General features: G+C 32.1%; 4 protein-coding genes across 4 annotated transcripts in view; 2 read left to right on the top strand and 2 right to left on the bottom strand.

Moving 5' to 3' along the window:
• LOC139526340 (N-acetylglucosaminyl-phosphatidylinositol de-N-acetylase-like) overlaps positions 1-8,264 on the bottom strand; it is a 9,529-nt gene extending 1,265 nt beyond the window's left edge. The window contains exons 1-6 of the mRNA XM_071321475.1: positions 8,003-8,264; positions 4,890-4,989; positions 4,405-4,495; positions 3,640-3,707; positions 2,915-2,946; positions 2,173-2,303 (exon numbers count right to left, since the gene is read on the bottom strand). Of these exons, the coding sequence (XP_071177576.1) occupies positions 2,173-2,303; positions 2,915-2,946; positions 3,640-3,707; positions 4,405-4,495; positions 4,890-4,989; positions 8,003-8,255 (675 nt within the window). The 5' untranslated portion in view covers positions 8,256-8,264. The remainder of the gene's footprint in view (positions 1-2,172; positions 2,304-2,914; positions 2,947-3,639; positions 3,708-4,404; positions 4,496-4,889; positions 4,990-8,002) is intronic.
• A 3,107-nt stretch (positions 8,265-11,371) lies between these two features.
• Positions 11,372-26,210, top strand: LOC139527483 (uncharacterized). Its single transcript, XM_071322965.1, has 9 exons — positions 11,372-12,895; positions 13,745-13,864; positions 15,010-15,054; positions 18,204-18,336; positions 19,243-19,343; positions 20,544-20,593; positions 21,777-21,894; positions 22,759-22,856; positions 25,943-26,210. Exons 1-9 carry the CDS (start codon positions 11,395-11,397, stop codon positions 26,138-26,140), a joined length of 2,364 nt encoding a protein of 787 aa, XP_071179066.1. The 5' UTR covers positions 11,372-11,394; the 3' UTR covers positions 26,141-26,210.
• A 2,843-nt stretch (positions 26,211-29,053) lies between these two features.
• Positions 29,054-35,262, bottom strand: LOC139527482 (RWD domain-containing protein 4-like). Its single transcript, XM_071322964.1, has 6 exons — positions 35,107-35,262; positions 34,265-34,345; positions 32,097-32,206; positions 31,540-31,585; positions 29,963-30,070; positions 29,054-29,248 (listed from the first exon to the last, which is right to left on the bottom strand). Exons 1-6 carry the CDS (start codon positions 35,128-35,130, stop codon positions 29,072-29,074), a joined length of 546 nt encoding a protein of 181 aa, XP_071179065.1. The 5' UTR covers positions 35,131-35,262; the 3' UTR covers positions 29,054-29,071.
• A 1,978-nt stretch (positions 35,263-37,240) lies between these two features.
• On the top strand, positions 37,241-71,781 carry LOC139527481 (synaptic vesicle 2-related protein-like). The gene is made up of 17 exons (XM_071322963.1): positions 37,241-37,405; positions 39,038-39,291; positions 45,062-45,147; positions 53,489-53,587; positions 54,215-54,286; positions 54,890-55,014; positions 55,508-55,571; positions 56,977-57,102; positions 58,438-58,569; positions 59,051-59,127; positions 60,002-60,078; positions 63,080-63,181; positions 63,666-63,777; positions 65,148-65,229; positions 66,402-66,491; positions 66,731-66,844; positions 67,419-71,781. Exons 2-17 carry the CDS (start codon positions 39,075-39,077, stop codon positions 67,449-67,451), a joined length of 1,608 nt encoding a protein of 535 aa, XP_071179064.1. The 5' UTR covers positions 37,241-37,405; positions 39,038-39,074; the 3' UTR covers positions 67,452-71,781.
• Positions 71,782-72,089: the final 308 nt, after the last annotated feature.

Here is a 72,089-nt window from a genome sequence, read left to right as displayed (position 1 = left end):
TCATTGTTGAATGCTATTTAAAGACAAATCCTTCTATTCAGATCTACCAATAATATCTTTTTTATATTTTATATTTACTTTAGGTTAGGTAAAAGCTTCAAAATAAGCAAATAAAAAAATGGGGTCACCGACCTCGTTTTCGATTTAGAACGACGTCTTTTTCATGGAATTTGGAAATCGGGACCTCTAGTCAATGGCAGTGTAATATTTTTTTTAAAGTTGGTTTCCCATAAAACTTGTTTGTTCTGTTAACCAAGTTGTTAATACAAACTATTTTAATAACATTACCAATTTCTGAGGCGAAAATAATAGCGAAAAGTTGCTATAATAATTTTCCCGCCTTTATTTATTGTGAAATAACTATAAAAGAATGATGTTTAAAAAAAATTGACCAATAATTTCTCGATGAGTATTCCACAGAATATGCGTTGTTTATTTCTAGATACAATCATGAATTAAACGATGGGGTCACCGGAATGGATCTTTCTAATTTTAGTGTGAGTTGGGCAACCGTGTACTTTGGACACATTCTTGTTGCATATGCATTCCTCTTTAATTCTTCATTCCGACAACTTTTAAACACAGGCAGGCTTATGTTGGTTTTTTTTTATAAAAAAAAAAATTGCGCACCTAGTACATAAATACAAAATTTGGCAAATCGGATCATACTCGGGAGTGGTCAAATACAAAAACCTACAATGTTAGAAGCGTAAATGTAAACCTTCTCTAGATGGACTTTATTTTACACGTATGCGTCGTTTGGTTACTGATTTACTGATTTGTTGGTGCTTATCAGAAATCGGAATACATGTATTACATTCGTGTAAAAATGTTATCGCCTTACACATTCAAAATACGTATGTGCAATTTGCCATATCCATATAGGGACGTTAGGTTTCTAATTCTATAAATACATTGATTTTGATGACATGATTGATGATTTTCGTACTTTCTTAATGATTTGTGGAAATTTAAATACAATTTAAAACCTAGGCTACCAAAGAGATTGTCTCTATAGAACATATAAATCCATACACGTAGCAAAGTATGGAAATTTGTTTTATATTATAATATGATTGGTCAATCCCGAAATCCTGGACTTAAAAAAACGAAATCCCAAGGACACTCAGGTCCCGAATTTAAATAAAGTAAAGTTGAAAAGAATTCCCGAATCCCGAAGTCCCGAGCTTAAAACACCCGATCCAGGAGTCCCGATAAAGGTCCTATCCCCCTCCATCTTGTTGTCGAGTATCCAGATTTTTGTTTCGTTTCTTGACAGTTGTTAGTTTGCTGTATAGTTGACTCTCTTTTTATTCATATATTTTATCATTTGCCGTTTTGTTGTTTGTTTCAGACACACTTTATTCACACAATTAATTTATATATTCAATTCTGGAACATGTCTATTATATAAAAACAATTTTCATTTTCTTCTCGGAAAATCTACTTATCAAAACGTTTGTCACTCTATCCATCAGCTCAAAGAGGAATAACTCTCATTAACGTTTCGAGTTCGCGGAAACCACGACGTCATAAAACGCTGACGGCATAGTAATGTTGCGCTGGTATATGCGCATAAACAATAGAGGGATTTGTCTTTAAAGAAAGTTTTAATTATGTTCCAAGGCCTGTCTCATAACAGGTAAACACACAAAAGTGAATTTAGGTCCTCAGAAAAGTTCAATGATTACTGTTTTTCTTTTTGCACTAGAAGCCTTTTCAGACTCAGACTTCTCTTGAACCGAATTTTAATGTGCGTATTGTTATGCGTTTACTTTTCTACATTGGCTAGAGGTATAGGGGGAGAGTTGAGATCTCATGAACATGGTTAAACCCACACATTTTTGTGCCTGTCCCAAGTCAGGAGCATCTGGCCTTTGTTAGTCTTGAATATTTTTCAACTTCAGTTTCTTGTGTATAATTTGGAGTATAGTATGGCGTTCATTATCACTGTACTAGTATATATATTTATTTAGGGCCAGCTGAAGGACGCCTCCAGGTGCAGGAATTTCTTGCTGCATTGAAGACCTATTGGTGACCTTCTGCTGTTGACAATCAAAAATGGTCAAACTAGAACATAATGACAGTTTTACATCAAAATGAAAACAAGTAGTTAAATTTAAAATCAGAACTGGTTAGTGGTTGAATCCCTTCTTAATCTACCATTCTTACCCATGCATAGAATGTCTTTAGTGGAGTAGATACAAACGTTCTCTGTGATGTAAGATAAGCTAATGGCAGGTCTAATATTGATAAATACTTTCTTAAAATGGAAGTAGTCTTTAATACAAATACTCTGGTATCTAGAAAAAAAGACATAGAAATACTGTAAACCAACATATTTTCATGAACGAGAAATTTACTTACTTTTATGAGAAGAAAAATAACACAAATTTCAATTGTCACAAATATGTAAAACTCAGATCTTGCCTTATTTTACTACACCACACATTGTTTAATGGGATAGTAAGGGTTCAACGCGAAATAAAGTATCCATGAAAATAAGTTGTTAAACAGTATATTGTTGAAGGTTTTAAAAAAATGTAGCAGAAAGTTGTATGTAGGTTTGTAGGAGTTATGTCGAGATTTACAAAGAAAAATACATGTCAGAATAAATAGATGCATGATTTTTTTTATTTGTTGTTAACAATTGGCTTTGAACAAGCATTCAGCAGCAACTGAGAATACTCTCAGATCCTTAGTTTGTGCCTTTTGTGTTTGTTGAGTTTAACTCTTTTCGACCTGATTTTTATAATTCTAATGGTGTACTGTCACAACTGTTCAAGTTTAGGGGGTTTGGTGTCCATAAACATGTTTAGCCCTGCCACATTCTGTATATGTATGTTTCATTGACATTCATACCACATCTTCTAAAAGTATTTATATACACGTACAGGATTTACATAATACTTACGGTTAGGCATTCTATTTTTCCCACAAATATCCCTAAAAAACAAAATAAGATAGCCATTCATTAGCCTATGGAACATGTATTATCAATCATTTCATATAATTGACTGTTTGAGTCAGTTTCTCTGGATACAAAAGTATGTGATTTGGAACTTTCTTTAAACTTACCAAGTTTATTTTGCTGAAGTTATTATGGCAACCAAGGACATAACTTTTTTTTAAAATTTTAATATTTTTTAAAGTTTCGTTGCACAGTCTCCAATATTACATTATATGAACTAAATCTGATTATAGCCATGGTCAACTGATTTTTATGCTTACATAGAATGTCTCTTAATACTTCGAGGCTAATATCATTATATGGTACATGTATAGTGAAGAACAAGCTTAAGATCTGCAGGAGGTTGAATTTCTTGAATCACTGCATTTGAAAATGAAGCCTGTTCCATAACTAGACCAAAATTCTGCGTAAAAGGGTTAACTATTAAGCTTCCATTCAAATATTTCATTTGAGAATTGCCTTATCAAATTAATTTAATTTTAATAAAAAAATCAAACAAACACATACACATACACATGTACTTTTACTGGGTCTTGAAAGAACTGTAGAATGAAAAACGTGTGCACTCTATTTTGACAATAAGCAAATATATGATGACTATAAAAGCATTTAAAACAGAACAATGGCTTTAATATATTTAAATGTAAAATGAAACAAATATTACTTACTGTATACAATGATAAAGAGCAGTGTGATTTTTGTGTCCACTTACTCCATTACTGTCAAATGTGATAACCTGAAAATATATAACAATCATCATTTATTGTGGCAGCCAATATTTTATCTTACAATATTTAACTAAGAAAAATAAAAAAAATTATGGAACAAAAAACAATAAAAGCTAAAATATATGGAACAGATAATAAAAACTATATAGTACAGAATAAGAGACATGTATACTGAAACAATGGAATTGATTTTTTTGGTAATAATTAATTTTCAAATTAAATTAAATTGCGGACTGACTATTTCTATATTGATGAATTAATTTGAGAGTTTTTATGAACTCATTTGACATGTTGGATAAGTTAATTACCTGGTGCAGCAAGGCACCTCTTGTATTGTGTTATAACTAACAACTAGCTTGGCGTAGTAAACTTGTCATCAACATGTTGTCAGGTGAAATTTAGAACTCTTTTTTTTAACTTGTAATAATTGAAGTGATGATCTCAATTTAAAAATTGTTTGGTTAATGGCAAAAATGACAAACCCTGGAGTGATCATGACAAAAGTGCTGACTTAAATAATAATGAATTCTAAACAACAAAAAAATAGCTGTCTTTCTGATTGGCCTATTTTGACAAAATCATGATCTTTGTCTACATCTGATTTGCAGCAGTAGATCAGATTTTTTTTAGATTTCAGTTTTTACACAGTAGGACAACCATTTTTCCCTTTGAATGCAATAAATCATCCAGACTTCATAACTTTACCTTATTAGGTTGTAGTCCATATATAACAGCTATAATTTCTTTCTGTAAAACCGTGGCATCCCAAACTATGCTTGGACTATCTGGTAACTTTCTGGAAAACACAATGAAAGATGCATGCTTAAAACCAAAATAAAATAAAGACTATCTTATAAACTTGCTGGAAAACACAATGAAAGTTGGAGCTACATGTAACTATGTACTAATTTCATGTTATTGTAGATACTGTAAACCATACAGGGGCATTGGTGGCTTAGTGGTCTAAGTAATCAAACTATATTATCACTAGACTGTCAATACTGAGGTTGTGAGTTTGAATCCTGCACATGGCATGGGCGCTCAACTCCAATTTTAACTGTAAATTTTCATACCCTAGTTCTGTGTCGGCACTCAAGAGCTTCCTTCACCATTACAAACAGCCTGTCATGAAATAGCACAATAGCACAACTTCAAATTAAACTTACGGATCAACTTCAAATTATACTTACGGATGATCTACTTGGAGTACATTTCTTTCAGGAATTCCAAGCATACTACAGCTTTTTATCAGTTCTTTTCTACGCTTATCACCAATTCTATAGTAATCACCTATAATATAAAATCAAAATTATTTGCAAATACATTATTATACAATAGTTATAAAATATTACATTTATAGAATCAGAGACATGTATACTAAAGAGATTAGCGACTTGTAAATCTCGCTGACTTCACGCGTGTAAACTCGTACCCAGCATCCTCTACTCATATGATAACGAGATTAGCGGTAGTATAGACAATCGATAATAATCACTCGGAACACCCTGTTGTTTTTCTTTTTATTAAGGACCAGGACAAAGACCTTCAGAATTAAAATCTTGTGTTGTAAACAAATTCGCAGGTGAAGAGGGTGGTAAAGGGGGTACTGAACACGGAAAAACGTAAAATAAAAATCGCAAAAACGTAGCACGAAAAATAAAAATCGGGAAAAACGAAGCACGAGAAATAAAATCGTAAATATTAAGAAAAATAGCATTAGCAGTTATTACTCAGCCGTTCTTGGAGATCATGTAGACATTGTTAATGAACATACAGACCTTGTGGTCACCTTTTGGCGTATATGCTACTGACATATGATTTGAAAAAAAATATATAATTATGATGGACTTTATTACATGTATAGCATACATAAAATTATACAATAGAAAGTAGAACAGTAACAATATACATCAATTTCTATTATATTACACAAGTTTCAAAAGGTACTGACTTTGAACAGGAACATATATATTAATATGTTAGATATACTGTTCCCAGCTTTGAGTTAGTTCCAATTTACTTTTAATGAAATGCGGAACAATTTAAGAACGAGAAATTAAGAGCACCGACACGGAACACGGAAAATAAATAAGGGGAAATACGAAGCACGCACATTTAACCAAACACGAGAAATAAAACACCAAAACACGAAAACACGTGAAATAAAAAGGCCGAAAACGTTGCACGTAAATAACCCTTTATCACCCTCTTTTAACAAGGACACATTTGTTAAAAAAAAAAGAATATGCAAAAGTACATGTCCTTTAAAAGTATTTAAGGTCCTGTCCATGCATGCTATGTTAATTTTGTAATATTTCCCTAAGAAAAACTTAACTAAGAATCATCAATTCCGCCAAGATTGAATAATTGTTATGAAAACAAAATGTCAAAGTGGCTTGGTACTTAATTTAAATGGCTTCGTGGCGCATTTCAAGTTTTAACACCAGGGGTTCACACTACCTTGTTTATGATGTTAATAATTAATCTAGAAAGACTTCATCAATTTGTTAACAACAGGTGACATTTCTGCATGTCCAAGTGGTTTAATTACATTAGTTACTAACTTATTAAGAGGAAGAATCATACAGCTACTGATAACCTAACATGTTTGATCTTTACTTCATGTACCTTACGGGATGTTTACTTATTAATAGGTGTCAAATTATAAACAGTTTTATTACCCTGATCAAGATTTTTATTACCAACATTAAAACCTGAATCAATGGAGCTTAACAACAAGAACATTAGCATGTGTTTTGTAATTTAATTATCATTGCTTTAATTTTCAAGTACAAGAATATTATGACTCTGAAGCCATTTTGAGACCATTCAAGTAGTTTTGTTATCCAAGGATCATTTTATTCAGGATTATCCTAGTCCAACTATAATAGAAGAAACCGTTTTATAAACCTTATATGTCATTGTTTAAACAAGCACAACCTCGAAATATTGCTTAGTTTTATTTATTTTTGTTCCAAAAGTTTGGAGCCTTATCGAGTACAGAAATCTAAAATTTGGGCTTCTTGAATCGGGATATAAATTCGCCTATAAATTATAATTTTATTAACTATTACTAAAGAAAGCTTAAAGTTACAAATAAACTATGCCTCTACATAAATTTAAGTTATTCTTTACTGAATTGTGTTGATATAGATTGTATTTTATTATAATTTGGTTGTTTTCTGTACGCATGTACGTTAAAGCAGTTTGTAAATAATCAATATGGCGGATTGTTTGCCGAATTTTCTACTCTCGAGAAATCTCGTGCACACGCGTGAAGTTGACCACTGGTTAATAGCCGTAACGATAAGTTGCCAATCTCTGTATTTATATGTCTCTGATAGAATGGATAATAGTGTGCGGGAATTTACAAAACTATTAGACATTAATTAAGGGATTACATGTATGTGTGGGCTGCACTATTATAACTATATGTGATAATTGATGTCATACTAAAATTCCCAAAATATATAAATGAACTAAAATCAAAACCTTACAAGACAAACAAAGGCCAGTGGTATTATTAAAAACATGATTAAGATTTATTCAACAAACAGAAAAACATTGTCAGCAGAATCTCACTTTATATTGAAACAGTGAAAAAAAGTTTTATAGCAAAACCCTTACCAAAAACTTAATTCTTGTTTTCTTGGGAACATACTTTATAAAAATAAAATATTATAAAAACTTAATTACAAAATTATTAAACACAAACCCAATACAAAGGGTGTGAACAGACTTTGGTGTAAATGTGTTCAGTGTAGGGTGCAAATGTAAAAGGGGCAAATGTGGATGAGGGTAGTAATGCCCTATAACATCAGGTCTCAAACGGTCATTTGAGGCTACTGTTAACATCAAATTGGTTAAAATTGTACCATTATTCCTAAAAAAATCCCTATCCTGATTTGTCATAGGTCTTAAATAATTATTGGTACAGTAATTTTTCTAAAAATATCAACGAGATTCCTCAAGGTCAATAGATTTTCAAATCTTCTAAAAGAAAGTGTACGTTTAATCGTCATGCATCAAATTTACCTTTAACTTCATTTGACAAAATTGTTTAACGTTACTTGTCATGTAGGTACCATCATTACCACCCTACCAATTGTAGCATACATAAATAAGGGTGAACGTGTTTTTGGGTAAACAGACCCGGATTAAGATTTCATTACCACCCTAGATAAATGGGGGCGAACATAAGTGGGCGTGAACGTCTTTTTGGGCAAACAGACGCAGATTAAGATTTCAAAATAGCAATTAGCAAAATATGGCAAATAGCAAAGGTCATTTGAGTATCAGTAACCTTTTGATAAACACAGCACATATACAAAATTTCCTTTAGAAGTTTCTGCCTGAACTGTAGGAGAGAAGAACATGCACTCATCGTCTGGGTGAGCTGTGATCAGCAGTATTTTGCGTGGAAATTTGGGGATTTTTACTTTCCTCCAAATGAAAGCAAAATATGCTATGATGCATATGACAAAATATGTAAACGCTATAACAGTTAAGGTGCTTTGTTGACAAAATATTTCAAAAACTTCCTTCCATCCCGCCATGTTTGTTTATGACATGTCTAATATTGGGACGAGGTAGGAAGCGGACCAGAAGATTTCCGCGGTATCACTAATTAGCGACAACAAGAATTTTAGCGACAACAAGCGTCAACAAGCGACAACAAGCGACAACAAGAATTATTTTAGCGACAACAAGCGACAAGAAACTATTTAGCGACAAGAAAACATATTTTTTTTAATTAAAATTAATTATTGCAATAAATATTGAAAGAATATGCAACAGAAAAGAATTTTAGCGAAAAGAAAGTTAAAATTGATAGAAAAAAAGGAAACATTATTTACATAATATTTTATCATCTATCTAAAAAATAAATCCATTAACCAATATTTTGTAGAGAGGTGTGCTGGAGGCCCGAAGTCGAAAGATTTCTGGCCAACAGTGAAACCTTTTCTTACAAATAAGGGAAATGTACACCAAAAGGAAACTGTCCTCTCTGAAAATAATGTTTTAATTACAAAACAGGAGGAGGTGTGTGAGATATTTAATGATTATTTTGTAAATGTTGCAAAGAATATAGGAAGCAGTCAAATAAAGGTTTATGATGATCACCCGAGTATTTTGGCCATTAAAGATAATATTCCTGATCTTGATCAAAACAATTTTACCTTTTCCCCTATTGATCAAGACTTTGTTGAGAAACGTATTCGTAAAATTAATGTTAAAAAAGCCACTGGTATAGATGGCATCTCACCTAAATTACTGCATTTTGCTAAACCTGCTATTGTAAAACCCCTTACTGATATTGTTAATTTGTCATTATCATCATCGACCTTCCCTGACCGTCTTAAGGAAGCTCAAGTTGCACCTATTCACAAAAAGAATAGTGTTTTAGAAAAAGGAAATTATAGACCGGTAAGTGTATTACCGGCTATTTCTAAAATTTTTGAAAATGCCATAGAAGTACAATTAGTACAGTACTTTGATAAAATCTTCAGTCCATTTTTGGCAGCTTTTAGATCTGGTTTTGGATGTCAGTCAACTTTATTAAGAGTGATTAAAGATTGGAAATTAGCCTTAGATCAAAATAAATACCTTGCAGCTATCCTTATGGACTTGTCCAAAGCATTTGACTGTCTACCCCATGACTTACTGCTACTGAAACTAAAAGCTTATGGTCTATCCAAATCCTCACTTGATATGTTTTATAGTTATTTAACAAAAAGAAAACAATGTGTGAAAGTAAACCAAAATTTAAGTGGTATGCTTGACATATTTAAAGGGGTACCACAAGGTTCTATCCTTGGACCCATCCTATTTAATATTTTTATTAACGATTTGTTCTTTTTTGTAAAAAAATGTTCTTTATATAACTATGCTGATGACAATACTTTGTCAAAGTCTGGAAATTCCTTACAAGATGTAATTTCTGCTCTTGAGGAAGACAGCAATCATTTAATACAGTGGTTTTCTTCCAATAAAATGCAGGCCAACCCAGAGAAATTTCAAGCTATCTCTCTTGGCAAAAAAACACATGATAAAAAGATTGTGTTTGACTTGAATGGTATTTCTATATCATGTGAGGATGAGGTGAAACTTCTTGGAGTTACAATTGATTTTAAATTAAACTTTAATTTACACATTTCAAATATTTGTAAAAAGGCTGCAAGGCAATTAAATGTTTTGAAAAGAATTGGGAAACATCTAAACAAACTGAGTAAGCTTACAATTTACTACTCTTTTATTATGTCTAATTTCAGTTACTGCCCTTTGACTTGGCATTTCTGTGGGGAACAAAATACCAGAAAAATAGAAAAAATACAAGAACGAGCGCTTCGATTTATTTATGAAGACCATCTGAGCTCATACGAAACACTCCTACAGATTTCGAACCTTCCATCATTAAAAACTCGTAGAATGCGCTCAATTGCCTTGGAGACCTTTAAAATAATTAATAAAAAAATGTCCTTTATTTATTCAAGATTTAGTTGTAATAAAAAACAATTCATATAATTTCAGGTATGTAAACACTGCTGAGGTACCTAGACCTAGAACGTCCAGTTATGGTAAAAGATCTTTTAGATTTGAGGCAGCACAAGTATGGAACTCACTTCCTAATGAGGCTAGACTCATGACTTCTTTTGACCAGTTTAGGAATTACATAAATTCCTGGTGTGGGGGTCAAAAATGCTTCTGCAGTTCATGTCGTTTCCATTCAGTGCTGTCTCAAAGCTGAAATTTCTTTCTTTCTTTTTATAATGGCCTTTTGCTCTGCTTTTTATGCATTTTTTAAATATATATCTGCCATTAAATGCTAGTGCTTATTTTTATTTATTTATTGTTTGTATGCTTTTAGTTTGTTATATTTTATGATCGTCAAGTGATTTGTTGATTCCCCCGCTTCAATGCACATAGAGGCGCTTGCCACATGAGCTTTGACTCTGGAGGCTCACAAATCAAATAGAAGTTTGCTTTCATTATATTGCATGTTTTATTTGGTAGTATTTGCATGATGCTGCATGATTTTTAATGTGATAGTCGGTTAAAGAGCTCACCAGAGCTCATGTTTTCTCTGTTATAATGTATATATATGCCGACTCTAAATAAAATTTACTTACTTACTTACTTACTTATGTATAACAGCCAGTATTACGTTTAATTATTGTATTATGAGATTACTTTTCCTTGTATTTTAGAACATATTATTTATCTTATAATTTGTTTTTTAAAACTCTTTTCGTGCAATATATATTTAGCTCACAAAATGAATTATTTGTGCATCATTGTTCTGAAAATATTGACACAAATTTTGGTTGAAGACAGGGTTTCTAGACAAATATTAAATGACAAAGCATGATTATTAAAGAAAGAATCTCTTTCTTCCCGGTCACAAATGTTTCATTTCTTCGTCTATCTAATAGTATATAATAAAACATTTTAATAAGACATATCTGCTTGTATATTTAAAAAAACATTACATACAAATTTCTTAAATTTTAATAAAAAAAAATGTTTTCTTGTCGCTAAATAGTCTTCTTGTCACTTGTTGTCGCTAAAATAATTCTTGTTGTCGCTTCTTGTCGCTTGTTGACGCTTGTTGTCGCTTCTTGACGCTTGTTGTCGCTAATTAGTGAGACCCGATTTCCGAGCACCGGCAAGGTTTCGGTATTTAGTATTTTCAAGATGTCAGCGCCCATGCGAAATTGTGTTGGGATGAATTTAGCACAACGATCCAACATTACTCGTAGTTTAAGGATTATTTTTAAACGAAATAAATATCTTAACATACGGTACATTGAGGACAGATATATTTCTTCACAAATTACCAAGATAGAAGAACAAACATCTGAGTATAAAGTCACAAATGATGTTTGTAAAGAAAATGACATATATGGCATTAATGCATTTTATGAATCACTTCAGCCTCGTGTAAATCCAGAGGTGTCCCTCAAAACAGAAGAGTTGGCAATAAAATACAACATTCCCAATATTCTTCGTAAGAAAAAATATGACACAGTTCAAGTGCTGTACGGATTTGTTCGCTTAGATCCAGGTGTTTCAAATAAGTTCGTAACAAGCCAGTCTTCTGATGAAAATGAATCATACAACGTTAAAACAAAGCGACAAAGAAGAAAGGTGAAAAATGTCAATGCTTCAAATACTGACAGCATGCGAATGGATATCAATATGGATTCTCGTTCAATAGTCTCAGACGTTTCAACACAAGATTTTGACTCAGTAGACAATAAGGGTGATATCCTACAAAATTTCTCATTAAATTTAAAAAATCCTAGACAACAGCCAACTAGACAAGACATAAATGTGACATCAAGAAGAGAAAACAGAGATTATGAAAGGAAACATCCAGCCAAAATTGAATATGACAGAAAAACTGATAGTGAAGAGTATAGATTTTCTCATGATACTGATCAAAATTACTTTTCTGTAAACCGAGAGATGGACAAACAAACAAAAATGTCTAACAACACATCTTCTACTGTTGAGACACAATATTTTCCCTATTTATTAAAGCAGGAGAGCACACTGGAAAACTCTGATCTTGAAGCTAAATCTGTGACTGATGAGAACCATGATAACTTTATAGACCAGCAATATTTTGACACTGTACATGAATCAAACAGAAATGGTTCAAATATTTCAGATCATAGACATGACAGTGCAAATGTACAATTAGAATCTTTTAGTGAAACTCAAAGTAACATAATAGATCAGCAATATTTTGATTATGCACTGAAGCATGAAAGTGCTAAAGATGGCTTAAATGAAAATACCAACATTAAACCAGATATATTATCTGATCCTCAATATAGAGAAGATAAACAAGAAAATAATAAATTATCGCCTGTTTCATTAGAAGAAATTGATTATAACCAACTAAATGATCATGAAACTTCAATTGAAAGTCAATATTTCAATAATTTACATACAACAGAAAAGACAAACAATAAGAACCAGCCAGAAGTAGAAAATAGAAACTCAAATGATATAAAACAAAGTAAAATTACTCTTGATTTATCCATAGAACATCAAAAGTCATCTGCTTATAATCGTAAACAAACTGTCTCTTCAAGAAAACAGCATGAGGAGAAAAGTCTCTCTACAGCTGAGGAAGCTGCCAAAAAAATAAGAGATGAGCTTGAAGATAAATCTATATTGTCTAAAGGTACATTATAATAAATACCTGTTTCAAATTTGCTTGCATGTAGAATTGTTTGCACCTGTCCTACATGTATATAAGTCAGGAATCTGATGTTAAGTGGTTTTCATCTGTTTATGTGGTTCATAAGTGTTTCTTGTTTCTCGTTTTTATTAAGATTAGACTGTTGGTTTTCCTGTTTGAATGGTTTTACACTAGTAATTTTTGGGGCCCTTTATAGCTTGCTGTTCACTGTGAGCCAAGGCTCTGTGTTGAAGGCTGTACCTTGACCTATAATACTGTTAGTTTACTTTTATTAATTGTGACTTGGATGGAGAGTTGTCTCATTGACACTCATACCACATCTTCCTTTATCTATCATGTGATATATAACTTGTTTTTAACCAAAATAATGTAAAGAAATTTCTAGAACACAAGTGTCATTCACATCATCATGTTCATCACACATATCATGCATATACATGCTAATTATTTCTGCTTCAATATTTTACCAGTTATCATGGTTATTGCCACAGTAATAATGAAATGCTTAACCATATATGTTAAAGGTCCTCATAAACATGATAAATATTTCAAAGCTTTAAAACCATGTGCTTACCAGCTGTGCACAATTCTCAACTTTTCAGGTTTATACTTAATAACTCAGTCACTAGAATAAATTTAGATGATATAATTTTGAGATGAAATTTGAGCAAGTACTCGGTAGCTCTTGCAAATGTATATCATGTATATATGCAATGCATAAAAAAATAATTATTAAAAAATGAAGTTATTAATGTATACAATTCTCAATTTGGAAAGAGTTCGATCCATAGTGTTTTAACCTTTGACCTTATATTGAACCATTTAATACAGAACCAACAGAACCAATAAGAAAGAAGATGAGGCAAAACAAAGAAATGATGGAACAGTTACACAATATGACCTCTACAGAGGTCGTTAGCAAGCTTTATCATAGTATTGTGTATGACAGAGGTAAATAAGAATCTGAGGTTAAAGGTTAATTGATATGACCTCTACAGAGGTCGTTAACAAGCTATATCATAGTATTGTGTATGATAGAGGTAAATAAGAATCTGAGGTTAAAGGTTAATTCATATGACCTCTACAGAGGTCTTCAGCAAGATTTATCATAGTATTGTGTATGATAGAGGTAAATAAGAATCTGAGGTTAAAGGTTAATTGATATGACCTCTACAGAGGTCTTATGCAAGATTTATCATAGTATTGTGTATGATAGAGGTAAATAAGAATCTGAGGTTAAAGGTTAATTGATATGACCTCTACAGAGGTAGTTAGCAAGCTTTATCATAGTATTGTGTATGATAGAGGTAAATAAGAATCTGAGGTTAAAGGTTAATTCATATGACCTCTACAGAGGTAGTTAGCAAGCTTTATCATAGTATTGTGTATGATAGAGGTAAATAAGAATCTGAGGTTAAAGGTTAATTCATATGACCTCTACAGAAGTTGTTAGCAAGCTTTGTCATAGTATTGTGTAAGGTAGAAATAATTGAAAAAATATACTGCAAGGCAAAGATAATCAATGAAACAGAGGCTTAATATTGATTGTTATGACCTGAGTCTCTGAAAGTTATTAGCAAGCTTTGTCATGGTATTGTGCAAGATAGAAATAATTGAAAAAATAAGGTTAAAGATGAATTGTTATGACCTCTACAGATCTTTGTATTCTGCAAGACAAAGGTAATTAAAGAAACAGAGGCTAAAGGTTGATTGTTATAACCTCAACAAAAGTTGTTAGCAAGCTTTATGATAATATTGGGCAATCTTAATTGTAATGAATTTATGAACTTGAAGTTAAATTTTAAAATCTCTAACAAAGAAGTCATACTGTGAAGATGAAGATTTTATCATATTTTTGACCTTGGTGTAAATGGCACATGTTTGAAAGTCTAATCTCAGTTAAATTTACTTTAATTTTTTCAGACTTGACCTATAATTGTTTACTTTTATAAATTGCTATTTGGATGGAGAGTTGTCTCATTGGCACTCACACCACATCTTCCTATATCTATTGGAGTCATTAGACCTTGACCTATAGACAACTTTCTATTTTAGGAATAAAATGTAAAAGAATTAATCTGAACTTTTTCTTCCAGATGATGTTATAGCCATCAGTAAACCCTATGGAATGCCTTGTGTTGGTAAGTTTCAAAAAGGGAGTTAACAAAACGCCAATAGGTTTAAACTAGTACTTTAACTCTCACATATTTACAAGATTGGGCATCTACATCCAATGGGCACATTCTTCTTTTATTTCCAAACTTGGCAAAAGTTATATATGATCAAAGATTACAATATGAATTTCGAGTGGGATTTTTAAAAGCTCTATACTATTTTTGCCAATTCATAATTCTTTTGGGAAGATATTGCCTTTTTAGCTCACCTGGCCCGAAGGGCCAAGTGAGCTTTTCCCATCACTTTGCGTCCATCGTCGTCGTCCGTCGTCCGTCGTCGTTAACTTTTACAAAAATCTTCTCCTCTGAAACTGCTGGGCCAAATAAAACCAAACTTGATCACAATCATCATTGGGGTATCTAGTTTAAAAAAATGTGTGGCGTGACCCCGCCAACCAACCAAGATGGCCGCCATGGCTAAAAATAGAACATAGGGGTAAAATACAGTTTTTGGCTTATAACTCAAAAACCAAAGCATTTAGAGCAAATCTGACACAGGGTAAAATTGTTTATCAGGTCAAGATCTATCTGCCCTGAAATTTTCAGATGAATCAGACAACCCGTTGTTGGGTTGCTGCCCCTGAATATGTAATTTTAAGGAAATTTTTCTGTTTTTGGTCATTATCTTGAATATTATTATAAATAGAGATAAACTGTAAACAACAATAATGTTCAGCAAAGTAAGATTTACAAATAAGTCAACATGACCGAAATGGTCAATTGACCCCCTTAGGAGTTATTGTTCTTTATAGTCAATTTTTAACAATTTTCATAAAATTTGTAAATTTTTACTAACATTTTCCACTGAAACTAATGGGCCAAGTTCATTATAGATAGAGATAATTTTAAGCAGCAAGAATGTTCAGTAAAGTAAGATGACAAACACATCACCATCACCAAAACACAATTTTGTCATGAATCCATCTGCTTCCTTTAATATTCACATAGACCAAGGTGAGCGACACAGGCTCTTTAGAGCCTCTAGTTTTGTTGAGCCTGCAACTTTTGTCCCAGAAAGCTCGACATAGGGATAGTGATCCGGTGGCTGCGGCGGCGGAGTTAGCTAACTTCTTTAAAGCTTTATATTTTAGTAGGTGAAAGACCTGGATGCTTCATACTTTGTATATGGATGCCTCATGTTATGAAGTTTCCGTCAGTCACATGTCCAATGTTCAGTGACTACTTGAAACAAAAGTTAAGAATCTTTGTAATGGTAAATTCTCTCTTATTATAAGTAATAGGATAACTGTATTTGGTATGTGCGTACCTTGCAAGGTTCTCATGCCTGTCAGACAGTTTTCACTTGACCTTGACCTCATTTCATGGATCAGTGAACAAGGTTAAGTTTTGGTGGTCAAGTCCATATCTCAGATACTGTAAGCAATAGGTCTAGTATATTCGGTGTTTGGAAGGATTGTAAGGTGTACAGGTCCAACTGGTAGGTGTCATTTGACCTTGACCTCATTTTCATGGTTCAGTGGTTATAGTTAAGATTTTGTGTTTTGGTCCATTTTTCTTATACTTTATGCAATATTAGTCTACTACCGGTTATATTTGTTGTATGGAATGATTGTGAGGTGTATATGTCTAGCTGGCAGTTGTCATCTGACCTTGACCTCATTTCATAGTTCAGTGGTCTAAGTTAAGTTTTTGAGTTTTGGTCTTTTTATACGACCGCAAAATTAAAAAATTTGGTCGTATATTGGTATCACGTTGGCGTCGTCGTAGTCCGTCGTCGTCAGCCTCCAAAGACTTTTGTTTTCGCACTAGAACTTTAGTATAAGTGAATAGAATCTATGAAATTTAAACACAAGGTTTATGACCATAAAAGGAAGGTTGGGATTGATTTTGGAAGTTTTAATACCAACATTTTGGGAATTAGGTGCCGAAAAGGGCCCAAATAAGCATTTTCTTGGTTTTGGCACTATAACTTTAGTTTAAGTAAATAGAAATCTATGAAATTTTGACACAAGGTGTATGACCACCAACGGAAGGTTGGGATTGACTTTGGGAGTTTTGGTCCCAACAGTTTAGGAATAAGGGGCCAAAAAAGGGCCCAAATAAGCATTATTCTTGGTTTTTGCACAATTACTTTAGTATAAGTAAACAGAAATCAATGAAACTTAAACACAATGTTTATGAACACAAAAGGAAGGTTTGGATTGATTTTGGGAGTTGAGGTCCCAACAGTTTAGGAATAAGGGACCAAAAAGGGGCCCAAATAAGCATTTTTATTGGTTTTCGCACCATAACTTTAGTCTAATCTAACCATGTATTTAGATATTTGATGTTTGGGCCCGGTTATCAGATTGGTCCACTTTGAGGTCTAAAGGGTCTAAAATTGAACTTTATTTGATTTCATCAAAAATTGAATTCTTGGGGTTCTTTGATATGTTGAATCTAACCATGTATTTAGATTTTGGATATCAGACAATAATAGGTAATGTCCAATTTGAAATTTAAAGTTTTTAAGTTTAAGTTCTTAGACCACATTCATTATGTGTCAGAAACCTGTGTTGTGTCAACTATTTAATCACAATCCAAATTCAGAGCTGTATCAAGCTTGAATGTTGTGTCCATACTTGCCCCAATGTTCAGGGTTCGAACTCTGCGGTCATATAAAGCTGTGCCCTGCGGAGCATCTGGATTTCTAATACTATATGCAATAGGTCAACTATATTTGGTGTATGGAAATATTTTATGATTGATATGTCAGTCGCGTAGACCTTGACCTCATTTTCAGAGTTCATTGCTCAGTGTTAAGTTTTTGTGTTTTTGTCTGTTTTTCTTAGACTATAAGCAATAGGTCAGCTATATTTGTTGTATGAAAAATTCTTATCTGTACATGCCTGCCTGGCATGGTTCATCTGAACTTGACCTCATTTTCATGGTTTATTTGTCAATGTTTATTTTTCTTGGTTAATGTTAAGTTTATGTGACAGTTGTAATAAAGCTTTATATTTAGGACTATCAATATAATATCAATAATTAGTAAAGAAGGCGAGGCATTTCAGCGTGTGCACTCTTGTTTTAGTTTTTAAACTTTGTCAAAAGTTGTGCTTTGTATGTTTTCTTTGTATTTTGAGTACATGTATTTATATTTTGATTATTTTTAGACGGCCCTGGAGGTCATTTGACTATACAGAACTGTTTAGAAAAGTTAAAGAACCATGTTGACCCAGAACTGAAGAAGCTCCACCTTATAACACACCTAGACAGAGATTCAACAGGGATTATCTTGTTAGCAAAGTATGTTATGTTTATCAATGTTTATACAGTAATAATGTAGCTATTGGATCAACTTTTGTAAAAATAACAGGTAAACAAACTTTTTTGCGTTCGATATAATATACATTGCACTTTGACCTATAATGGTTTACTTTTTACAGATTGTTACTTCAATGGAGAGTTGTCTTATTTGCAATCATACCGCATCTTATATTGTCTCCTGTTATTATGCTTCTATGTTATGCAATATGAGAAAGGTAAAATTACTGTTTACCTCACAGTTCATATTCGGTTTTCTTCCAGGTTCATTTTAGGCCATGTTAATTACTATGAAGAATCAAAGACACCTTATTCTGTTTTCTACTAGACCAACTCAGCTCTCTTTGTAGTGTGTCTGTTTGAAATTGAATAATGTCACAGGGAATGAATAAATACAGAAAGTGGAAATTTTTCCAAATACGGTAGTCTTGCTTGTTGGACTGGACAGATAATGAAATATAAAGAGTGTGAATTAGCTTCTACTGTGACATGTAATATTGAATTAGGCTATAGTTTAAGGCCCATTTTGGTCATAAAGCTGGTAATGTATTATAGGTGTTTATGCATTTCTGGCTTTCAAAAGTTTGGAAGTGAACATAACTGATGATAGTATATTCAGAAAAAGGCTTTAAAAGCACAACATTTTTGAAGTGAAGTAATGAAAATTTAGAAATTATTGCGATGTTTTCATTATTGGGGAAAATGCAACAGGGTTATAATCGCAATAATTTGAAGTTTGAATACAGAATTTTCCTCAATGTCACAAAATTAAAATCACATTTTAGTCAAAAATGACAAAAAGGCAATAATAAATGCAAGCAATAATTTCTGAATTTACAGTATTTGTTGAATGATTTGTTGATTTGTTGATTTATCTTTATATTATAGAACAGAAATGATGGCCTTCAGATTAACAGAAGCTTATAAGAAAAATGAAGTGATAAAGAAATTCTTTGTTTTGACCAAAGGCATCCCTCAGCCTGAGGAAGGTAAGTCATAAGTTTCTATCACATGTTTGATGTTTCACTGTTACACACTTACAACACACTAACACACTTTTACACTTACACATTTACAAGTGACAGATTCAAGTGATGATTGTAAGGCGGTTACATGTACATTGTAGATACGTGCACAATGAACATATTGAAATACAAGTAATTCAAGAATGCTGAATCGACAGCTTATTGAAGAATTTTAGAATATTTTAATGAGAAAGGAGAGAACAGTTAAATTAAACATATTGATTAAAATGGCTTTTCAATAAATGTATATGGGAGAATTAAGCATCAGCATTTGTTGGGTTTAATCTGGAACTTATTTCTCATTGGTCTGTTTGCATTGGAATAACCAAAAATCCCTTTATTTTATAGTTTCTTTTAAAATGCATACTTACTTTGTATAGACACTACTTTATAGGCTTTCAAAGGAGTAGGTCCGGTAAGGGCCGATTTTGGCCTCAAATTTCAGATTCATCCAAAGAAAGTTTTTAGACCTTTTTTAAACACTTTTAAGTGTCTATTTCAATTTATTCGATCAGTTTATGTGAAAGATTTTAACTGATTTAGTCATTAAAAACGCCCTGATTCAAGCTTAAATATGAAAAATCTATCAAACATGCCAAAAAACGTCACTTTTCAGATGTTTTTTGTCAAAAATGAAAGCATCCGTGTTCATCCTCAACCTTTATATATGTTTTGTATTATCATCAAATACAACTTACTTTTCAATATTATTAATGAACACGAATGCGGCCACTTTCATTTTAGACGGAAACCGTCTAATAATTAGCCAAAATGCTAAAATTTTGAAGATTTCAGTAATTTAGCATGACTTAATGATGCTAGAACACGATATTTGTGTATTGTATTGTCTAAAACAGCTCATATTTATGTAACAGAAGCATTTTACTTTCCAAAAATTAGCTTAATAAAGATTACATTTTCACAATTTTCTAAAACTGCTATATTTTGGGGCCAAAAAGGGGTCTTACTGAACCTACCTTTCTTCATCCATTGTTTTATTTACATCTGCGTCTTCTCTGATTAACCGGATTGATTGATGTATTGAAGTTGATGCTTGGCTGATTACATGATACATTGAGGAACAACTCTATCATTTTTGCATACAAAGTCGAGAAATAAATAGATGCAAACTTTGTATGAAAAATGTGAATTTATTTTTTTCAGGTGTGATAGACATACCAGTTGCAGAGGGCAAGATAGATGGAAAATATAGGGTAAGGGTGTAGTGGTTAGTGCATTGGACTACTAACACAAAGGTTCCTAGTTCGATTCCCGTCTGGGATGAAAATTTCAGAGACTGAATTTTCGACTCTCCCTTGACACCATTTGCGAGTATGGTCTTGAGGAAACGATGATAGTCCATCAGAAGGGGACGATAAATGGCTGACCCGTGTTAAGAGAGAGCCATATCTCTTGCAAGTTAAAGACACCCTTGTAGATTTCGAAAAAGAGCAGGCTAATGCCGCAACAAGGCAGCACTCGCACCCGACGCTGAAAGTGGAAAGGGATTAATATAAGTTGCAAAACTTGTTTCCCAATCCACTATAAATAAATATGTTTAAACTAAGGGTTAAAATATGAAATATGTAGTTATGGTTTATGGATGGTGAAAAAACTGCAACTTAACAACACATGCAGCACAATAGTTCTAAAGACAAAATGTCTGTTTTGTATAACTAACCTATGTTAGTGGATTGCTGCCACAGCACCTTTACAGACTAACGCAGCAATAATTTCGTTTTTAGGATAGCAGCTGTTATTCTTCAAAGCTGTCAGTTGGCAATAACAAATTGTTATAAGTGAAAATCCTGTATTGATTTATAAAAAATATGGTATGATTGCCAATGAGACAACTAATCCACCAAAGTTTAAGTGAAGTGAATGTAAGCAATACAGAGTAAACTCTTCAAAGTTTATGCATTTGTTTATATTCATAAAGATAATAATTTTTCTATCACATTTTTGAATTCAACTGGGTAATTTGAAATGTCTATTGCAAAAATGAAACAGTGAAAAATGACAACATTATACAGAAAACTCTGTAGTAAACACACACATTAATCTTTTAACACACCAAAATTTGATCACTCCTTTTTTGTAAAATTAATTACAATTTACAGTAGGGTTTTTGAAACACATATCATAAAATAAAACAAACAGTAGAGTCATATGAATATAAGGAGATATTTAGTGTGTGGTACATGTATATATAATCAATGATACAATATATCACAACAAAAACTTCTACTTCTTTAGCTGTATAAATCCTTCATTAAGATTTGCTAGGTTGACTCAAAACAGTACATTGCGTTGAGTAATGAAGTTATATCAATCAATATAATACATAATAAAATATAAATAACCATAAATTATGTTTACTATTTCATGTATTTTAAGATGGTTCTGAAACCAGAAGGATTCAATAGATCTAAAGGAACATTCAAAGCAGTAACTCAGTATAAAGTATTGGCAACATCAGGCACTGCGGCTTTAGTAGAATGTATTCCCTTGACAAGTAAGTGATGCACAGTAACTCAGTTTAAAGTATTGGCAACGTCAGGCAATGCTGCTCTAGTAGAATGTATTCCCCTGACAAGTAAGTGATGGATAGTAACTCTGTAAAAACATAGTTGGTTGATTAGGATTTAGTGTTGTTTAGTTGAAGATGAGAATGAAAAAGGAATGCGTCAAAGAGACAACAACCGGACCAATGAGCAGAAAACAACCCAAATGCCACCAAAGGGTCTTCAATACAGTGATAAATCCCACTCCTGAAGGCATGCTTTAATAGCTGAAAAAGGGTAATTTATACTAGTTCAGCAAAAAAGACAACACACTAAACTTTGAAACAAATAAATGAACCAAAATTTAAAAAGAACACTTACATGACCAACAAAGGCCAGAGGTTCCCGACTTTGGATAGTTGCAAAAATGCAGCAGAGTTAAACATGTGCTGTGAGATCTCAACCGTCCCCCTATATCTCTAGCCAATGTGGTTTAAAAAAAATACACAGCAAAACACACAGTAAAATTCAGTTTGAAAGAAGAACAAGTCAAATATTAGAATCGATAACATAATTATTTGCCACTAGGCGTTTATTACATAAACAAACAACATTTAATTATTATTTTGTTATACAAAGATAGAAGATTCATTTTGAGTATGTAATTGAATATATACATTATGGGATTGCTTATCATTGAAGCCCATACAGTGAACATCCTCTTTCTATTCTGTAGGTGCATAGTTGTCTAAATGGCATTTATAACACATCTTTTTATTTTTATTAGATAATTAGTAAAGATGAGTGAAGGTGGAAATGTCAAAATCTACCTGAGCTTTTGTTTACTTTGTTTCTTATTTTTTTTCTGATTACAGGTGTAAAACATCAGATAAGAGCACACATGTTCTTTGGACTGAACACACCTATCCTAGGAGATCACAAATATTCACATATAACCAAAATGGCCCCTCAGGTATGTATTTAGTACAAGGTAGATTGTAGGTTGTATGCAGCAGTTTGGCAATGCAATAAAATTGTACTTGAGCAACTTAGACCTTCAACAAACTGGTCTATAACAAAAATTTTACATTGTAATAACTATATACTTTACATACTTAAAATATGTGTTGGTTTTTTTTTATTCATTTTAAATCATAAATTGTGTATTTGTCGAGCCTGCAACTTTTGTTGCAGAAAGCTCGACATAGGGATAGTGATCCTACAGCAGCGGCGTTAGCTGACTTTTTAAAAGCTATATATTTTAGAAGGTGGAAGACCTGGATGCTTCATACTTTGTATATAGATGCCTCATGTTACGAAGTTTCCGTCAGTCACATGTCAAATGTCCTTGACCTCATTTTCATGGTTCAGTGACCACTTGAAAAAAAAGTTCAGATTTTTTGTAATGTTGAATTCTCTCTTATTATAAGTAATAGGATAATTATATTTGGTATATGCGTACCTTGCAAGGTCCTCATGCTTGTCAGACAGTTTTCACTCATTTCATGGATCAGTGAAGAAGGTTAAGTTTTGGTGGTCAAGTCCATATCTCAGATACTATAAGCAATAGTTCTAGTATATTCGGTGTATGAAAGGACTGTAAGGTGTACATGTCCAACTGGCAGGTGTCATCTGACCTTGACCTCATTTTCATGGTTCAGTGGTTATAGTTAAGTTTTTGTCAAGCCTGCAACTTTTGTTGCAGAAAGCTCGACATAGGGATAGTGATCCGGCGGCGGCGGCAGCTACGGCGGCGGCGTTAGCTCACTTCTTAAAAGCTTTATATTTTAGAAGGTGGAAGACCTAGATGCTTCATACTTTGTATATAGATACTTCATGTTACCAAGTTTCCATCAGTCACATGTCCAATGTCCTTGACCTCATTTTCATGGTTCAGTGACCACTTGAAAAAAAAGTTCAAATTTTTTGTAATGTTGAATTCTCTCTTATTATAAGTAATAGGACAACTATATTTGATATGTGCGTACCTTGCAAGGTCCTAGTGTCTGACAGACAGTTTTCACTTGACCTCGACCTCATTTCATGGATCAGTGAACAAGGTTAAGTTTTGATGGTCAAGTCCATATCTCAGATACTATAAGCAATACGGCTAGTATATTCGGTGTATGGAAGGACTGTAAGGTGTACATGTCCAACTGGCAGGTGTCATCTGACCTTGACCTCATTTTCATGGTTCAGTGGTTATAGTTAAATTTTTGTGTTTTGGTCTGTTTTTCTCATACCATATGCAATAGGTCTACTATATTTGTTGTATGGAATGATTGTTAAGTGTACATGTCTAGCGGGCAGATGTCATGTGACCTTGACCTCATTTTCATGGTTCAGTGGTCAAAGTTAAGTTTTTGAGTTTTGGTCTTTTTATCTAATGCTATATGCCATAGGTCAACTATATTTGGTGTATGGAAATATTTTATGATCTTTATGTCAGTCGAGCAGGTTTGATTTAACCGTGACCTCATTTTTATGGTTCATTGCATAGTGTTAAGTTTTTGTGTTTTGGTCTATTTTTCTTAAACTATAAGTAATGTGTCAACTATATATGTTGTATAGAAGCATTGTTAGCTGTACCTGTCTGCCTGGCATGGTTCATCTGACCTGGACCTCTTTTTCAAGGTTCATTGGTCTTTGTTTAGTTATCTTGGTTAATGTTAAGTTTATGTGACAGTTGTAATAAAGCTTAGCTTTATACTTAGGACTATCAACATAATATCAATGATTAGTATAGAAGGCGAGACATTTCAGCGTGTGCACTCTTGTTGTGTTTTGGTCTGTTTTTCTCATACTTTATGCAATAGATCTACTATATTTGTTGTATGGAATGGTTGTAAGATGTACATGTCTAGCGGGCAGATGTCATCTGACCTTGACCTCATTTTCATGGTTGAGTGGTCAAAGTTAAGTTTTTGAGTTTTGGTCTTTTTATCTAATACTATATGCCATAGTTTAACTATATTTGGTGTATGGAAATATTTTATGATCTATATGTCAGTCGCGCAGGTTTTGTTTGACCTCGACCTCATTTTCACGGTTCATTGCTCAGTGTTAAGTTTTTGTGTTTTGGTCTATTTTTCTTAAAATATAAGTAATAGGTTAACTATATTTGTTGTATGGAGGCATTGTTAGCTGTACATGTCTGCCTAGCATGGTTCATCTGACCTTGACTTCATTTTCATGGTTCATTGGTCTTTGTTTAGTTATCTTGGTTAATGTTAAGTTTATGTGACAGTTTTTGATAAAGCTTTATACTTAGGACTATCAACATAATATCAATGATTAGTAAAGAAGGCGAGACATTTCAGCGTGTGCACTCTTGTTTAATAAATTTACTATGAGCTTGAGGCCTACGATTTACAATAAACTTGATTTGATTTTATTCAAATCTTTCAAAATTTTTAAAATGTGCAATATATATATTTAGATTGGTTGATTGTTGTTTGCCTAATGTCCAGTAGCAAATATTTCATACATGTTCATGACACAGTATCTTTAGATTGACCCATCAATCTGTTTTTGATTTCCTGACATCGTTTAAACTAAATTTGATTGAAATTAACAATGAAATGTTATGGAGATTGATTATACTTATAATTCTAATAGAATGCAAACAAAATTTATGCCAGATATCAAATGTGTAATACTGACATAATTATTTCACCTGTAGAGGAATACTTGTGACATCATAAAACAGGTTTATGTATTTACAATCTTTTTGTGTGACAAGCATATAGTGCTCACCAATGATATAAGACTGGTCATAAAACAGCACACACGCTTGGTCAATTAACAGCACACATGCTTGGTCAATTAACAGCACACATGCTTGGTCAATTAACAGCACACACGCTTGGTCAATTAACAGCACACATGCTTGGTTATTTAACAGCACACATGCTTGGTTTTTTAACAGCACACATGCTTGGTTATTTAACAGCACACATGCTTGGTCAATTAACAGTACAGGTTGTGTGTCCAATTGTATAAAATGTATCTTGTAGAACTTACATGATGTAGTTATTCAATAATTTGTTTTAATTACAGAAGATCTTTCCCGACATGCTGACTCGTCTGAGAATACGACAAGCTGAAGTGCGTTACCTACCATTACATTTACATGCCAGGTCCATTGTTATTCCAGAATTCATGGACGGCAGAAATCTCAACGTCACAGCTTATGTCCCAGACTTCTTTGTTAATAACATGAAAAGATTGAAATTAGATTTCAAGAAACATTTGTAAAGTTATATAAAAGATTCTGAGAAAATTTATAAATTTATGAAATAGATTATAAAAACATTTTTGAATTTAATGTTTCTCTTTAGTTGTTACTTGATGTAGTGTCCATAAAGAATTTGTTGATAGAAATAAAAAGATGTGGTATGAGTGCCAATGAAACAACTCTATACAAGTCACAATTTGTAAAAGTAAACCATTATAGGTCAAAGTACGATCTTCAACGGGGAACCTAACCTCACATCATAGAGCAAGCTATAAAGGGCACCCCAAATGACTACTGTAAAACCATTCAAACCAGAAACTAACTTCTAAAAAAAAGTCTATCTATATAAAAGGAGTGCACAAGCTGAAATTTCTCAGCGTCTTTACTAACAATAGATGTTATGGTGATAGTGCTAAATATAAAGCTTTATTACAAAAGAGGGACGAAAGATACCAAAGGGACAGTCAAACTCATAAATCTAAAACAAACTGACAACGTCATGGCTAAAAATGAAAAAGACAAACAAACAACAGCACACACGACACAACATAGAAAACTAAAGAATAAATAACACGAACCCCACTTTCACATAAACTTAACATGATCCAAAAATGAGGCCAATTTCAAATAAACCAACGAGAAATACATGTACACCTTACAATCATTCAATACACCAAATATAGTTGACCTATTGCTAATAGTTTCTAAGAAACAGACTTAACCAAGAAAACTTAACATTGACCAATTATCCGAGATCAGATGAAACCTGCCAGACAGACATGTATACCTTACAATCAATATATGCATTTTAGCCAAACTATTGCTTATAGTATCTAAGAAACAAACTTAACCATGAAAACTTAACATTGACTAATGAACCATGAAAATGAGATCAAGGTAAGAAGATACCTGCCAGACAGACATATACACCTTACAATCCTTCCATACAACAAATATAGTTGACCTATTTCATATAGTACCTGTATTAGAAAAAAAAGACCAAGACTCAAAACTCAACTTTGACCACAGATTGGCACAGAACCATGAAAATGAGGTCATGGTCAGATGACACCTGCCAGTTGGACATGTACACCATACAATCATTCCATACACCACATATAGAAGACCTATTGCTTACAGTATCTAAGAGACAAACTTAACCATGAAAACTTAACATTGACAAATGAACTGTGAAAAAGAGGTCAAGGTCAAATAAAAATCTGCAAGACTGACATCATAAAATATTTCCATACACCAAAAATAGTTGACCTATTGCATATAGTAGTAGGAAAAAAGACCAAATCTCAAAAACTTAAGTTTGACCACTGAACCATGAAAATGAGGTAAAGGTCAGATGACACCAGCCAGTTGGACATGTACACCTAGTAGTCATTCCATACACCAAATATAGAAGAGCTTTTCCTTATAGTATCTGATATATGGACTTTACCATGAAAACTTTACCTTGTTCACTGATCCATGAAATGAGGTTGAGGTCAGATGAAAACTATCTGACAGACAAGAGGACCTTGCAAGATACACACATACTATATATACTATAGTTGTCATATTACTCACAAGAAAGAAATTAACATTACAAAAAATCTTGACTTGTTTCAAGTAGTCACTGAACCATGAAAATGAGGTCATAGAAAATGGACATATGACAGAAGGAAACTTTGTAACATAAGGCATCCATATACAAAGTATGAAAAGTGTTATTTTTTTTATGAGTAGGTAATTTTTTGATTTACCCGAAGTTACAGGTCAAACTATATTTGGTCAAAGGAATCATTATTAGATGAATATCTATACTATTAAACGAGAAGACCTCATTTTGGGTGTCGCTTCTCTTCTTTCCACAATTAATTGATCAACACGCCTCTGTGTCCTATAGGTACAGTGCATAGTGCCATTTGTCATCCATTCATATGATTATTCAGATTGAGTTATTTTTGGAGAAAAACGAGAAAAAAGGCATCCGGATATTGTCCCGTCATTGGACGAAATTTTAAGTAAGATTATACTTCCGGTTTGCGTTTTTCTGTATACTTTGAACGTACATATACAAAGAATAAAGTGTATTTTCAGAATTCTATCTGCTATCATTTTCAAGTTTACTATCCACGGCAGTCACAGAATTAATTAAATAGAGAGGGTCTGTATACTATATCAATGACCACTATGGATCGATTAGTAAACTTAGAATTGAAAGTAAATACACTATATTTATATAGTAATGAATGTTCATAATATACAGATAAGCGCTAAAAATATTCATGTGAACTTTTGATACCTTTTCTGAAATTCTCCTGTCATTAAATCTTTTACAAAAATCATTGATTACAAAAAAAAAAGAAGATGTGGTATGATTGCCATGTTGAGACAACTCTCCACAAGAGACCAATATGACACAGATATTAACAATTATAGGTTACCGTACGACCTTCAACAACGAGCAAAGCCCATACCGCATACTCAGCTTTAAAAGGCCCCGAACTGACAATGTAAAACAATTCAAACCAGAAAACTAGCGGCCTTATTTATGTACAAAAAAATGAACGAAAAACAAATATGTAACACATAAAAAACAACAACCACTGAATTACAGGCTCCTTACTTGAATGTTCATAACATACTAAATGTATGTTCATATTGAAATTGATAGAAAACCAAAAAATGGGAATATTGGAAATAAAGGAGGAGGGATAAAAAAAAAAAAGCATTTTCCTGTCCCCAATAACCTATGACTTATGATACTTTTGCTGAAATTCTCCAGTCATTAAATATTTTACGAAATTCTCCCAACAACACTTTACATACTTTAAACTACGCTTTGAATGCCCGCGATTTCGCGGGTGTGTTCTAGTAAAACATTAAAAGATTAACATGGATCACAAAACATATTGGTCAAAAAATAAGTAAAACACCTATAATTTCTGATGTATTTATTAAGTTTGAACACCGCTCTGACTCAAATGTTTGATTATATCCACCCAATCATAACCTCTCGGTTTCTCTCCTGCTGCGTTCATTCTTTCATACATTTTTCTCTTCTGATTTTTAGTTAACTGTTCTTTCTTTTCTTTCTTTTTACCAACATCTGGTTGATTCTTATCTTCATCAGTCTGTAAAAAAAATTATGAAATAAATTTAAACGTGGATGCTGTCAAAAAATCTTGAAGTACAGGTAAAAATATATACTGGTATGCCCTTGACGTCATAAGTTAACAACTTGCCTATAGATAAGTAACATACTTTTTAGTTCCATATTAGATTCATTGTTTCATAAAATAAAAAGTTAACAGGATTTCGTACTATAGTGTTATTAACTGGCTGTTTCTGTATTGGCCCTGTTATGGAATCATGGTTAGCTGTATTGGACCTGAGACACTTTAATCAAATGATTATAAGAAATTTAAAAACGGTAAGTGAATGTCCCGTATGAGCCCATGGGCCAATACAGCTTTTTTCCATATTGGGCCACTTTTTCTGTTTTAAGACTTTTAAGACGTTACAAAACATTTTGTTCGTATTGGCCCTGTTTGAAAAGCAATATCAAATCTTGATTTATATCGACAGTGGAACATTTCAGTATTGCACATGGTGATTTATCCATATTGGGGCTTGTTTGCTCATATCATTTAATAAAACATCTGACTTTGTGATAAGTTAACTGGAATCCTTGCAACTTGCCAAACGAGTCTGCCAATATTTGATTAAATGTGATATCATTAAGAGTAAGTATTAGCAAATTACAAGTGATGGAAAGTTATACCCATATATGGTGAAATCAGCCACTAAAGCCATTCCTGACTAAATATAAGTAATGTCCTCCATACCTGTATAAGAGATGGGACTTCTGGCTGTTCTGATATCAGTTCATCATAATTCTCTTTTACATATTCAAATAAGGTATAGGTCATGGCACAGCCAATCAAATCTGGTACCTGTAATATAATAAGGTATAGGTCATGGCACAGCCAATCAGATCTGGGGTCTATAATATAATAAGGTATAGGTCATGGCACAGCCAATCAGATCTGGGGTCTATGTTATAATAAGGTATAGGTCATGGCACAGCCAATCAAATCTGGTACCTGAAATATAATAAGGTATAGGTCATGGCACAGCCAATCAGATCTGGGGTCTATAACATAATAAGGTATAGGTCATGGCAGAGCCAATCAAATCTGGTACCTGAAATATAATAAGGTATAGGTCATGGCACAGCCAATTAAATCTGGTACCTGAAATATAATAGGATAGGATTTTTTTTACGAATTTTCATAGTAAAATTGGCTCAGTTTTAGCCGTAAAGAAGTACATTTGCATTTTTTTTATATACATGTAAAGTGTTCTTTGAAAGGATAGTAGTAGTTCACTTAGAATGAAACTCACATGAGCACTAAAAATTGGCTTGTTGTATAGAGGGACAGAAATAATAGATATATGATTTATATCTGTTTAAACATTTTAATACATACTTCCTATTTTATGTCAATACAAACATATTAGTTGAATTAAGAATCAAAGATTAAAGTTTTAAACTAGACACTTTTGATGATAAAGCTGAAGTTTGGTTTCAAAACCAGAGTTTTAACCAAGTGGCCTTTTCAAAACGGAGGTTTAAAGTTGATATATTTTTACACATCTTTCTATTCTTTCCCTCAGTTAAGGTGGTACCCAACACTTTCACTAAAATTAATTTAGCTTGTTTAATTTTCATAAAATTTTGACAAAGTATTTACTTTGACCCTTTGACAAAAATATAAAAATTTCAAAACATTTGAACCAACCGATTGATCAGAAAAATTAGACTGGTTATACAGCAGTTTGACAAAAATTAAATCTGATCATTAAGAAGCTTAAAATTCCCTTAAAACACAACGTAATTAAAATGTTTAGCTGATTTTACAGAGTTATCTCCCTGTAGTGTAAGGTACCACCTTAATTTCAGCAAATGGAATGATTTTACACTTAAAAGAATTCAACAACTTATCTATTTCGAAACCCGCATACTGCTGTAAACTTATGATCAGGTGACATTACCAACAAGTTGATATTTCATACAGACAAAATTTAGATCTTTCTAATCACGCCTAACTGTCTGACGTAAAATTAAAACAATAAAAATTCCAATTTCTAAGGAAAATTCATAACAGATAGTCCCCTGTAAAAATACAAAATCATAAGCATAGACACATCAAACAAACAGTTAACATGTCTGGTGAGTGTAAAATTAGATTGGAAGCAAAAAATGAACATTGTGCTTTCTGGTGGAAAATTTCTAAATAAGTAAGACATAACTAGCAGTGTAACTTTGTTTATCTCTTTGAAATATGATTGTTTAAGCCAATTTGATATGTGTTTCGTATGTTTTTCCATATTTACATGAATAGAAACCTAAAATACTGACCTGTTCTGCTACACTGTTCTTTATTGTTTCTTTCACGTTACTCAATCTATAAATAAACAAAATTATTAATCTTAACCATTTGTTATCCCGTTTTTCTACAAAAATTTAGTTTCCAACATTTTTATCTAGTGCTCAAAAATGATAATTTGCAACATTTTAATCCCCAATAGTGTTCCAGAATATTGTATGGAGGGCAGGTGTATTTGAGGAAGGCACTTTTAATAAAATTTGATGGGTGGTGGTTATTTAAAAATGCTTGCTTGAACATATAAATAAAATATCCAATTTAAAATGTATGCATTTTTGGGTCAAATAAAAAGTGCCTTCCTTCCCAAACCCCTCTCCCCATACATTTAATTTTGGAGCAGCCCTTATCAACAACATCATTTCTATATTATCAATTATTAAAATTTCTATATATGGTACCAACATGATAAATTGGTTGTTACCCAGGCAGCATTTTTCTATCTTTTCATATAGTGATAATAAAGCATTTGCATAATCCAACTTTAAAACTCACTCAAGCTACTGTTACAAATTTTATTGTAATATCTTACATGTGTTTATTGTAGAAAGCATCTAACTTTATATTAGGGCTGCTTTCTGGATAGTCCGCTGTCCATGAAATCTCCATTACAAATGATCTATGGTTACCTTCTTCACCATACTGGGGGAAAAACAAAATAATGTAAAAGTGAAAACTGTCGTAAAATCTAGTTCAACCAAACTCTTTTGAGACTGAGGAATTGTTCAAAGTTATACAGTTATGTTATTTAATATGGGTTGGAATATTCTAAAATACTCATTGTATATCATGGTACAATAGTTTTTGAGAGCTATTTTCTGGCAGGTATCACTCAAATGCACTATATTAATAAGGGCCCTCGTGGGGTTTTTGATTATGTGATTACTTGGCCGTTTTTTTAATGATTATTTGATTATTAAGCCAAATATTTCATGATTATTTAATTACCTAGGACTGTATTTTTAGTTTATGATTATTTGATTACTAAAGATAAGCAAATATTTAATGATTATGTGATTATATTGGCAAAAAAATGGTGATTATGTGATTACTAGGACCCCCCCATGAGGGGCCTCATTAATAATTAGCTTGGGGTGCAATCAACAGTTTTTTACGTGATGTCATTCTGTAACAGGGCATGTAATAGTGGACCCATCATGCAGAAGTCAGATATTCATAGTTATATAGATATCTATACATCAATGGAAAGATAATTCTATGAACTTTCTGAATAAATAAAAAAAAATCCAACATCTCTTGTTTAAACATGCAAATTGGTACAAGTTATCAGCTGGAAATTAGGCATTTTCCCCCTAAAAAACCTTAAAAACAGACCACCTTTGGACACACGGATCAGTAACCTGTGCATATATTTGAGATTTCTTATAATATGCATTTCGAAGAGCTTATCCGGCTGATTTAAGAAAATGTAGTTTCAGCCTACGTTCGCCTGCTCCGAAAGGAGCTTTCTTACCTGACAAATCAAAGTGCTTTTTGCAACAGGTGAAAATCAGCTGTTTATGGAGTTGCCTCCCATATAGTAGGAAGTCACAAAAACATTTTTTTTTTTTAAATCTTGACAAAAGTGGCATTTTAATTGAACTTCAATATATGTTTTTCACATTGAACATAAAAAACAATCAACTTTTTCATTTAGTGGTATATAAATAGCAGGGAATTCCATCAGTATGTAAATCTCACTGGGGAAATACCCCTAGTTTTTAGTACGAAACTGTTTATAGCACCCTTCAGGGTGCAATCAACAGTTTTTTACGTGACGTCATTCTGTAACAGGGCATGTAATAGTGGACCCATCATGCAGAAGTCAGATATTCATAGTTATATAGATATCTATACATCAATGGAAAGATAATTCTATGAACTTTCTGAATAAATAAAAAAAAATCCAACATCTCTTGTTTAAACATGCAAATTGGTACAAGTTATCAGCTGGAAATTAGGCATTTTCCCCCTAAAAAACCTTAAAAACAGACCACCTTTGGACACACGGATCAGTAACCTGTGCATATATTTGAGATTTCTTATAATATGCATTTCGAAGAGCTTATCCGGCTGATTTAAGAAAATGTAGTTTCAGCCTACGTTCGCCTGCTCCGAAAGGAGCTATCTTACCTGACAAATCAAAGTGCTTTTTGCAACAGGTGAAAATCAGCTGTTTATGGAGTTGCCTCCCATATAGTAGGAAGTCACAAAAACATTTTTTTTTTTTTAAATCTTGACAAAAGTGGCATTTTAATTGAACTTCAATATATGTTTTTCACATTGAACATAAAAAACAATCAACTTTTTCATTTAGTGGTATATAAATAGCAGGGAATTCCATCAGTATGTAAATCTCACTGGGGAAATACCCCTAGTTTTTAGTACGAAACTGTTTATAGCACCCTTGTTTCAAAAAGTATAGGATTGGTAACAAAACATTGTACAGAAAATAAACATGTTGTAAATGTGACTTCTGTTCAATTTTATTTTCAGGAAATTCTTGCTGCATTAAGACTGATTTGGCGTCCTTCAGCTGTTATCTGCTCTTTAGTCAGGTTGTTGTGTCTTTGACAAATTCACCATTCATTATCAATTTTATTACTACACTTCAACATCACAATTTTGTGTTTAATCACAAATCTGTGCACAGTTCTGAGGATGTGATACATAATTTTATTGTGGATCCATTGTACTTACTTTATACTGGAATGTTGTCTCATTTACTTGTTTAAAACTTTCATCACCATCATATATTGAATGGAGGACTTCCAGCTCTTCCTGAAACAATGATATAAACCAAGAATACAGGGGGATAACTCATATAAAACAAAAAAAAATGGATAATGTTTCCCCATGGACAGAGATGATACCCTCATTTGCATACAACATTATAAAGGGACATAACTCAAGAACGGTTAAAATGACACTACTCAAATTTGTACTTGATCTGAGTTTTGTGGTAATAAGTATTGTCACTATTGTGTATAGGTTTCATTATGTTTGGTTGGGGCAAACTTAGTTACAGAAAGGAAACTGAAAATTTTGCAAATTTTCCATTAATAAAGGGGCATAACTTGATAATGGTTAAAGTGACGCCACCAAATTCAAACTTGATCTGTGTTTGTGTTTTGTGGTAATAAGCATTAGGTATAAGTTTCATAACATTTGGTTGAGGCAAACTCAAGATAGACATCAAAAACCAATTTTGGGACGTACGTACATACTTAAGTGCAAGAGTAAAACTTAATGCCCTCTCCGCTATGGCAGGGACATAATGAACATGATAAGTATCCTATGTAAACCGGACTGTCCGGACAGGGAATAATAAACATGATAAGTATCTGATCTAAAATAACAAAACAAGTATCAACTAAAACAGACTGTTTTATATATATTTTTGAAAGATATTGTATGGTTCTATCATTTGTTATCAATTCATACATGTATAAAATCTTTTATTAGTAGCAGTTGTGTGTGACATGAGTAGGATAGTTACATTTTTACATATCAAATTTGTAATTATAATTCTTTTATCTTACCTCCTGTAGCTCTTTGTTGGACATAGTTTCTGCTGATTCAGCTTAAAAATTCTCACATTCTCATTTTCTTTACAAAATGAAGTAAACAAAATTTCAATTAGTGTACATGTTAACAAACATGATCTTTAGCATTATTAGTTAAAACATCTAGGATAATAATTGTGTACAAAAAAAATAATTTAAAACTAAAAGGTGATGTGACATAAACTTCAATGAAAGAGGAGGGCCTGGATGGGAGTCCTTCAAATCTGCATATTTTCAATTCTGAGCCAATGTTTTTATCTTTATAAATTATGCCAATTATTTTTCAATTCTTTATATTTTAGCACCACACTTTTCTCTATCCTCTTTGTCTATTCTTAATCTTTATTTTTAAACCAATTTTTCTGTCATGTCTGTAGTATTGGCCAATTATCATATTATACATGTTATACTCTATTCTAGAACCTCATAGAATAACCAAACAACAATTACTATTACATCATGTACCATGATTACCTCATCCTCCTTTGAAAGAAAATATATTGGATAGACCTACACCATGACACAAGACCGAAATATGCTAAGATTTCACTACACTGTATCAAAAAGTAAAATCACAAAAATACTGAACTTAGAGGAAAATCAATTCGGAAAGTCCATAATCACATGGCAAAATCAAATAACAAAACACATCAAAAACGAATGGACAAGATCTGTCAATAAAATTTACTTTCACAGTTGTATTTGATCTAAAACGAATATATCTTTTTCTTTTTCAGAGGTCAGGAATTTACTTCTAAACATATGTGATTTCATGATCACCTTTACCTTTAATGAATATGTGGTATGGGCTTTGTTCTTTTTTGAAGGCTGTACAGTGTCCTTTATGTTAATTTCTGTGTCATTTGGTCTCATGTGGAGAGTTGTCTCTTTGGCAATTATATCACATCTTCTTTTTTATATTTACAAGTCATAAAGGCATTTAAAAATTGAAAATGATAATAAATTCAATTGTTCAATACACAAAACATGCAAAATTTAATTATATTTATCTTTTTAATACTGGTTAATGAAATTATATCAGTGTGTACATGGCTGTGTAATATCTCTAGGCGATCTTGACACACCTACATATAATGTAATTGAATAAATATTCACGACTTGAGAGAGAATATTAAGAACAGCACGACTGTAGCTGTAAACTGAGAGTAGTTGTAGATTTGTAGCATAACTGTACATATGTAGTTTTGGGAATACAAAATAGGTACAAAGATATATTTTTTAATATTAATAATCCGAGCCAGTAAAACAAGAATCTATCAATTGCCATGTCATGCATGTGGAGTCACTTTTCCAGATGCACAGATTTATCTGTACTAAGAATAAATCGTGAGGTGAAATATGGCTATATGTCGCAATACTTGTATAATATATAATAATTCTTTATTTAACCAGTATTAAATTAACAGATTAACTCATTTAACAATAACATTTTATCATATTTATTTTTAATCTTCCCTGACATGCCTGAAGCTTTCAAAAATAATAAATTGAAGAATAAAATTACAAACAAACAAGATAGCAAATTCTAGATATATTTAGTAAATAAACAATTTTATGCAAGCTTCATGGAAGATTAAAAATAAAACCCTTTGATTCGGGTACATGTATTTTATTCTTTCAACTACAGTCTACAGTTTACAGTAATACAGTTTGGATATCTTATATGATGAAGCTAATGTTAAATCTTTATGATGTATGTTTAAATTTCATATGCTAGTGGTAAATACATAATTATACTATACAATATCTGACTTCCAACGTATATAAAACTCGCATAAAGTAACATACATGTAAAATGCACGATCGTGTGGGTGGTGGAGAAGTAAAAGGAAAAGGGAGAGAAACGACTTAAGTGATGTCATCAAATTGCGTAAAGAAGAGAGCAACAACAATTTGATACAGAGAAAGAAAATACAACTATTTGGCCTGAAATATTTTTGGTTAAATTTATGATTTGCCAACGCATGTAAATTATGACAAAAACAATATTATCTCTTTTGTTTTTGTGATTGAGGTGCTCCAACGTGAGGAGATAAATGTACTGTACAGTCATAAAATTATACGAAAATAAATTATCCTAGCTCCATTTGCAACTGTCAATATTTTTATTAACAAAAGTTCAGTTCAGATAGGAGCTGCATTATAATAATTTTACTTCATACATGCAGGCTTGATTTCTTCCACTAGTTTGCAGAATTGCAAATCAGTAGCTGCAAAGTGTTTAAGGAGAAAATCAGCATGTCAGAATTTACTGGTAAGACATACAATGACTTTAATTTGTAAGAAGTCTTGAAAAAAAATATTATTTGGTGTACATGCATAGTTTACATATATGTTATCTGTTAAACAGTTAAAAGCTTCCAGTGAACATTTCTATTTTTAATCTGCAATTATTCAGTTTCTGCCACATATGACACACCTCCAATCATTTTGCAAATACGGAATAGGACTCCAAATTATGTAAAAGAGGGGGGATTGGAGGGGTCTTGATCTTCACAAATGTACTAATGAGTTTAATACAATAGAGACATAAAATTACCAGAGTGATCGAAATTACAGATAGAGATTATAGTGTCAAGTTGACACTTCTAAAGACTAAAGACCCCTGCCTTAAAAAGATGAAATCCTGAGGTCTAAAATTTAAAGAAATTCAAATCTCAACATCCCTAAATTCGAAAAAAAGAATCACGAAATCCTGAGGTTTAACATGTTTAAAAACACACGATCATGATGTCCCGAAAAAGGTCCTGCCTCCCACCTGATCTGTTAAAGTAGAAGCTAGGATGTACATCATGATTCTTGCCCAGTAATGACAGTACATGTATATAGTATACAGTTTGGTTTGCTATTAATATATACTAGAACGCAGACCAACATTGCTGTTATTTGACTGAATTACATGAATTAGGGTATCTAATTATGTGTATTTGTAGATTGAATTTTTAGTATTCATAATGTTATCTTACATGTTTATAAGGTTATACTGATTGAATACATTTAGGACAAGTACAAAACCCTACATTTATACATGATCATATCACAAATATTTTTGACTTTGTACAATGGTGTATGGTGCCTCAGCTCTATGCAATTGGTCTCTTCCTTTAGTAGTATAGAATATAGACATGATAGATACAATTTGGAGTTTAGTATGGTGTTCATTATCACTGAACTAGTATATATTTGTTTAGGGGCCAGCTGAAGGATGACTCCGGGTGCAAGAATTTCTTGTTGCATTGAAGACCTGTTGGTGACATTCTGCTGTTGTCTGTTCTATGGTCGGGTTGTTGTCTCTTTGGCACATTCCCCATTTCCATTCTCAATTTTATGATAGATACATATCAAACTGAACATGCACAAGGAAATTAACTCAGAAGGTCTTACTGTGTAACTTCTTATTTTTTAAGTCTAAGAATATCCATGGTCATCATTTAAGTGAAGTGAATGCATTTTTCATAAATATGTTTTCACTGCTTTTTGTCTTAAATGTTTGAAAGTTGAACCAAGTATTGATTTTAAAATTTGTATAAAATGAACGAGAAAAACTATCCTGATATATGTCATTGGTTCATGAACATGATGAAGATAGTAATTAACACAATAATCATCATAATGTGACATGATTAACTGTTAAAACATTCAAGTGTCTGTTGCTTTTGCAGTATTTTCTAGTAATTAATTAATACACCTATGTACATGTATGATATATATACAATGTGGTCCTGATTTGAACATTTTAATGTTAATATATGAAATTAATCAATCTGTAAAATAACTAGAACAAGTTGTGAAAACATAAAGTATGTCAGTCAGTCTGAGTAGTGCTCCCAGAATATGGTCAAGTTTTGTGATAAAAAAAAAACATTTCATTTCTTTTCTAATACAGAGATGTAGAAAACTAACACAAGGAATAGTAAAGAACCATGTTGAACAGATTTAAATACAAAAAGGGGAGTGACAACTATGAGGATATATCTGGGGAGGATAAGATGGACATGGATTTAACTGATCCCGCAATGAGAAGGGCTGCAGGGATACAGGATGGGACAGGTGGCACTGATAGTTATACAAGCTTGAAGGAGTTACGCCATAATCTGAGTCCAGTGGAAGAAGGGGAACCATCAACAGATTCATCTGAAGGTAAGATTCATGACCTTATCTGAATTAAAGATCCATAATCTCTTTTGAAGTTAACATCCATCAGACCTTTCCTCTGAAGGTTAAATCCATGACCTCTCCTCTGAAGGTCAGATTTATGACCTCTCATCTTAAGATTGGATCCATGACCTCTCCTCTGAAGGTAGAATCCATGACCACTTCTCTGAAGGTAGGATCCATGACCTCTCATCTGAAGGTCAGATCTATGACCTCTCCTCTGAAGGTAGGATCCATGAACTCTTCTCTGAATGTCAGATTTATGACCTCTCCACTTAAGGTAGGATCCATGACCTCTTCTCTGATGGTGGGATCATTGACCTCTCCTCTGAAGGTGGGATCCATGAACTCTCCTCTGATCATAGGATCCATGACCTCTCCTCTAAAGGTAGGATCCATGAACCCTCCTCTGAAGGTAGGATCCATGACCCTGAAGGTACATTGTAGGATCCATGAAGGTAAGATTCGTGACCTCTCCTCTGAAGGTAAGATCCATGACCTCTGCCCTGAAGGTCAGATACATGACCTCTCATCTGAAGGACAGATATATGACCTTTCATCAGAATGTAAGATCCATGACATTCATGACTTTTTCTTTCAGCTTTCTCCTTAATAATGTTATAAACCTCCCTGCAGGTTAATTAACCAAGCAAGACAAGGTGATTCATGAAAAAATTCTTGGTTGCAAGTTTACATGATAAATACTGGTGATTTAATGGCTGAACATCTAAAATATCTTTCTGCACATATTAATCAAATGTATTAATACAATTATCAGAGTGCAATCAATCTAAATCTACAGCAATAACATGTTGGTCCAAGAATAACTCTACACCAGCAAAGGTATCTTTCAACAGAACCACTTCTTGTGTACTGTAATTACTGTAAATTAAGAAATATTTGTAAGGATTTTATAAATGTGAATAATGCAACTAAGTGAGTATTGCAATAATAAAAACCTGCATTCTTATATCTGATACACTTATCTGTATGCAGTTTTTCCTGACATGGCACTTAATTAATCTTGCATTTTTTCCTGACATGGCACTTAATTAATCTTGCATTTTTGTCCATTTAAAAAAAAAACACACAATAATAAATGCGCGTAATTATTTCTGAATTTACAGTCATGAGATATTTGAAAAAAATTAAACTTCAGTATTAATATACATTTTTGTACCAGTATATGCTGTTTGTTTATGTGTTAGTGTTACATATTTGTTTTTCGTTCAATTTTTTTTTTACATAAATAAGGCCAATTAGTTTTCTCGTTTGAAATGTTTTACATTGTCTTATAGTCTTTATAGCGGTATGGGCTTTGCTCATTGTTGAAGGTAGTACAGTGACCTATAGTTGTCTCATTGGTAATCATACCACATCTTCTTTTTTATATTAGCATATATATTAAATACTTGTAGTAAAAATTTCAGTGTGAGGCCAATAAGTTTGATCCATATCATTCCTTACCAGAGATACTCTTTTTACTACATGTACATGTATACCCTGATTTCTCACATCATTTGACATTTATGAGATTACAAGATCCCTTCATTTTTGAACTGAAAAAAAAATATATATTGGTTTTATGAACAGTTGTCTGTGCAGTCGTGAGGAAGTTATTCCAATTCAAATATTCATCCCTTTACTCAAAGTACTGCCATAGATTTTATGCCCAATAACTGCACAAATAACATCACATTACACCGAACACTTTAAAAGTGTTCTTCTCAGAAATTTCTTACATCATTCTTGCAAACAAGAAATTATGAAATATCATCTTGTTTCTAGAAATTATAGCATCACATCTATAACACTTTCTATAAAGAAATCATTTCAAATAACATCACATTCTATCAATATAACATTACATTACCATGATGCTAAAAGGCCCTAGGGGAGAACACTGACTGAAAGATAACGATTGGGATCAAGCATTGTATATAAAGTTCTCCAACTTTTTTCATCAGTTGGGGTATTTTTTCTTTATTTTACCATATTTTTATTCTGAAAACTTTAAGATTGATAAAAGAAAATAGCAAGAAATTAAAATAAACTTAAACAAATAAAAGACATTTGCCAAACATGTTGTCATGAATGCATCTAAAGGTTTTTTGTACGAATATTTTAAAAGATAATATTTTCCGATAGTACATGTAGATCGAATTACATGTTATGTCAACAAAAATTGGATTTCCTTTTATACACAGCGATGTAATAAAGATAGAGTTTCACAATAAATACGTGAAATTTACAGAGATATTGATTATTGGTGATGATATCATATTGTACATTTATAAAAGTGACTGATGGGGAAATAACGATTTTTTTTGTATTTATAAAGAAAAGGAAATGTAAAGTATGTCAATATTCAGCAACCCAACAAGAAAGAAGACCCCCAAAAAACAATCATATACATGTTGTATCTATATCTATGGAAAAAAGAGATATTGTTCAAATCAAGATGGCCACCCGGCTAAACATAGAACATAGGGGTAAAATGCAGTTTTTGGCTTATAACTCAAAAACCAAAGCATTTAGAGCAAATCTAACAGGAAGTAAAATTGTTGATCAGGTCAAGATCTATCTGCCCTGGAATTTTCAGATGAATCGGATAACCAGTTGTTACATTAGGTTGCTGCCCCTGAATTGGTAATTTTAAGGAAATTTTGTTGTTTTTTGTTATTATCTTGAATATTGTTATAGATAGAGATAAACTGTAAACAGCAATAATGTACAGCAAAGTAAGACCTAAAAATAAGGCAACATGACCAAAATGGTCAAATTGACCCCCTAAGGAGTTATTGCCCTTCATAGTCAATTTTTAACAATTTTCATAAAATTTGTAGATTTTCACTAACATTTTCCACTGAAACTACTGGGCCAAGTTCATTATAGATAGAGATAATTGTAAGCAGCAAGAATGTTTAGTAAAGTAAGATCTACAAACACATCACCATCACCAAAACACAATTTTTTCCATCTCTGTCAAAAGAAACAAAGGTTTAATGTTCACCTAGACCAAGGTGAGCGACACAGGCTCTTTAGAGCCTCTAGTTTCTTTATGCTTGAAGATATTGATTTGATATTTGATATATTGTTTAATCATGACAAGTTACAGGTCAAGTTCCAATATTGTTCCGATCTGATGATTTAGCATGTTTAGTGCAGGGTTATGGTCCTTGGTCTTAGAAAATTCTCTTAAATAATCAGTTTTCAATTTGTCTTTTTTGTCATGCTTGAAGATGTTGACTTGGTATTTGTTATAAAGTTTTCATCATGACAAGTTATAGATCAAGTTAGAATTTTGTTCCAATACAACGATTTGTTTAACCAGTAGCTAGGGGACATTGTATTGCCATGCAATACTCACAGAAGGTCCGAGTACACAGTTATTTCGTAGTGCATTTCTTTTAGACAATAAATGAAAATTAAAAAAATCCCACCTGCGCTTTCTCAATAATATTTTTACAATGTGTTGTACTACTTTTGGGACAAATTATATCAAAATTATAGAAAACTTCATCAGCTCTAACTCAAAATATGGACAATTTTGTGTTAAGGGGGTCTTGAAATCTTTTGACAGCTTCCGAAGTGCTAATTTTTGACCTTTTTCAGCTGTACCTAATCACTACTTTACATTAATATTTATGACCCAAATTTTTTTACAGTGTCATTTCACCCCCCTACTTGCTATATGAGGCATAAAACATGGAGAAATAAATTTGGAAGGGGTATAACAAAAATTGGCAAGTAACACACTGTCCACACTAAGGACTATATTCGTGGACAACGAAAATCAAAGGACGATAACTGTGTACTCGGACCAGAATACTTGTCCATCATTGAAAGTGGCATTAAACATCAGTCAATCAAGCTGTGTAGTTCATTCAATGAAGACATAAATTTTGATTTCCTTTTATTCTGCAATGTAAGAAGAATATCAGTAACAGTAATTATTATCAACTGGCTTAAGACTCCATTTTTCTTAAATTCATGGAAAAACCCTTATATGGAAACTTATTGATGACATGTGTTCTCTAGAAACTAAATGATGACAATGTGTTATATAGAAACTAAATGATGACAATGTGTTATTAAGAAATGATGACAATGTGTTATATAGAAACTAAATGATGACAATGTGTTATATAGAAACTAAATGATGACAATGTGTTATATAGAAACTAAATGATGACAATGTGTTATATAGAAACTTAATGATGACATTGTATTATAAAGAGATATAAGCTAGATTAATTGTCCTTTATTACTTTTGATAAAGAGAGACATCTTGTTGACAAATATAGCCTGATCATCAATACTCAAGGTCTATAGCTGTTTATATTTTCTAAGGACGTGAACCATTCTGGACGTTTAATCAATACAGTCATGATTGAGAGTCTGGATGGGGGAGTCTGTTATTCTGTAAACATTTATTTTTCACCCCTTTTTTCTCTAATCTTCAAAAAATAAACCCCTTTTTTTCTCTAATCTTTAAAAATTAATCCCTTTTTTCTCTAATCTTCATTTTTTTTGCCCATTATTCTCTAATTTTCATTTTTTAAGGGCATTATTCTTTAATCATTTAACCCCATCCAAACCCTCATGATTAAGATCTGTAAAACCTACAAATGACTGATTTTACAAATGTCATTTCCGACTCTAATACAATTGATTGCTTTTTGCTGGTCTGTAATCTTGGTGTTATTTCTGAATGAGGTTGTAATTCATGTTAAAAAGTGCAATGAGAAACACAGCTTTTACGTTATTACTAGTCATATGGCATGTTTAAAGTAAAAGATTAACAAGCATTTTGAAAATACATAAACTGGATGGTATTACTTTCACAATCAATATGACATTTCTGCTTAAACCTTAATTATTAAGGTTAGAATCTGAAATTTCATTATATCTGTTAGTTTGTACTGTTGACTTAGACATGTTAAAATTTAGAGCCTTAGCTTTAATTTTATACTGCAAATAATTACTCATTTTATGTGATGGTATCTGAATTTTGTTGACTAGTTCAAATCTGCATGTTTTTCTTGAAGTATAAATTAGAAGATTTGGTATAATTGCCAATGAGACAACTCTCCACAAGAGACCAAATGACACAGAAATTAGCAACTATAGATCACCATATGACCTTCAACAATGAGCAAAGCCCATACTGCAAAGTTGCAGGTCAATTTCATAAACTTAGTTTAAATTTAAGACATATGTTCATGTCCATCTATAAGTGAAAACATTGTGAGTACTTGTCCTTAGTTATACCTATTAAAATGTATTTTAAAATTCCTTAACAGATTTTGTTGAAGACAGATCTTTAGTTCATGTTACTAGCCGCTGTCAATTTTTTTCACAATATGTACATAGATATAGGAAGATGTGGTATGAGTGCCAATGAGACCATTCTCCATCCAAGTAACAATTTTTAAAAGTAAACCATTATAGGTCAATGTACAACCTTCAACACAGAGCCTTGGCTCACACCGAACAGCAATCTATAAAGAGCCATTATGAGTGTAAAACCATTCAGATGGGAAAACCAAGAGTCTAACCTATATAAAACAAGAAACGAGAAACACTTATGAACCACATAAACAGACAACAACCACTGAACATGAGATTCTTGACTTAGGACATAAAAGCTCTCTCAAAGGCAAGCAACCCATAATTGAAAAACTGATGTAAATTATGTAATAAAATAATCATTACAATTAAAAAATAATGTTGTATTTACAATTTGTTGTAGATACTTACACAATACAGCAAGCAATAGATAATATTGGTTTTGGGAAGTTTCAAGTCAAGCTGTCCATTCTTACAGGTTTTGCCTGGGTAAGTCTTTATGTCAGATCAAATCAAATTTGCAATGTCCATTATTGTTTTTCTTTAAAATGGAGAGGTTGTTGGTTTTAATTTTTTCCATTTTAATGATGTAAGATAATGATAGGGTTTCAGATTTCATTTTTTAGGTACACATCAAGTTATGTTTACGGTGGGGGAAAAAAAACACCACAATGGGTTGAAAAAGTCATGTGACTGCAATGGAAGCTGTAAAACATTGATTGTTCAGTTATGCTGTACATGCTTAAGGTCAAGGATCAGTAAATGAACTAGTGCATAGATTTTTTTTTAAATTTAGAACTCGATTAGATATTGAAAATATACATCAGAAAATGTTAAAAAAGTATATGTCACCGACTTCGTTTTCGAGAAAAAAATCATTTTTAAAATGGTCCGAGAGGGTACTTAAAGGGAAAATTCACGATTTTTTACTTATGGTTTAAATATGTTCATTATGACATAATATATATATTCACAAAGTTTTATCGCTATAAGTGCAGTAATAAAGGAGAAATTCAATAATTAATGAAAAAATATCAACTACTTCCTGTAGGTCGTGACGTTTTCTCCTGATTTTTGCATGCCGGGATTTAAAATACAATCATTAAAAGTCTTGGTTTTTAATCATATTTTAGCGTAATCGTAAGCGCGCCGATGACTTATGCTTTATCTAATAACCATCCGATAATAAGAAGATAAAACGCACAGACGTTCAATTGTACTCATTCGTGAGATAAATTATCTATGTTAAACGTATATATTCGAATTATTTTTGTAGACAACACAAAAAGTTATAAATTTATTTTTAATAAATGCATTTTCGGACTGATAAGGTGAACAAATTAAAGTACAATAATCTGTAAAGACAATATGTTGGTGTACTCTTATTGACCTTTTACTATCTCTGCTATGACTAGGTTTATACGATGTGTGTATTCACGGGTTCTGTGGCAATACTCGTAGATGGCTTGTTGAAAGGTAAATTGTTATTTGCACTTCGGTATTTAACCACGCCTCTAGGGCACACCTTGCCAGGTGTGACTGTCTATTCGGATCAGTTGTAGCATTTAATACACACATTAAAAATACATATTCAAGTTGGTGACAAATAAAAATTGATCGCCGTAGAATTATTTAATTATATTTGGTGCTATTATTTATTTGAATTCAAATAAGTTAATTTACTAAGAAATACACAATTTTCGGTTAAAGACGGGAAACTTAATTCATATGTCAAAATGAAATGATATACAAGTCTTGTCCTTGATTTATGTCTCATAAAAAAGGGGGATTTAGAAATTAGAAATAGCTTTACTAAATCATTTTTATTGGTCTTTATTAGGCGAAAAAATATACGAGAACACTTACATTTAGACTTTTGAAAGCCATGTATTAATTAATATCTGAATCTATCTGAAGATAACGCTACCGAAGCGGAAAATAATATGTACGAATAAAGAAAAAAATACTTTTGTACTTAAGAGGTTTAAAAAGTTGACAGGAAATATAAGGATCTTCATGGAATGGAATCGAAAAATTACGAATAGATATTCTTTTCAAGTGTGAAAAACGTCAACCAAATTTATTCATAATTGGGAACGTCCTTATTAAAATCTGAGACATCTATAATAGTCGTCGTCTCCCAACGTATATATATACTTAAATAACTATTTGACCAACGATGTTTAAAATTAAAAGACAACGAATTTAATGTTATCTTTCCCTATTTTTGAATGTTATTATAAGTCTGTTCAACTTGCAAGAATACCCCTAAAGCGGACAAATATCCGACAAGCAGTTTATTCTTTAAATTGCTGTCATTGAATATCAAGAAAGAAAATAAATCCCGAAATTGATACTCAATAGTTTTCCTAGAAAATATTCACATCCCTTGGGGATTATTAGTGTACGTCCAGTTGCATATATTTTACATGAATGTCGGAACAATTGTGATGATGACGAATTTCGTCCTTTATTCGAGAACAATCTAATTGGATATATAAATCTGTGAGTTTACTATGTTCTTAACTTCGATGAACCAAAGCAAGTTATAAATTGACCTGTATTTAAATCAAATTGTTTCTTTTTTTCTTCTTCTTCTTTTGGTATACAATAGTCTACCGAATTCGTTGATTACATACTGTTGGCATACGTGGACTAGTCTATTTACAAAACTTTTACCACAATTTACACAAAATGTATGTTTCTTTCTTATGTTCAATGTATACATGTATACATATTTTAAATTGCGCTACTGACTATAGTTCCGTAACTTTCTACCCAGGCGTATGTATACACGAATCGTCGACAAGTGCGCACATTTTTTTAAATCAATAATTCTGGTATGTTCGTTCCAATCTGTCCTAAACTATTGACAACGAGTATTTTCCCAAATTAACCCTTGGAAAAATATGTAAATAGATTTGTATTTCTTCAAATTTTTTGTTTTGTATTATTTTTTTTTTATAAATAATATTCTTTACACCAGAAATGTTATTTATAAACAAGCGTATGAGTTCAGTAATGACTAGTATATTATATCACTTTCGGACACGCAAAACAAAAATGTATATTATACATGCACCTGATAGTTCAAAATGGAAAGTTATAAGTTACGGTCGTGTACACTGATCAATACCTACAGAAGTGAAACGATGCATGAACTTGCAAGCCCACCGGACAGGAAATCGATTGAATACCTGGACGTGTCACCTTACACCCCTTCCAATACCTTTGGGAGTAATACCTTTAGCCATGCTGGTGATCAGATGAGGGAAGATCCGAATTTATTTAAATAAAGTTTATTACTTTAAAGAATTATGAACGAATTAGATTTTCGACAACAATTTCCACGGAACACTTATTTATGATTTGAACTTTGACTTTTTAACTAATTACAATATTATCAGTTTAAAAATAACAGACTATATGGTTATTTAAAAAAATAAGACCATTTTCCGTATCAAGTTAGTCAGTCAGATAAAACAACCGTACGATTGACAAGATATCGACACGCAATTACGACTACATCGTTTACTGTAGTTTTGTTCCTTTGTGGTTTATAGACATATCGGGATTTTTCATCGGAGAAGGTGACAAAATGGCGGAGCACAGAGAACTGATACTCAAAATTTAAAATCGATGGTGATCTCTTATTTAGCGGAATAAAACTTTAATATCTATAAATTTGAGCATTTTTATACAGAATGGACATAATATCAATTTTTGATTTTTTTGCGAAGTTTCCCTTTAATTACATTGAATATATAGGGGGAATCTGTATTTTTCTTCTACAATTTTCTGTTTCCGGTATAAATCACGTAAACCGCTCCATAGAATTTTTTTTTAAATTAACATTTTCTTCCTCTTTGTCTTACGAATTAGATGATGTTAAAAACAAATATGGTCACCGACTTCGTTTTCCCTGTAGAAGCGACGCAAACTCAACATTTTGGCAAAAAACCCATCAAAATTTGTGACATCGTTATTTTTATTACATAACGTCAAGTTATCATGCTAATTATTTCCAACGTTCTTCGTGTTGATTATGCACGATTAATATGTGTTTCGTATTGATAGATTCTTTGTATCTGGATAATTATCATTAATTTTTATTTTGTATTTCTGATATTCTTTATTCTTTATATTTAGGCACCCCATTATGCTCTTTTTCTTTTTTCTTTTTTTTTTTTGCCTTTTATTCTGCAATTTTTGCCCATTATTCTGTATTCCGTTAACCTCAATCAGACCCTCTTTTATGGGACATTTTAAAAAGAAACTATACGTTATAAAAAATATGATACATTATGTTCATTATCAATACACATATCTAAAACAATTACTAGTTCAAACAAAAATACATTGTAAGTACATGAACGCAAAAATATTAAAAACATAAAAATAGAAATCATCAGGTTTACTGTCTACAATCTACAAGTTGACGCAATAAAAGATGTAATTGAAACTATAATTTGTTATGCCCCAGCAACTGAAAGTTGAGGGGGGGGGGGGTTACCCCTGTCCTTCTGTCCGCCGTCCTTCCCCTATTATAGTTAATCCGCATAACATCTACAGTTTGAATCCTAGAACGTTTTCACTTTGTTGTCTGTTTGTACATATATTGAAGGTGTGCATGTGGTCAGGGTTGTGATCTTTATTAATATTTGCTCTAATGGGAGATTGTTGAATTTTGTCACTTTTTTGGGTAACCAATTCGTAAATCTCTTAGACTATCGTGTAGATCATCTGTTTGCATTTTTTCTCCGTTCCGATATATGATTTGGCAAATTTTTGAAAACAACGGTTACTTTAGCAGCGGAACATGTAATAGCTCGTTTTTTGGTACTATATCACGACAGATCGAACTCCGTCCATATACTACTGCTTAACATCGCATTTATAAACAAACATTATATCAACGATTCTACAAATTATTGAAAGAGTATCGTGCGGTTATTTATACATCTGCAAGTTAACAATTAAAACAAACTGACATCTTTGTAAATATTTTATTTTGATCTGCATAAAATTTATATCCCCTAGTTATATCTAGTACGGTAAGACTAGATATAACTAGGGGATATCTAGTCTTACCGTACAAGACTAAGTTTAGTATTAATGTCCCAAACTTGTACCCCATTCTGCTTATTTCCTGCTACACGATGTCTTTCCCCAGTGAATATAGGGTTTTTGTATGAACAGTTTTGACATACTACATATAGAATACAGGGGCGGATCCAGGATTTTGCAAAGTGGGGCGAAGTTTTTTTTAAATTTGCCGAGCGGAGCGAGGCGAACAAATTTTGGGACCTTTTTTTGGCTGAAAAACATAAAATAAGTGTAAAATGCACTTTTTAAACGGTTCTTGACGTGGGGCATGTATATTTAATAGTTGCTGTTAAGTGTAAGAGTTGGACATTTTTGATGTTGTATTCTCCCCATAAATTGTCTATCATAAAATTATAGTATGGGTCAAAAGCTATGAACTGATATATTTGATGTGGGACTTGTCAGTAAAAAATAGACATGGAAAATTCTCGCTTGTTGTATGTTAAGTTAGCATAAGCTCACAGATTTCTTGTTGTAAACAAGATACACGCCGCGCTATTCGATGAATTTTACAATACGAGCTACACGAGTTAAAAAAGACAAACAAGCAATTTTTATACAAATGTTTGGTTGATATGTTTTACCCAACACAATTGAAAATTAACCAAAGGCTACGAATGAGTCTGAAATGACAACGAATTTATGAATGACGGTTGACAAATGGAGACATAAAGGCCACACCAGCAGGCAGTCTGATCTTGATAAAAGTATTCGATATATCAGTTCATACAAACCCCCTTCCCGAAAAAATACGCCCGTTTTTTATTCATTATGTTCATTTAATGCTATATTATTCTGTTGGAAATTTTAGTTTCTATTAGCCAAAAAGTGGACAAGATTATTATTTTCCATCTAAATACGGCCAGACTCTCAGATCTCAGACTGCCTCCTCAAACAATGGCTCGAACCTTGCACTTTAAATCTATAATTATTCAGCTATGTTATTTTAAGATAGGCGCGGGCGTTTGGGGTTAAACATAATTTTGTAGGTAAATAATATTAATGTGGAACTTTTTTCATGAGATTATAATAGAGTATAACTTTTTTTGGTTGAATTGTGAAATAGAAGTCAATACGTTCTTGCTCACTCCTTTGTCGCTTTGAAGGTGTCATGATTTTTCATGCTCAGAATTGCAAATGTATTCCTGTAATTTGAATTTCAAAATGACTGAGTAACGTTTTTTTGACGAACTGGTCAACTCAACCATACCGAATCACTCTACTGTGATGCGACTGCCATATAAGTGAGAGGTTTAGCGCTATAAAACCTGTACCAAGTCAGGAATATGACAGTTGTTGTCCATTCGTTTGATGTGTTTTATCATTTGAATTTGCCATTTGATTAGGGACTTTCCGTTTTGAACTGTCCTCGGAGTTCAGTATTTTGTAGTTTTACTTTTGAAATAATCAGTAAATACTGGCGAAAAAAAATCTGTATATGAAAAGAATTGTCTCATAAAAATAAAATACACGGGAAATGGCAAAGTTTACGAAGTCTAATCTAAGTCCAAGCAAAAAGGGGGGCGTACGCCCTCATGCCCCCTCTGTATCCGCCACTACACACAGTTACTGACTTGTTCAAAGCCAAAGCCAATAACAACTAATAAAAAAATCAAGCATCTAAGACTAAATTCTTACCAAGATTTCTGTAAATCAGTGTTGATTGAGACCCACTGGAAATAAATGCACCACTATTATTCTGTGTAACAGATTGTCATTGTTGCGTCAACCTGATTGATTTCTTGTTTTACTTCATTTGAATTTTAAAAGTGTAAGAAAAATTGATTTCTTGTCCAAAAATACCGTGTGTTGCACTTATAAACATTTCTTCCTGCTTTTAAAACATGCTGAATGTTTATAATTACATAATTGTGTAAATTTACATTCAAACATTAGATGAATTACATTTATTTCAAACGTGCCAGAAAACATGCTCATATTCGAATAAGCTGACAATAATTCAAGTGAAACAGGGATGGGGATATACAAAGTACTGTAAAAGAAAAGTTAGAGTATCTATACTAATAAACGAGAAGACCTAATTTTGTGTGTCGCTTCTCTTCCTTCTACAATGAATTAACCATCATGCCTCTGTGTTCTATATAGGTATAGTCGCATTTGTCATCTTTTCTTATGATTATTCAGTTTGTGTTATTTTGGGAAGAAAACGAAAATAAAGGTGTCAGACCACCAATTAAAAATCCCTATCTGTTAAACCGAATCTTGCAATTTTCACAGCTATCTAAATATTTTACCTTAAGTTTAACTTCAAGGAAACCAGGTATATCCTGAATTGTACATGTATCACCTTTCTACATGACAATTTTCAACCAATGTTTAAAGTCTTATATGAAATTTCTGATCTTGAAAACACAGGTACTATTAAAATAAATCCCTGTTTTCTGGATATCTTAAATTAGTGTACTATGTAGCGCATTAATCTGGAATTTTTAACGCAAACTCATAGACAAGTGAATTTTGACTCAAAATGGTCTAAATATATTTCCCTTTCACCAGAAGTTTCATTTCTGCATATTTGTTGGTTAGTTTAAGTAAACAATGACATCAAAAGTACTATTTTGTGTCAGAGTTCAATATACTGTCAAGACCGCACTGTTTTTCCTCATCACAATTATGTAGAAATAGTGGCGAGCAACAGTGATCAACAGTTTTCACACTTGTTTTAACTGGTCGGCAGATATCCAAACTCAAACACCTGATTTTCATTTTGAAGGTCGTCTTCATGACTGTTTTCATATTCATTTTCAAAATCCTGTAGCATTTCTTCAATTTTAGCAAACAAGTTCATTCTCCTAGAAGATACATACTTTCCGTCAGATTTACCGTTGTCCCATTGAAAAGTCGTTGGTTGAAATTTTAACATTGCAAAATCTGGTCAAAGGGACGTAATTCGTACAAAACGTCGCAATATTTCGCGGAATCCGCTAGACGGTGTTCATTTACTGTTACTTGACCTTAAGGTGGTACCCAACACTTTCACTAAAATTAATTTGGCTCGTTTAATTTTCATAAAGTTTTGACAAAGTATTTACTTAGACCCTTTGACAAAAATATAAAAATTTAAATTTTTTTAAACCAACTGTTTTGTCAGAAAAATTACACTGGTTATATAGTAATTTGACAAACACCAATTTTGATCATTGAGAAGCTTAATATTCCTTTTACAACACAACCTAATTAAAACGTTTAGCTGACTTTACAGAGTTATCTCCCTGTAGTGTTAGGTACCACCTTAAATTCTTTTAAATGGAATTTGAATTGCTGTTGTGCCATTTATGCACAAACTTTAATTTGAGAATTTTAATGAACAAATTTTATGATCCAGACATGTAAGAAGATAAAACATGTGTTGAAAATGTACAAAAAAATTGAAAGAAGAAAGGAAACTAGATTTTTATTGCTATTCTTCAGTTTGTACAGCACCCATTATCCCCCAGGGATGAGTGAGACACACAAGACTAACAAAGACTAGAGATTCCTGACTTGGGACAGTCGTGAAAAATATGGCAGGGTTAAACATGGCAGGGTTAAACATGGCATGTTTTTCTTTAATTATAATTTCGTATTTTATAGATGACTGCATGATGCTTTCTCAAGAAACACAAGTCTTCTATATATATCTTCAAGATACAAGAAGACAAAAAAACATGGCAGAGTTAAAAACGGCATGGTTTCTTTTTAATTATTATTTGTGGTTTTGTAGATGGCTGATGCTATGGAGATGATGATTTTAGCCATTCTATCTCCTGCCTTACATTGTGAATGGCAGTTAAAAGGCTGGCAACAAGCTCTTATAACAACAGTAAGTACACACTGAAATGTTGGTTTCTTTCCCCCTCACCATCATGCATCTCTGTTAAATGTCAGGCAATTCAACATATTCCAGGAAAAACATTTACATAAATTATTGAAGATGTGACATGATTGCCAGTGAGACAAATATCCACTTAAGACCAAATGACATTAATATAAACAGCAAATATTTCTTTCCACCATTACCTCGTAATATCTCTACAAAGCAAAGTGAACTGAAGTTTTTATAAATCATGAACACATCACCCAAATTCAGATTTGCTAACATGTTTAATTTTCTTGACATAAAGGATCAATATTGAATCAAGCACCATTTACTCTGATGTGATTTAGTTATTTATGAGTTTTCATCTTCAAGATTGTGTATAATATTCATCAGTATGATTAAAATCAAACCTCTCACTTGCTATCGTTTATTTTAATTTGGTTCGCATCATATCAGAATACAGGAGCCCTGAGAGGTTGGGATTTTAATCAGACTGAATATTCTTCTATCTATTTTTAACTATTACATGTACAAACTTTTCTTGTAATCTAGCCTTTTGTAATGCTTTGAACAATAGGAAAACATAATCCACATATTTTAAGGTTATTGTGACCCAATTTTATCTTTTAGGTAGTATTTGCTGGTATGATGTGTAGCTCTAGTTTATGGGGAAGTATATCAGACAAATATGGTAGAAAAGCTGTAAGTTTTATTTAACTTCAACTCCTGATCAATATCAATACAAATGTATATCAATTAATGCAAGAATAACTAATATTTCAAGATTTATTTAATTCTTTGTGTTTTTTTATTGTCATTTTTTATATTCAAACTGAAAGGTGGTAAAATTTTCATTCAAAATGTTCATGGCATTATATAAAACTTTCTTAAATAGTTGACCACACCTCATAATTGCCTCAGTTGTAAAAGCATGCTCACCTTGATAGAGGGGGGAGGGCAATAGGGGTCTGTTAACATGTTAACAACAACTCTATTTTGGCAAAAACAGTTAACAATAAATTCAAAAATTTAAGAACAGTTAACACAGTGGGTTGAAAATTCTCTCAGATAACAGTTAACAACACCTTGAATAAGGCCTAACAGGTTAACATGAAAAGGTTTTGCCCACTTTCTCCACAGATAAATTTTTTAATTCTATATATACAGATTCATGCACCAGTATATTTTAACATTTTTTTTATTATATTTCATCATGGTGTATATTTCAAACCAGTGTTTCATACGTTTTTTCTTCATTTTTTGGTCTTTTTTGCATTAATTCTTCCAATAAGTTTTTATTTACAGGAGTTGATATTATGTTCTGTGTTTACCTGCTATTTTGGAATACTTAGTGCATTTTCTCCTAACTTTGCCTGGTTGTTGATTTTAAGAGGACTGGTGGGTTTTGGTATTGGTGGCGCTCCTCAATCGTAAGTATTTAGTATGATAACTTCTTCATGTTGTTTATCATTTTAAGGAGGTTGGTAGTGAGAGCAGTTAAGGTATACTTCTAGACACAATTTTGATGAGGATGTTATAGATGGTTAGTGGATTTGATTATTTTTCAAATTCTCCAAACTTTGTTTATAACAGGATTTGTACTTCTATAAAATATACTACTCCATTACACACCTTATCTCATGCAAAATCCTTCTGCAATATTTTGGTAACTATGACCTACATATTATGCATGAGTGACTAAGTTTTTTTTTCTATTTTTGAGGTACATTTGCTATAAATCTATCAGTTATTTTTAAATTATACAAAAGTCAAACAGGTTGTCTTGTGTAGGATGTTGTCAATTAGTTTAAAAGACTTTATATGTATTAGTTTTTATATCAGACTATCAATTTATACTTTAATTAGCTTTCTTATAAGAAATTGTAAATTTTTTTATTCATATTGATTTAAATTGTTTTGCAGAGTAACATTGTATGCTGAGTTTTTACCATCTGCATCAAGAGCAACATGTGTAGTTTTGATAGAGGTATGTACCCTTTTTTCTGGGAATGTTTTATGTTCTGCTAAAAACATAATCTGGAATGAACGTGAAATGTTTAAAAATTTTCTACCCAAAACCATTTGCCATTTTACAGGACAGTGACTCAGTGTTCCAGCTAGGCCGTTTTCAGAGGGTGTGGTATCCGGCCTTTCCAGAGTGCGGCCCTGTGTCTTGCCTTTTTTTGAAGATCGATTTATATTATTTTGTTTGTATTGATATGATCCACTAATTACTAAATTTTACCTGGCGAAAAGTTTATAACATTGTTTACGACCCCAAGCTAAGCAACTGTTACAGCTGGTGTCATAATCTGTTGTAATAGGTAATCCGTTTATTGGATGGGTCATTAATGATCATCAACATTAATTCATTCAATAGAATCAGTCAGTCTGCAATTATCTTTGAAGAAATGTGCATACAATATTTTAGGCACAATTTGCAATGTTTACCGTAGTTTCATGGAGAAAACATAATGACAGAAAGTTGAAAACCACAACAACTTGTGGAAGACAATGTTTTAATTGTTCTCTATGAAATAAATATCAAATTCAAACATATTTGTCATTAACTGTCATCTTAGTAGCAGTGTTGGAAGGGTGTCTTGGTCATCTTTTTCTATTTTCTTTATTTTAATACAAATTTTCACTGTTGCTATATCCAAACATTGTGCATTTAATGAGCACAGCTGTTTTGTGCTATATTGCCATTAAGCACAGCAGAGGTAGAAAGGTGAAACTGGTAAAGTGTGTCAGACCATAGAAACAGAGTGAAGCAGGACACCTTTCAAAACATGCTGTATATTAACTGTGCCAAGCATTGATTTAAAAACTTGTGTGATAAGCTGCTTGGCAAGTTTTTAACCCTAAAAAGTAGAAAGGTAGAGTTCTATATGGTCTAATGATGTAGTTGTTGTATAACCAGTGATTTCAACGAATTAACACAATGTTTGATTAATATCTTTATTAAAACATGCCCTTTTCATATTATCATATCACGTGTTAAATGCCCTTTTTCAGGATTGGCACCCTGCCCTTTTGAAATTCAAGCTGGAACACTGGCAACTATAGTTTTTTATGATTTAAGTATTTGTGTTTAGTTGTTAGTTTGAGATAAGGAGCTTGTTTTAATGTAACATCATTCTTGATAAATTAACATTCATTGTTGTTGTTTAGTGTCCAGCTGAAGCCCTCTTTGGGTGCGTGATTTTCTCGCTGTGTTAAAGACCCATTGATTCCCTAAGTCTGTTTTCTGCTATTTGGTCTTTGGTCAGGTTGTTGTTTCTTTGACCCTTCCATCCCGATTTCCTTTCTCAGTTTTATTTGATGCCTTCACTTAAGAAGGTATCTTCATTGTTTTTGTAGATATTTAAATTTTTTTCTTATTTTTCCAGGTATTTTGGGCCATAGGAGCATGTTTTGAAGTATTATTAGCCTTAGCTGTGATGCCTACTCTAGGGTGGAAATATTTACTAGGATTTTCAGCTATGCCTCTGCTGCTATTTACAATCTGTTGTTATGTGAGTACATGTATAAATAAAAAAGAGAAATCCGTTCACATTAACACCATATGTTACAGAACAACAGTCTGAACAGACTGCTCCAATCATAAATACATGAACTGACTGCTCCAATCCATAAATACATGAACAGACTGCTCCAATCATAAATACATAAAAATAAAATACACAAATGAGCATTGAAGATTGTTGATTACTTCATGCGATAATTTTAACTCTTAAGCAGTATTTCTTTTTTTCATAGCCATCCACCTTCATTTCAGTGTCTAAACTTTTTTTTTTTATTCTTTGAAAGAACCAATTTTACTTAATTTTAAATGAAATTTTTACAGTTAATTACTGTGCCATCCACTAAATTTTAACTCTCTTACTTTACACTTTTTGTGGTAAAAAGTGACAAATCTTGAGAGCATTTTTGAGACAATCCGTAGCTCTAAGTCATCATTTCATCATATTTTTGAAGCAACAGTGGTATAGATGGCAACTATAAATCTTGTATTATTGTAAAAATTTGCTCAGAAGATACAATTCCCCTTAGTTTGAATACATTGTCTTTATTCTATCAAGTAGTTTAACGCTATTTTTATTACCTAATGCTTGATAGTATGTTCTATGTTACAATGCCCCTTAATTTGAATACATTGTCTTTATTACTATCAAGTAGTTTACCGCTATTTTTATTGCCTAATGCTAGATAGTATGTTCTATGTTACGATGCCCCTTAGTTTGAATACATTTTCTTTATTCTATCAAGTAGTTTACCGCTATTTTTATTGCCTAATGCTAGATAGAATGTTCTATGTTACAATGCCCCTTAGTTTGAATACATCGTCTTTATTCTATCAAGTAGTTTACCGCTATTTTTATTACCTAATGCTAGATAGTATGTTCTATGTTACAATGCCCCTTAGTTTGAATACATTGTCTTTATTCTATCAAGTAGTTTACCGCTATTTTTATTGCCTAATGCTAGATAGTATGTTCTATGTTACAATGCCCCTTAGTTTGAATACATTGTCTTTATTCTATCAAGTAGTTTACCGCTATTTTTATTACCTAATGCTAGATAGTATGTTCTATGTTACAATGCCCCTTAGTTTGAATACATTGTCTTTATTCTATCAAGTAGTTTACCGCTATTTTTATTGCCTAATGCTAGATAGTATGTTCTATGTTACAATGCCCCTTAGTTTGAATACATTGTCTTTATTCTATTAAGTAGTTTACCGCTATTTTTATTGCCTAATACTAGTTAGTATGTTCTATGTTTCGCACAAAAGACTTTATAAATCGGTTTCTTACAAAATATTATAACTGGTTTCCTGTTTATTGCAGTGGTTACCAGAAAGTGCTCGTTATGATATCACACGAGGTCACACAGAGAAAGCTTATGCAACTTTACAGAGAATTGCTAAAGAAAACAATAAACCAATGCCGTTAGGGAGACTTGTAGAGCCAAGCTCTAAGGTATAGTATTACTTTATACATGGCAGCTAGATAGAAAACTGTAGGATGACATTTTGTAGTGTTGACTTCAATCTTGCGATTTCACATATAAAGCTGTCATTTTAGCTTGTCCGTCTGGCACAAAGCAGGACTCAAATTCATAAACTTTATTTTCTTCTCATCAAGAAATGAGAATGTGATGAACTCCATGTCTATTCATACAAAATGTATAATTTGGAAACTTAGTGCACATGTTCATTAACATGATGTTTTTTGAAAAATATGCCAAATTAGAGTTCTGACCTAGATTTTATGATTTGCTATTCATCATGAGTAAAAATCTTAGCAGGGCTAGTCTAGAAAGGTTATTTTATTTTTCCTTTGGAGTCACAGTAAAAAATAAAAATACCCTTTTTTAAAGGCACGATAGTAGGGCTAGTATACCCTACATGATATTGGGTTAGTCTTCTTATTTAATCAAAACTAATATTATATTATTCAGGCTGCAAGCAGAGGCAGTATAAAAGATTTGTTATCCTTAGAGTTTAGAAAAACAACTATAATGTTGTGGGTCATATGGTAATTACATTTAAAAACTGGCAAATTTAACATTAATGTTGTTTTCACAACCACCTATATTATAGTGACAGTGATATTGTTGGCTTTTTTCAAAACTACCTCTACCCTTTTTTATTGGGAAAATATGCACCATTTTTATCAAATTGGGAAATTAATAATTAACCATGAATATGACTGGAACTTCAATTTGCAGACCCCCTAACAAGAGGTAAACCCTCATTTGAAATAAGACCCCTTATTGTCAATGAAGATACATAAATAGACCCTCAAATCTGCACATATAGTCATTTTAGGCATGAAAAATGTTTAGATGAGTGTTTTTTAGTTTGCATTCACACACAATTACTACTGAGACTGAACTGTTTGGGAAAAAAGGTTTTTTTTGTGGAATAATTTTAAGCCATTTTTTTTTCAAATTGGGATTCTTCTCCAGGGGGAAAAGCCTTTATTATCCAGTAATTTAAGGCAAAGAATATCACTGAGTGATAATTAGATGCATCAACAATTTACGCTTCTTTGTTTAGTAAAAATGTGAGTTGTAAACTTTAAATTTAAAAAATAAAAAAAAATTGTTATAGTCTTATGATGAGCATTAGTGTTATCTCTCCTCACAAATGTCACATGACATGCATGTTATCTTGTGATTTCAAAATACGTGGTTTTTTTTAAAACTATTGCATCACATCTATAACACAATTTCATATATTTTATTTGCCACAAAATGACATCAAACTTCAACATTTTCATCACAATATTTGAGGGACAATATTCATAATTTCCTTACAATTTAAATAATATATTTATAATATAAGTGTGTACTGTTAAACTTCTTAATGAACCTTAACACTTTTTGATTGTTTATTTTCTATTTCAGGTTGGTGTCTGCATTTTCTTATTATGGTATTGTTTTAATGACCACACAGTTATTTGAGATATCTGACGGTTGCCATGGTAAGTTGTTACCTCTTTTATCTCACCTGGCCTAAAAGGCCTGCCAACAAAAATGGCCACCATGGCTAAAAATAGAACATATAGGTAAAATGCAGTTTTTGGGATACGATTGCTTTCAAGCAATCTGTAGACTTATACCAGTGGCTCAGGACAATGCCCTCACGTCAACCGTTTTATTCATTAAAGAACATCTCAGATTCTTATGATTGTCTTGCTTTAAAAGGTAAAAACAAACAAAGGGATTGAACTTAAACAACTTTCCTATAATGTTCTTTTCATAATCTTCATCTTTGATATTTCCCTTTACTTATATGCGTGTTTTTAACAACACGGAAAATCAGAATTAAGCAGTATTTATATTTAGTGTTTTTATAAATTTAGAAACATGTCAGGGAAGTCCCCAGTTTTGATAAAAATGCGAGAGTTCTCTGAATTCCGATAAATCTATTTCTTCATATAAGAACTGAAGTGGAGTTTTTCTTATATGTCACCGTTATGAAACTGATATTTGATATTGTAATTCCATAAAGAAATAGAGAACCATCTTGGTTGTTTAATTAAAATTTAATATACGTTCTTGCTCCAGGTTTGTTTAGGTAATTATGCGCATGCACATTTCTGGACTTCAAGGGCTATTAGCTATATATAGATAGAATGGTTGCTCTGGATTCCCCACTCAATTGAATAATTTAAAATTCATGGGATCCTCTCTTTGTATGTCTGCTATTAAGGATTATTGTTGTTGCATAATTTTAAATCATATGCATCATTTAAATTAAAATAAATGTATTCCACATCATTACAACACCCCTTCAGGCGAAATGGAGTCTTCCATATTATCGTTTCGAGTTGTCTCCCTTTCAGAAGTACCTTCCGTCAATTTTGAATGTAAATACACTTCGAGAAAAATTAACTCGTTCTGTCGATAAACATCGTATTATATTAAAAACGATCGCAATTTAAACCGAGGAATATGTACGGAAAGGAGTCATGACAACTGACCCAAAGGAAATTAAACATTTAAAGAGTTAGGAATGGGGTTCCTCCTAGAATTAGCTGTAGGGAAATAGGACCATAGTGATAATTAAAATACGAAGTGAAATACCTTCTCTCACTTTGAGACTAAATGACTGCTGTGGAAAGTAAACTTGGAATTTATAGTACAAAAATAAAACACAATAGGCCTAAGTACATTGTTCATACACTTTTATCCGGGATTGGCTATTTTGTAACTATTCATATTACGTAAACTACATTTTACATGTGCAGTTGAATTAGTTTTGAAAATAATATTATCTAGCTACATGTATACATGTGTCAATAAAAGCAATGGCAATCGTATCCCTCAGAGCATTCTGCTCTTTGATTGGCTTATATCTCTGAATCTAAAGCATTTAGAGTAAATCTGACATAGGGGAAAACAAGTTCATCAGGTTGAGATTTATCTGCCCTGAAATTTTCAGACGAATCAGACAACATTTTGTTAAGCTGCTGCCCCTGAATTAGTAATATTAAGGAAATTTTGCAGTTTTGGGTTATTATCTTGAAGATCATTATAGATAAAGATAAACTGTAAACATATTATGTTCAGAAAAGTAAGATCTACAAATAAGTCAACGGGACCAAAATTGTCAATTGACCCTTTAAGGAGTTATTGCCCTTTAAAGTCAATTTTTAACGTGTCCGATGACCCTGCCTGCCAACCAACATGGCAGAAATTGCTAAAATATAACATAGGGGTAAAATGCAGTTTACAAAAAATATCAGATGAGATACACAGGTTCCTTGGAACCTCTAGTTATATTTATAAAATTGTTCTAGAGATCACTGAATAATTTGTGATTTCAGACGTTTGAATTATAGATTATTTGTGTTTTGATTGATGTCCAGTCCAGTGACTGATATTTGGTAATATTTCAATTAAACAAAAAAATCAGAAAGGTAGGTTCTGCAAAGTAGGTTTGTTTTGACGAAAAGTGGTACTTGGATTGTCACTGGAAAACTATAGCATGTTGCTGATTATGATAGATAGATAGTTTTATTTTCATAAAACCATGCAGTTTTATTCTCATTAAACCATCGAAGTTCAAAGGTCACAGAGAAGTTAGAAAATAATATACATAAAAATGAAAATGCATTAAAAATGCATAAAATTGTGGTTGAGATAACATATAAAAGAATATAAATATACTTTCAGATATAATTCATATAATATGAATGAGTACATATGTTTTGCCTTGTAATAGGCTACCTATGAACCCCTTGAAGTATAATACAAGGTTGTTTTACATAGAATATAGTAAAAATGTATTTGAAGATAAGCTGCATTCCTTTATTTTGACTGTTATATTTGTAGGCTCAAAAGGTAAGACAATGGGATATTTGATTTATAATCCTCTAAAAGGCAAAACATACATTGGCTCTGGGAATGTTTATATTATTGCAAGGTTCTCTCTTTAGCAGCTCTTTTTATTCAACCTTTTTAAATTATTATAAATTTCTTCTTAACAAATGGTAAGCTTACAAGGCTTCAGATTGAAAATAGCATGTGACAAAATAATCTTTCACTACTGTAAGAATTCTGTGTTTTGGACTGGTTAGTGTTGGGTTTTTTTTTGTAATCTTTATCAAATAAAAATAATGAGATGTGGTATGATTGCCAATGAGGCAACTATCCACCAAAATGCTTGCCACATATTCTCTATTCTTTATTTTTTTAGCATCCCATTAATTTTTTTTTTATTTTTTGGCTGCTTTACCTAGTTTGCTCTATGATTAATTTCTTTGCCTATTAGTCTTAACACATCATCCAGACCTCTTTTGTTGGTGCATTTCAAAGTTATACTCACTGAAAAATGTTATAAGAAATGATAATTTTAATATGATAGTTACTTATTATACAATCCGCAAATCAAAATTCATGAATGCTTTTAAGAAAAAAAAAAAATTAGGACTACAATATATATGTGTACATGTGTTATAAGATATTCTTTCTATTTAGGTTCTACAAAAGAAGTGGAGGAGGCTTGTTATGTGGAATGTAAAGGTCTAACAACATCTGATTATATAGATTTGACATGGACAACATTTGCTGAGTTTCCTGGTTAGTTTTTATACCCTTTCACATTAAGGTTTACCCTTGTTTGTTTGTCCGTCTGTTGCCAAATTGGTTTCTGTTCACTCACTTAAGTTTGACTCAACCAACTGTTTTAAAACTTGCTTATTACCACCAAAAATCGATCAAATTCAAGTTTGGCGTTATTTTTACTGTTATTGAGTTATGTCCCTTTATTGTACTCCAACTCTTACTACTAAACACAGATCTAGTTCAAAATTTGATGGCATCACTTTCACTGATCTTGAGTTATGCCCCTTTATAAATTAAAAAAATGACAAATCTGCCTTGTCATTTGGTTTCAAAGAATGTCCCAGTGACACATTCTTCTTTTATTTACATTTGTATCTTCATTGCAAAACTAGCATAAAGCAAATAATAATTACACCTTATACTATTTAGTCCAGTATATTTTATAACGTTTTTAACTTGACAGTGTTGTATTGTAACAGTGTTATTATATATTTTGTAGGACTGTTTGTTACTGTGTTTATTATAGAAAGACTGGGAAGAAAGTTTACAATGGCATTTGAATTTTTTGTGTTCACTATTTTTGTGTTGTTAACAAATATATGTACATCTAGGTGAGTACTGTAAATAGTTAAGATTGATTGATTGTTTTTGTTTTAATTCCACTTTTAAGCACCACTTTTGGGCTTTTTCGTGGCTGTCATTTTATATTCGTGGAGGATGCCCTAGTCCCCAGAGAAAACCACAGACCTTTGGAAAGAATACTGACAATCTTAGTCAATTAAGATTTGGGTCTAGTGCGCCCATACCAGCAGGGTTCGAACTCAAAACCTTGTGACTGGCTAGTGATGACAGTAGTAGAACTACTTAGACCACTTGGTCACCGAGGCCCTTGTAAATAGTAAATAAGCTTAATTCTGTACAACGACATGTACTTTGGAATCATTTATTTTTCAAGGTTACCAATTTTCATGGATTGCCAAAAAAAAAACCTTTAAGAGGATATGTGACACAGTGATTCCATGGTTTTGCCATATTCTGCAAACAACCTCATTGAAATTCAAGGTTCACCTGAATCCACAAAAACCATGAAAAATGGTATAAAATGAAATATAATAATGAACCCACATTATTTGTTAACATGCACATCATTTGGTCACAGGTGGGCAGTTGTCTCATTGACAGTTACACCACATGACATTTTTATAATCAAGATTATTCAAATATGGTGTCGGAAAAGGATTTGTTAACAAGCAATCTCATGTTCAGTAATAAAGAAATTGAAAGTTATATGAATAAATATAAATGGAGATAAAGGGTTTTATATGAGACGGCAACAGCTTAAGGTGGTACCAAACACTTTTACTAAAATAAATTTGGCTCGTTTAATTTTGACAAAGTATTTACTTTGACCCTTTAACAAAAATATAAAAATTTCAAAAATTTTGAACCAACCGTTTTGTCAGCAAAATTACACTGGTTATATAGCAGTTTGACAAACACCAATTTTGATCAATGAGAAGCTTAATATTCCTTTTACAACACAACGTAATTAAAACGTTTAGCTGACTTTACAGAGTTATCTCCCTGTAGTGTTAGGTACCACCTTAATACACACTTCAGCAATACACATCTTCTAAATGACTAAGAGTCTAAAGAAGTGGTGATATATTTAACCCATGCACCTAAAGGACAGCAGAAATAACTGAAGACAATCTCTGATCGCTTCCTGTCTTGTGACGGACACTTAAACATGCTGCAGGGGTAAATTGTCAGTCTGAACTAAATTTAACCACCTCCGATAAAATTTAATGTACAGGCCAACATCTAAGCATCTAGAAATACAGAGGAATGCTATTTTGGATAAATAAAGTCGAGAAATATTTCAACATGTTTTATTATTATCAAATATAAAGTTGTTTACGTAAATTTTAAGTAAAAATGTGAACTTTTTAATTGTACAATTTATTCTTTTTCTTTTCAGGCCTGTATTAACATTTTTCCTGTTTGTAGCAAGAGCATTTATATCTGGAGCTTTTCAAGCTGCCTATGTTTATACTCCAGAGGTAAGGTTTTATCTTATATAGATTATCTCCCTTTACAATAGTTACCTCCCTTTATATCTGGAGCTTCCAAGCTGCCTATGTTTATACTCCAGAGTCGAGGTAATATCTTATATAGATTATCTCCCTTTACAATAGTTGTCTCCCTTTATATCTGGAGCTTTTCAAGCTGCCTATGTTTATACTCCAGAGGTGAGGTTTTATCTTTATACTGGAATTTTGATATTTGGTATTTTGATATATCATCAATGGAAGTAGGTCCTTTATATTGAAAGTGGATCACTTTGATATGCCACCCACTAGTCAAAATGCCCCATGTTAAGATAATTGGTAAGATAAATTCCTTGCACAGTGTGCTAGCGGCCTATTGCAATATATATGTAGTCAGTAATTTCACTCTCAGGCCATATGGAATTTACTGACCCCATATATATGGTATGAGGTCACAAGCACACTGTGTAACTAATATTACAAGGGATGCTTTCCATTTTAATTAATATCTTTATGTTTATACACCAAGGATTAATTTTAGAAAGCAAGGTAGTATCCAGGCATAAAGTTTTTCTTTTAAAAAATATCTGTAAATAGTGAAAAAATAATGTAGTACATGCTACCTGAAAATGTAGCAGCCCAAAATGAAGACTCATATTTCTACCCAGACATATTATTCTGATGGATCTGAAAAGTTTGGCTCTTATTGCAAATTGCCTTTTGTTTGAGACAGAAGCTACAAATTCGTCCAAGTTTCTTGGTGCAATCAAACAAGAAATTGTATTATAGCATCCCTTACTCAAGGCTAGCATGAGACCATCAAGGCTAGCATGAGACCATCAAGGCTAGCATGAGACCATCAAGGCTAGCATGAGTCCATCAAGGCTAGCATGAGACCATCAAGGCTAGCATGAGACCATCAAGGCTAGCATGAGACCATCAAGGCATTTAAACACTCCCTGTTAGGTGTACAACAATTCCTAAAGATTGAAATTTACTAATGGCCTATTCCATGGGTAAGAGTGAAAAAAGATGTTGGTTAGAGACTATCAATAATCTTAAAATTGTTGTGAATCAATTTTTTATAAACTACAAGATTTTAAGTCAAGTTTCTATGTCTGAAATTGAATAACATAATTCCATTTAATGTTTATTGGTTGTATTTTTTTTTTATCTCATTTCAGGTTTATCCAACATCAATGAGGGCTATAGGATTAGGATCTTGTAGTGGTATGGCCAGGGTTGGGGCAATAATTACCCCATTTGTAGCACAGGTAAGGTATAGGGTTAAGCTCGATCTTATAGTGATAATGAGTTTCAGGAAACTCTGCATATAGTTAAATGTATCAGAAATCAGATTGAGAATTCTCAATATTATAATAGAAGTGGCATTCTGTGCATTAATAAAATCAACGCAATACTTTCTGAAAAAAAAGTATGTCATGATAACTTAAGTAAACAATATTTTCACTTTTTATGAAATTTGTAGCCATAGATTTCTCAATTATTTCAGGTGTTGTTAAAAGAATCGTCATATATAGCAATATCGACCTATGGTGTTATATCTTTAGTAGCGACTGTTGTTGCGATGTTACTGCCTATTGAAACAAAAGGGAGAGAAATGAAGGTCAGTATTAAATAATAGGGAGTTATTGAAATCAGACTAAAACGTGAATTATTATAGTCACATCAACTTGAAAACTTAGTACATATCATATGTTGGAAGGAAAAAATGAACGTTTGAAAAAAAGGAGGGAAAATTCGATTTAGAGGGAATCAAGAGACTGAAACACTTAGTACCTATGACGAGGTGTTGAACCTTGGAAAGAAGTAAGAGGAAATAAGAGAGAACAGCGAGAGTAAAATATATATGATGGAAATTTCCTTGACCATTTTTAAATTTGAAGAAAATTGGAAGAAGGGTGGTAGGGAAGTGAGAATTCTCCTATTCAAACTATCACATTTGATTATTCTGATGTGAACAATATTACTTTTTTGTCAAATTAGGGTTTGGATCCATATTTCATGGTTCAGCAAACAATCTGATAGTTTAAGTGAAAAATCTGATAGTTAAAGTAAACAAGGTGTCTTATTGACACATGTTCTCGTTTATATTACTTTTTACTTCACTTTTAGTTATTTTCCCATAGAATCATATATTTATCAGCAAGATATTTCATGACATGTTATTTATTTTTCAGGATACTCAACAAGAGATGACAGTAGTGCATTAACAAGAGCAGACAATCTGTATCAGTTTACTAGATTTACTATAGATTCACCACATTAGAATATAATGCATTCTGGGTAACTCTTTTAAAAGAGTACACCAAAAAATAGTCACTTGTAACACAGCCTCATAAACAAAGATAATTTAACCAATAGCATAATATCACTTTGGTGTAGGAACATTAAATTTTCTGTTAAATTGTCCCTTTTAAAATTGTGATACGATGATGACTGATGTACCCATATTTTGACTATTTTATTTATTGTGTCTGTTTAGTTTACGCAACAATGTAAATATAACGGAATTTGACGAGACTGTCATCAAAGTGAGAGGGTTAGCGCTATAAAACCAGGTTTAATCCACCATTTTCTACATTTGAAAATGCCTGTACCAAGTCAGGAATATTACAGTTCTTGTTCATTAATTTTTGATGCGTTTTGTTATTTGATTTTGCCATGTGATTATGGACTTTCCGAATTGATTTTCCTCTAATTTCAGTATTTTTGTGATCTTACTTTTTGCTCTAATGTTTCAGTTTACAAGATTTACTATATATTCACCACATTAGAATCTAATGCATTCTGGGTAATTCTTTCAAAAGAGTACACCAAAACATAGTGACTTATTAACAGCTTCATAAACAAAGATAATTCAACCAATAGCATAATATCTTTTTGGTGTAGGAACATTAAAAATTCTTTAATGCATTCTGGGTAATTCTTTCAAAAAAGGAAAACCAAAACATAGTGACTTGTAAAACAAACTCATAAACAAAGATAATTCCACCAATAGCATAATATCATTTTGGTGTAGGAACATTAAATTGCTCTAATGCATTCTGGGTAATACTTTAAATAGCTTCTCCTAATTTAGGCTTCATAAGCAATAAATTCCACCAATAGTGTAACAGTATTATCATTTAGGTGTAGGAACATTACACGTAGTCATTTGGATCCTTAAGGAGGTAGACCTAGGTTAAGGGAAATAACTCTTAAAATCATCAGTACGTTTGTGTCAACCATTTTCAAAAATATATTCTAAGCTTCTAGGTTACATAGATTATTTTCAATCTGTTTTCAGGTAAATGCTTAAAATACATTGATGAACTTGACTTTTACAAACACTTAACTGATTTAAAGAGTTATCTCCCTGAACAAAGGTCTTCCCCCTTAAATGGCAAACAAATTGCTTTTATATAGTTTATTTAATCATGTCTCTAGTTCAGACTAATATATGACATTATAAAATTTCTTTAAAGGAAATTTCCACAAATGGATTTAAATTAAGAGTCTTGATTTTTTTTCAATGTCTGCTTTTATTGTCCATGACATCAATTATTCTCTCAATTCATCACATTTAGGGTGTATTTTAGATCAAAAAGACTTCTAGGGTCAAGGTTGACTGAAAGGTCAGGGGAATATCATGGCTTTTGACTCTGTAAATCTCTTTGTGGGCTATTTTTGATTTGAAGATGGCTATAATGAAATTCTTAAATTAATTATAAATGTATATCCACTGGTTTGATTACAGACTGGGTACCATGATATGGTCCAGCCGAATTAAAGTCTTTAGAATGTGTATTCTATTGATAAGTGTCAGAAGTCCCAAAGGTTTTTTTAGACACCTGTGGTCTCTGGTCCAGTTCAAGCAGTCAGTGTATTAACAGTTTTTTACACTGTGAGTATGACAAAATTCTTACTCTGGTCATTTAATCCAGTAATTGTGACCTTTTACTGGACCAAATCATTTAATACTGGAAATTTGCCACATGTGTGAGTGACGTTTGGAATGACTATGTGTGTCAGGGAAACATACAAGTGCAATATATTGTGTAAATTAATATACAGTTGTGTATATATATATAGATGTCTCACTGTAACTTTTGCTTGTTTGCTGACAAGTCTTTTTTTTTTTTATCACAAATGAAAAACAAGGGTTTTTTTTACTGTTTTTTTGTTGTTGATAAAACACATAATTTCTGTCAGATTTTTAAATCAGCTTTCTTAGTATTTTCAATAGATACCAGCACTAAGGAAAGTGAAGTTTGGCAATAAGATATTTCAATATAGGAATTTTTCCATTTAGGTGTCAAACCAACATTCCAAAATATCAAGTAATTACTTTTTTTATAGAAGTATAAATATATTGTCATTTTGATTTCCAGTTTTTACAAGATATACAAATTTTTAGATAAAAGAAAAGAATTTGATAGTGTGATTTAAACAGCAGAAAATTGCTTCATTTCTACATATCCACATATCAAGTTTCATGTGGCTGAACTGATTTTTGCATTTCCAGTGTGTGTGTGTATGAGAAATTTTCAATGTTTTCTGATAACATATATGAAAAAGATATATTGATAAAAAGTATGATACGCCAAAATGATTCCCGTAAAATATGCATTGCAAGACACATATCTAATCAATTTTGAGTTGTGTTTTTATTATTATATAGTATGTTTATTTTCTAAATTTTTATAATGATATTATTTGACGACATTCCATGTTTATAACTTATTTCAGATTTTTATAAACTATATTCTTATTACCTATTCTGTAATCTTTATAATAACCTTTGATTAACATCGAGGTAAAGTAATTTGGGAATATTACAGATTTTACATGCGTACTTGTGCAATTAACATTTCTCGTGTATGGCATAATATTTTGAGGGACAATACATAATGATCTCCTTAAGGTGGTATCAAACACCTTGACTAAAAACAAATGGGCTTGTGTATTCTTCATAAAATTTGGACAAAATATTTACTTTCACCCTTTGACAAAAATTTTAATAAAATCAAAATTAGAACCACAAACTTTACCAGAAAAATTTCATTGGATATATGGCAGTTTGAAAAACTGATTTTAATCATTGAGAAACGTAATTGAAAATAGAATGTGATTTGAATTTCAGCTGATTTTTACACAGTTATCTCCCTGTAGTATTATGTATACCACCTTTATGGTAGTTTGATAATTTGTTATTAAGGATTTTTGTATATAACTAGATATCTAATGAATCAATGTTTCTCAAATGTACCGAGTCAGCCTTCAGGAATATGACATGTGAGCTGCGTCAGATAGAAATTGACCTTATGCAAATCAACACCAATACATCTATAAACCTATTTCGGTTTTAAAAAAGAACAAGAATGTGTCCAAAGTACACAGATGCCCCACTCGCACTATCCTTTTCCATGTTCCATGGACCGTGAAATTGGGTAATAATCTAATTTGGCATTAAATTAGAAAGATTATACTATAAAGAACATATGTACTAAGTTTCAAGTTGATTGGACTTCAATTTCATCAAAAACTACCTTGACCAAAAACTTTAACCTGAAACTCCCACTTTCATTTTCTATGTTCAGTGGACCGTGAAATTGGGGGTCAAAAGTCTAATTTGGCTTTAAAATTAGAAAGATCATATCATTAGCAACAAGTGTACTAAGTTTCAAGTTGATTGGACTTCAGCTTCATCAAAAACTACCTTGACCAAAAACTTTAACCTGAACGGACGCACAGATGAACGGACGGCAACAGATGGAGCCACAGACCAGAAAACATAATGCCCCTCTACTATCGTAGGTGGGGCATAATAAAAATGAACAGAAAGTCTGGGACTGTTTGCAAGTTGCATAATTAATCGAATGCTACCAAACTGCATCTTTTGTTTCATTGTCTTTCGTATGTGAATGTTCCAAAATCAACCAGATTCTTATACATGTTCATATTTACGTACACTTGCATAAGGTCGATTTCTATCCGACGCAGCCCATTTGTTATCCATTCTTTTGATGTGGTTGAGCTTTTCATTTTGCCATTTGATATAAAAGGACTTTCTGTTTTGAATGTTTCCTCTGAGTTTGGTACTGTTTTTTTAACCAAGAAATGACGACAAAATGTATTATTTACATAATCCAACAATTTTGCTTAAAGAACAGAATTAAAAAGCACTGTAAAGACAAAGAGATTTTAGGCATGTCATGTGTTTAAGTAATTACTCTGATAATGTGGCAAGTGACAATGTCAGCCAAATAAAATAATTCGAAAAAAATTTCCAATAGTTTCAGAGGAGATAAAATATGTACAAGTTCATGGCATGGAAAAAAATGAAGTCTTAGTCAAAGTTTATGTATGCATTCTAAATAAATAACTATTTTCTGTAACTATGTTAAATATATATATACATGTCTGTGAAAATCTACAGGTAGATTGTTTGTTTGATTTATTTTTTAGAATAATTATTTTGTATATACATGTATACTTTTTTTTTACTAATTTTTATATTTATGTTGCACAAGAATCTCAAATAAAAATTGTTAAATGTTATGATTTATTTCTGTACAAAATATTCATCAAAGGCCAAATAAATTACAAAGAGCATGGAGGATAAAAAGTTCTCAAAGGTTTTGCCAAATAAAGCTAGTGTAACCTTTTCTTGGGGAAACAAATGTTCAATGATTTAAGAGAAAACAATCAAAGCATTATTAAACCAATTAATTTATAATAATGATCAAATCAAAGATATATTATGTCAACACTGAAGTGGTGGCTACTTTGCTGGTGATACTGTTAGAGAGTAAACCTCCACCAGCAGTAGCCTCTACAAAGTGGTGGAAAATAAACCTCCACCAGCA

This window comes from Mytilus edulis, chromosome 6 (genome assembly GCF_963676685.1).
Source record: "Mytilus edulis chromosome 6, xbMytEdul2.2, whole genome shotgun sequence".
NCBI classification, from domain to species: Eukaryota; Metazoa; Mollusca; class Bivalvia; order Mytilida; family Mytilidae; genus Mytilus; species Mytilus edulis.
The sequence above is the reverse complement of the archived record's forward strand: the minus strand, read 5'-3'. Positions and strand labels throughout refer to the sequence as shown.

Bases quoted from the DNA above. Each gene is read 5' to 3' on its own strand.
- LOC139527481 (XM_071322963.1), top strand. From the start codon at position 39,075: ATGTTGAACAGATTTAAATACAAAAAGGGGAGTGACAACTATGAGGAT. The intron at 58,570-59,050 runs GTATAGTATTAC...TATATTATTCAG, and splicing joins TTGTAGAGCCAAGCTCTAAG to GCTGCAAGCAGAGGCAGTAT. The intron at 60,079-63,079 runs GTAAGTTGTTAC...CTTTCTATTTAG, and splicing joins GATATCTGACGGTTGCCATG to GTTCTACAAAAGAAGTGGAG.
- LOC139527482 (XM_071322964.1), bottom strand. From the start codon at position 35,130: ATGTCCAACAAAGAGCTACAGGAG. The intron at 32,207-34,264 runs GTAAGTACAATG...TTTTTCCCCCAG, and splicing joins AGACAACATTCCAGTATAAA to TATGGTGAAGAAGGTAACCA. The intron at 30,071-31,539 runs GTCAGTATTTTA...ATTATATTACAG, and splicing joins AGAACAGTGTAGCAGAACAG to GTACCAGATTTGATTGGCTG.
- LOC139527483 (XM_071322965.1), top strand. From the start codon at position 11,395: ATGTCAGCGCCCATGCGAAATTGTGTTGGGATGAATTTAGCACAACGA. The intron at 20,594-21,776 runs GTAAGGGTGTAG...ATGTATTTTAAG, and splicing joins AGATAGATGGAAAATATAGG to ATGGTTCTGAAACCAGAAGG. The intron at 21,895-22,758 runs GTAAGTGATGCA...TTCTGATTACAG, and splicing joins AGAATGTATTCCCTTGACAA to GTGTAAAACATCAGATAAGA.